At 37.9% G+C, this 71,414-nt stretch overlaps 6 protein-coding genes across 22 annotated transcripts in view; 2 read left to right on the top strand and 4 right to left on the bottom strand.

The window, feature by feature from the left end:
- Window positions 1–8,342, top strand: part of LOC116178998 (myeloid leukemia factor) — a 9,572-nt gene extending 1,230 nt beyond the window's left edge. For 2 of the 5 annotated variants that reach the window (XM_031498690.1, XM_031498689.1), the window contains exons 4-5: window positions 7,040–7,106; window positions 7,787–7,840. In XM_031498690.1, coding sequence (XP_031354550.1) covers window positions 7,040–7,058 — 19 coding nt within the window. In that variant the 3' untranslated portion in view covers window positions 7,059–7,106; window positions 7,787–7,840. Of the gene's footprint in view, window positions 1–7,039; window positions 7,107–7,786 lie in introns of all 5 variants that reach the window. The other 3 variants (XM_031498688.1, XM_031498691.1, XM_031498686.1) reach the window with 3 other exon arrangements.
- Window positions 8,343–12,996: 4,654 nt separating this feature from the next.
- On the bottom strand, window positions 12,997–41,769 carry LOC116178982 (kinesin-like protein unc-104). 12 transcript variants are annotated; one of them, XM_031498659.1, is made up of 26 exons: window positions 41,655–41,769; window positions 34,729–34,851; window positions 34,590–34,672; window positions 34,040–34,539; window positions 33,815–33,992; window positions 33,741–33,743; window positions 33,524–33,687; window positions 28,773–28,912; window positions 28,599–28,640; window positions 28,134–28,244; window positions 27,887–28,086; window positions 27,392–27,835; window positions 27,232–27,346; window positions 26,985–27,157; window positions 24,768–24,946; window positions 24,566–24,718; window positions 24,040–24,362; window positions 23,941–23,988; window positions 23,733–23,886; window positions 23,593–23,683; window positions 22,764–23,114; window positions 22,409–22,717; window positions 22,172–22,361; window positions 17,491–17,784; window positions 17,049–17,440; window positions 12,997–13,328 (listed from the first exon to the last, which is right to left on the bottom strand). In XM_031498659.1, exons 2-26 carry the CDS (start codon window positions 34,826–34,828, stop codon window positions 12,999–13,001), a joined length of 5,067 nt encoding a protein of 1,688 aa, XP_031354519.1. In that variant the 5' UTR covers window positions 34,829–34,851; window positions 41,655–41,769; the 3' UTR covers window positions 12,997–12,998. The 12 variants fall into 12 exon arrangements, with proteins under 12 accessions (XP_031354519.1, XP_031354517.1, XP_031354518.1 ...); XM_031498657.1 differs by having other exon boundaries at window positions 23,733–23,988; XM_031498658.1 differs by having other exon boundaries at window positions 22,181–22,361; window positions 23,733–23,988.
- Window positions 41,770–42,217: 448 nt separating this feature from the next.
- LOC116179000 lies at window positions 42,218–43,666 on the top strand. Its single transcript, XM_031498693.1, has 2 exons — window positions 42,218–42,490; window positions 42,541–43,666. The coding sequence occupies exons 1-2, from the start codon at window positions 42,254–42,256 to the stop codon at window positions 42,805–42,807; spliced, it is 504 nt and encodes a 167-aa protein (XP_031354553.1). The 5' UTR covers window positions 42,218–42,253; the 3' UTR covers window positions 42,808–43,666.
- Window positions 43,556–44,385, bottom strand: LOC116178999 (elongation factor 1-beta'-like). Its single transcript, XM_031498692.1, has 2 exons — window positions 44,221–44,385; window positions 43,556–44,166 (listed from the first exon to the last, which is right to left on the bottom strand). The coding sequence occupies exons 1-2, from the start codon at window positions 44,298–44,300 to the stop codon at window positions 43,590–43,592; spliced, it is 657 nt and encodes a 218-aa protein (XP_031354552.1). The 5' UTR covers window positions 44,301–44,385; the 3' UTR covers window positions 43,556–43,589.
- Window positions 44,386–45,486: 1,101 nt separating this feature from the next.
- Window positions 45,487–47,108, bottom strand: LOC116178996 (glyceraldehyde-3-phosphate dehydrogenase 1-like). Of its 2 annotated transcripts, none has more exons than XM_031498683.1 (3): window positions 46,963–47,108; window positions 46,281–46,717; window positions 45,487–46,233 (listed from the first exon to the last, which is right to left on the bottom strand). In XM_031498683.1, exons 2-3 carry the CDS (start codon window positions 46,704–46,706, stop codon window positions 45,658–45,660), a joined length of 1,002 nt encoding a protein of 333 aa, XP_031354543.1. In that variant the 5' UTR covers window positions 46,707–46,717; window positions 46,963–47,108; the 3' UTR covers window positions 45,487–45,657. The 2 variants fall into 2 exon arrangements, with proteins under 2 accessions (XP_031354543.1, XP_031354544.1); XM_031498684.1 differs by having other exon boundaries at window positions 46,967–47,101.
- A 3,387-nt stretch (window positions 47,109–50,495) lies between these two features.
- LOC116178984 (DNA-directed RNA polymerase I subunit RPA2) lies at window positions 50,496–66,202 on the bottom strand (the record flags this gene model as incomplete). The annotated part of the gene is given in 10 exon segments (XM_031498668.1): window positions 50,496–51,187; window positions 51,238–51,530; window positions 52,470–52,752; window positions 56,605–56,958; window positions 57,080–57,366; window positions 61,329–62,461; window positions 62,512–62,684; window positions 65,460–65,699; window positions 65,751–66,083; window positions 66,134–66,202. Coding segments are annotated over 10 exon segments (3,384 nt in total). The 3' UTR covers window positions 50,496–50,968.
- Window positions 66,203–71,414: the final 5,212 nt, after the last annotated feature.

Below are 71,414 nucleotides of genomic sequence, written 5' to 3'. Positions count from 1 at the left end.
TTGAAATATTTGTAACTGTAACGGTTTTTCAATGTCAATATTAAAATGTAATACTTTTTTCCTTTGTTTGTAGTAATTTTTTTTAAATCAGATTTTTTGATTTGATTTGCTTTTATTTTTTCTCATATCACATGTTTATACAATTTTATGCAGTGGAGAAGTCAGTTTATAATTCTATTTGAAGAAAACTTTAAATGAGTCGTCAGCTCTTAATAGTCCACAATTATGCAAACTCTGCACCATAGTAATAAGGGTGTGATAGAGTCTCCTAGACAAAAAACGATCGACTTTTATTGGTTTTCGTTTTACTTATGTGTTAAATGTACAGTCTTTGACAAAAGTAGTGATCGTCGATTAGGTAAATCTTGCACCATACGCAACCAACATTTCAATATATTGTGCAACTTGGAAATGCGAACCAAGAAATGAAGGTATCCCCTCTTTGAAGAAACGGACGGAGTCCGATGGATGTGATAGGCATGTTGGTTGCTTATGCTGCATAATTTAGTTATTAGGCGATCATTACTTTTGTCAATGACCGTACGTAGGCATGCGAATGGGTTAATAAAAGTGATGCTAATTCCATCAATAGGTACATCTTGGGACATTGCACATGTCCCGCATTTTTTGTTCATTCTTTAGAGCAGGTTGAATGCATTTCCGTCAGTTTTCGACACTGAACTTGATCATGATATCCAGTCCGAAGTTATGTATTATTTACTACCTAGTCCGCCCTCTCTGTGATATTACCACAAGTTTTAATGATAAAAAGAAAAGTTGATCAACTAGTTTTATGCCCCTCTTTCCCTGATCATCACTTGTGTATTCATTAAATTTAGAGAAGGGTGTGATACCTTACTTCGCAGGTAAGTTTAACTATAGATTTCGGTATACAGGGTCGCTATTAAAAATGGAACCAAAGCTCTAACGCTCAAACCGTTAGAACTTCTCAATTTGAAATTATTTCACATATTTGGATGTTAAAAAATGTTGTTTGACACATGATTCTTGAGTGGGACCGCCATCTTGATTTTTTTTAATAAGAACATAGGTCACGTGATACGTCATTAGAAAGCTTATTTTTTTCTTTTTCTTGTTACCTTACACATGTGTGCTGTTAAATTAGAAAATAACACGGAAAAATTTATTGCTCTTTAAATTTAGATGCCTTTAAATGAACAGAACGTCAAAAATTAACAAAAAAATAACAGCAGGTGTTCACTAAGTGTCAAAAACACAGTAGGTACATACGGTAGCCTACAGTCAGTAAATCTGTTCCAACATGTGTGAGAGAGAGCCAACAGCAGAATACAGCTCATGTGCACTGATTTGATTCTCTGCATTTCACTGGCGTGTGGCGTGTTATTTCCTTAGAACATAAAGGGGTTTACGATGTTGTAGTTCATACCAGGCGCATTTGCATTTATTACTGGTCTGGTGTATTAACAAATGTCTTTTAAAATTGAATTTGTACTTGGTGACAAAATCACACCGGTCACATTTTAAATTTTTGCCAGGGTCCATCCTGGGACAAATGTTAGATGTTAAAAAGCTGTTCTTTAAGACCGGATCTATTTTTGGTGACAAAAGCACATTGGGCACACTTTAAATCCTTGGTGATTTTCGAGGTGATTTTGGATGTTAATAAATGTGTTATGTATACAGGGTCATTCGTGACAAGCGTCAGTTAGAAAGAACCTCTGAAAATGAAACTAAACTGATACGTCCTTTAAGGGTTTTGGCACATGATGAATTGTACTAAAATATTTTCAAGATGGCGCCACTTCCGCAAATACCGGAAGTAGCCATCAACTTTGTTATTTTAACTCCCCCTATTTTCTCTACATTTTCGACTTCCACGTCGAATTTGGAGTACAACAATACAATGGCATAGTTCACCCTTTGCTCCAAAGGCTTTGTCGATACTCAAGTTTTTATGTCAAAAATTGAATTTGCAGGGGTAATTTTAAAAACTTATTATTCGAAAACGGTGAGAGATATTGCAAAACAGGTTTCACTGCTTTATTAAGGAAAGATTGAATTTTCTTATGGTATGCGTAACTGTCTAAAACGTGAGACTACACCACTTTTTCACAGCTCTCAACTTTTAAATTTTTAAATATCCATAACCCTATTTTTTCAAATGACACCCCCAATTTTTTCCTTCACTGTTGTTTTCCTTTTTCCTAGACCTTTAATTTGATACAAAATGTCAAAGGCTGCTTCAAACGGTTTCCGAGATATTCCGTGTTTTAATTACTTCTTGTAACAAATTGATAAAAAATTAAGTCTCTTTGAATATCATTTAAGCGATGCAGTTGGATTTGCAGCAAAGTAAGCCAGTACAGTTATATCTTGTTCTTCAGAGAGTCTACCACGGGCTTTCTTTTTTGTATTTTTATTTGAAACATACCATTATTCCTGCAATTTTTAGAATTCGAAAATGTAGAAAAAATATGGAGTCCCTATTTAAAATAACAAAGTTGATGGCTACTTCAGGTATTTCCGGAAGTGGCGCAATCTTGAAAATATTTTAGTTCAATTCATCATGTGCCAAAACCCTTAAAGGATTTATCAGTTTAGTTTCATTTTCAAAGGTTCTCTATTTCTTTCTAACTGACGCTCGTCAAGAATGACCCTGTATATGGTCTAAGTTGGAAATATTTGAATTGGGAAAGTATTCTAATTCACCGAAGTTGGAATAGGTAGGTACTTACTCAAACATTTTTCAGTCTATTGTGACATAAAATATAGAACCACATGGATTTAGAAACGAATCGTAACAATCTTACAGCATCAGGAAATGGATAGAAATCATAAAGTTTTTTCTATATTTTTCGATCTTGTTTGGACATATTACCCCGCACCAGGCGGTCGACAAGTAAAATAAGAAATCTTAAAATTATTTAGATATTTGGAAACAGATGTACACAGTCTTTTACCATCGCAGCAGCCCTTTTACTCGCTGTCTCCAGTATCCACCAACTCCATCACAAACCTACATATTTATAAACCAGTTGTGGTGACCTGGTGGATTGCTCGCAATCGCTATCTTCATAGATACCACTAACTACTAACAATAAATAAACAATGTTACTGCAGTAACACGTTAAGGCGGGCAACTACTGATTTCTTTTGGGATGTGCATCCGCACACGGTTTCTGATAATTTGCAAAATATCTCTTCATTAAATGATCGAATGGCACGAATACAAGCGTCTTGATCTCGACGTGTACAGTAAATAACGCCAACACGGCAAGTCTAAATAATATTGTGGGCTGCTGACTGGAATTTGACTTACTCAAAAACGAAAGATTAAGTGCGAGGTTAATGCATAACAGTTTTTATCCATCGCACAAATTCCAAAACTACGCATGCGCAATATTCCTTATTTGTTGAATAATTTAATCGAAACTTTTGGTTGTAGTTTGTAGTGTCTTCTAATAAAAGTAAACGAAATGGACGTTCCTATCGTCTCACTCGTCATAAGGCGCCTTGGCACCTGAGTCAGGACCTACTACAGTGTCACATTCTTTTGTTTTTTTTTGTTTAATCCTTCATTCCTTCCTTTTGAACGTTTATGTGTAAAGATTTCTTTAAATCTAGTAATCTGTGTAAATAGCAGAAGGAGTTTTTTGTACTCTTTATCTAAAAGTTGGTCCGATTCCTCCCGTATTTTCGATACCTCCATCTGTTATTAAGTAGATATTACATCATTTTATCACAACATTATAACCGTCAAAATCATATAAAATATAAACATACCTCAAATTTGTATTCACTGTTACAGAGATGTTAAGTCAAGTTTGAAAACGGAGACTAAAAATATACTTCTTTTCGTTTTTCTTCTCCAACTGGGCACGACAGATGAACTATACCGTAATTCAACGAAGCTAAATGCGTATTTATTATTGCTCTATATCTATAATTTTATTTTATATCATTGACTTTAGCACACTCTGTGTGTTAAGCTCAATGTCAACAAGTATTCACATTCACATATTACCGTTTGCTTTATACAATTGCCGGAAGAGGACGCCCAATGGCATAAGCTATAAATTAATAATCTACATAAGTTTTCTCATTGAAGAAAATTCATCTTTAAGAGTAATGTATATGGCTGATTTAAATTGGACATTTTCTTATGGAAACATCCTTTATTTTCAGAGATAGAAAAAAATACACGTAGGTGTCTGGAACTAAATTTTAAAAAATCTCTAGTGCAAATAGAATTCAGCTATCTAGCTGTAATCGTTTGGCCGCTAGGGAGCGTTTCTCGAATTTAGTCGATTTTTATTATAATGCCCCATTACTTTCTTATTATTAAAGATAATCGATTTTGGCAAAAATATTTTTTACAGCACTTTTGATGTAGAATCCATCGCCATACACAGTTTTTATACAGGACCTAAACTATATTTTTCACACGGGCCACCCTATACAGGGTGTTTTTTTGGGAGCTTTAGTTAAAAGTTTCTGGGAAAGTAAAATAGGTAGGTTTTTGAAAATTTGTACTTAGGAGTTACTCTGAAGGCCGAATCGATGTAAAATATTTTCAAAATGGCCGCACTTCCGGAAACACCGGAAGTAGATAGTAACTTCGTTATTTTAAATGGCAACCCCTATTTTTTATTGCATTTTTGGATTCTACGTGAAATTTCAGTTCTTTTGATACCCATATGTCGATATCTGCCATTTATGGTTTTTAAGTTATTTTGACTTTAAGAAAAAAAATGGCGGATGCAGATGGTACCTTGATAATTGATTACTTGAAAACGGTTGTAGTCATGGCAACCTATTTTTATCAGTGAATAGAGAATGAATAGGGCTTTCTTTTAGTGCACTTAAAACAAAGTTAAGTTGCATACAACCGCCCCTATGGAGATCCAAATTTAAGAAACTTCAAAGTCTATAAACTCCGTTTTTTTAAATGGAATGACCATGTTCTTAATATTGCATGAGATAGAGAATCGAAATTGGCATATTTTGACTATACATGTTCCTATAGCTATCTTTAACAGTTTCTGACTTATTCCCATTTTATTGAATTGACACTATTTTTTTCGGATTTTCTTTTTAGTAGTCGGCCATGATTCTATAACAATTGAATTTTAAACAAATCTAGTGACACTAATCCATCACCCACTGTTATAGGTTAACATAAGTTTTTCAAAAATCGAAAAATGACTCGCAGTGGTTTCACCTATTTTGGAATTTAATTGTTATTTATGGTGAAATGGGCAGAATCGCGGCGCGTGCTTTCCGTACATTCATTCAAAAACTGGAACGAAATTGTATGAATTTTGGAAATTTTGTACCCCTAATGCACTACAAACCGTTGAAGCACAAGTGATACAAAGCTCTACAAGAGAATATTTAAGAAAATGAATTGAATTGCAAATGCAAGATTAACATATTAAATTCAATGCAAAATATAAAAAACTTCGTTGAAACATTTTTGGTATGGAATTGTTGCTAGAACAGATATCACATTACCTCTCTTAATTTCCAGACTTGTTTAAGAAATTCAGTTGAACGACTCTGTTTAGATTTTTCAAAAATTTTCCGTCCTATATCCTTAATAAATGAGTTATTTATTAATGAATTATTTAGACTAGAACTAGAATCAATGGTATTAAAGAATCCATTCCTTGATTTGTTTAAAATTCGATTGTTATAAAATCATGGCCAACTACTAAAAAGAAAATGCGAAAAAAATGGCATCAATTCCGAGATCAATTCAATGGAATGGGAATAAATCAGAAACTGTTAAAGATAGCTATAGGAACATGTAATATCAAAATATGCCAATTTCGATTCTCTATCTCATGCAATATTAAGAACATGGTCATTCCATTTAAAAAAACTGAGTTTATAGACTTTGAAGTTTCTTAAATTTGGATCTCCATAGGTGCGGTTGTATGCAACTTAACTTTGTTTTAAGTGCACTAAAAGAAAGCCCTATTCATTCTCTATTCACTGATAAAAATAGGTTGCCATGACTACAACCGTTTTCAAGTAATCAATTATCAAGGTACCATCTGCATCCGCCATTTTTTTTTCTTAAAGTCAAAATAACTTAAAAACCATAAATGGCAGATATCGACATATGGGTATCAAAAGAACTGAAATTTCACATAGAATCGAAAAATGCAATAAAAAATAGGGGTTGCCATTTAAAATAACGAAGTTACTATCTACTTCCGGTGTTTCCGGAAGTGCGGCCATTTTGAAAATATTTTACATCGATTCGGCCTTCAGAGTAACTCCTAAGTACAAATTTTCAAAAACCTACCTATTTTACTTTCCCAGAAACTTTTAACTAAAGCTCCCAAAAAAACACCCTGTATATTTTGGAGTTTTTGAAAGCGCGTAAAATTTTCTAAATTTTGGTTTATCATTTGTTTATATTAAATATTATTTGCAAGAGTGCATTTTATACATTAAAATATTTTTATTGAAGACATCTAGGTTTCCTTGGCAAACAAAAGATGGCAGTATTGTTTAACATGTCAATTTTTTGGTTATCTATCAATTTGTATTAGTTCCAAATATTTTTAACTTCAAATAACACACAAAAAACAAAGAACGTGAACACTTAGTGAATGAAACAAATAAGTAATACAATATAATAATAAATAATACAGATAACCTTGAAATTGTCGTTTTAAACAATACTGCCATCTTTTCTTAGTCATGGAAACCTAGATGTCTGCATTAAAAATATTTGAATGTATAATATGCAATTTTGCAAATATGTTTCTAGCTTTATAATAAAAACGAATTCTGACATGGTTTCGGAGTTCCCCATGATAGACATCTTTATCTTGGACACAGTGTATAATGATCACTACATAAATTTCATCGATAGAGAAATATGCTTCTTTATGCAATAATAACAATGTCTTCGGTCTTCATTTATTTTAAAAACTAAATTGTATTCTGCAACTGCCTCGGTGAGAACTGCATAATTCATTAAACATTTCACAATCAAGCGCCAGCACATTCTAACAATTGAGAATTTTCATGTATATTACAGGTTTACACGAAAACATTAGAAAAATTTAAACATAAATCGTTGAAGCTCATTTATCAATGTAATAAGAGTAAGTACTCATTATTTTATTATGTTATATACTTCGCGGCTATGTATGTCCCGAGCAAATCTCCCCATGCGTCATGAAGTCTGATTAAGACAAGTCAACTTTAATTACTGCAAATATTACCAAGTATGTGTTTGGAATTTGCTCGAGTACCTACAGTATTAATTTGATGTTCCTAAGAGGGTCTGTGGAAAAGTACAGATTAATTAGAGGGTCTATATTTTGATTATGTACCACAATAGAAAAAAAGTGCGGGAAGTTGAAATAACAAATACAAAACATGACAAATGTTGGGCAGTGCGGTATGGTAATATTGACCAAACCCCCTCCATCATTGACTCAGAATGTAAATTAAAACTTAGTGAGCGCAAATTTTCTGACGTATATTCTTATCAATCAATTTTAGTTTTGGGCAGATTATCTTTCCTACAGAGCATCGAGTAAGAACTACAATCGGCAGTAATTCTTGCTCGTACAAGCCTTAGACTCCACCGCTTTCAGGTACATTAATAACAACTAAATATTAATTGTAATTGCACTATTCCTTTGCTCATTTGCAGCTTTCTTTCATTAACCGATGCACCCATTAATCCAAAATTGTTTGGAATAATCATGTGTGCTTTGTTGTCTTAATATTTACTTGTTGCACATTTACACGGAAGCTAAACAAGTTATTCTTGTAGTTCATACTCATCAGTTCGACATCCCTACAGCCCAACAGGACAAATGAAGAGACACAAAAATATAAAGACCGTTTCTGGCTCAACACCGCCAGACATGTAAATTTTTTGACGTTCAATCTCGATCGATCACGTCGAGCTTTTTAGTGGCAGGTATTTATTTATTTTTTTCTCCCTTTCATGTCTGTGGTCCCTTTGAGTTGGCTACAGGCTCTTTTCGTCAGCGGTGTCGTGTAATTTGTGTTTCTAATAGTACGATAATGTATTACTGTTTGAATAGTGGCGTGGAGAAGAAATGTATGTAAATACACATACTTACTCGTATTCCAACTTGAAAATTTGAATATATTCTAATGATAATTGTAGGTTATTTTGATGTTACTTTTAAGATGTAGGTTTAAGCAATGTATATTATTATCTTTTAGTGTAGAATATTCAATCTAATTAGTTAGTTTCTGTTTTGGTATCTTTCAATTGACTTTGTAAGTTAGAGTACGATATTAGCACAAGTATTTTTTTTAGTAATGATTTTTTGACATTTAAATAAAGCAATTGTAAACCAAAATTAAGATGTAACGTTATTTGATTATTATATTGACGTTCCCCTCCCCTCAAAAAATATGTGGTCAATATGTCTTCTCCTTTCCTTCTTCAACACACTGAAATAGCGTTTGACTATCATGAACTGTGCTCTGCATGCCATCGCTCCAGTATGAAGGTCTGTGCAGTGGGATAAATTTGGAAACTTACCCCCTCTAGACCGATGGTTCCCAACTGGTGGTTTGATCATCAGTATTATTATGAATTAAATTCCAAACAGTTTTCCTGCGATGAAGTTGCTGGGCAAATGGGGGAGGAAAACGTACACATTATATTACTAGCTAGGCCTGGATGTGAGTGAAAAGTGGTTTTACAGCTGCTGTTCAATAGTGTATAGCTAAATGTGTTACCCATTAAATGCGTAAGGTTAACACTTTGTTGTTTGTGTATATATAGTAGGTAATATTGTTAATTTTGAATATTTTCTTGTTTCTTTAAAGCGACATCTCTGTAATAGTGGCTATACTAAAATGATACTTTTTAGTTCCTATAATTGACACATCTCAAATGTTAATAATAATCCCATGTAATATAATTCGCTTCGATCTCGAAGAGTGGATTTTCTATCACCCTATCATTGTAAAGTTATTAAAATAAAGATTGACTTAGAGCAACTTATGAGGGAATGGAGAGACACTTAAGTGGAGTATGCAGGGAATTGAAGGAGAATTTAAAGAGGAATGGTGATTTTTAATGAAAGAAAGCTTTACAAGAATTTGAGAGGATCTTGGTCTTGATGACAAATTTGAGAATCCTACCTATTAGCTTCTCGAAAACGTGACTTCACTTAATTAAAATTTTACGACCTTGAGTATATCCGGACAGGACGGAAGAGTGGATGAAAATATGTGAAAAAGAAGAAAATCGATCGACTGATTTAAGACGTCGAGCACATTCAGCGGTAAGTCATCGGTAATATTATGCTCTTCACTATTACGGGATCCAATATTTTTTCGCAAAAAATTCATGAGAATATAGGATCGAGCGACGGGTTAAAAATTTTCGTCATGACTGCATAATCTGGTCAGTTAGCAATCCCGCAACGGCAAAAGATCACCAAGTGGAGTTGTCAACAGTCGGAAAGCTTAAGAATGGGAAATATACTGCTGTGGCCCCACGTTGGGCGCCAAATAATAATGCTGCGGCCCCACGTTGGGCGCCAAATAAATAAATCTATGCAATGGTATGCGTTCACTAGAGAATTCAACAGACGCTACTCAGCTAGCTCAAATTACACAATTTCTTTTTCCTTTTTAAACTTTTCACCGGCACAACTGGGTTCCGACACAACAATAAAATTCTAACATTGACTTAAAACTCTGATAAATTTGAAAGAGCCGATGGCCGCAATCAAATTTTCCGTAAATTCTAATGAAATCACTACTTAAGTTTTGGCTAAAATCGAAAATAATATTAAAATAAAAAGAAATTCAAAAATTCTGACAGAAAAATAAAACTACCTGCATTTTAAATTGACACAATGAAAAATTACACGAATGTATTCTAACACACATCAAAACTTCTTCACAATGTAAACTTGTTTTTGCATTAACTAATAACATCTGACTAGATAAAACTTTAAACTAAGGCAGTTTAGTTCTCTACAAATGATCTATATTTTTTCTGTTTGCGTCATATTTTGAAATAAATGCGGGCGAGCGGGATTTTGGTCAGAAAACTCCGTCCTACAAGTGTGATAGATTGAGTTGATTTCTTCCCGTCTCACTTACGTTCTTGGCCTCTCAAATAAAATTTCAAACGAACATTTTCCTGCAGTTGTGTGGTAACCTACCCCTACAGTTACGCAACACTTACATCTGAAATAAAATGAAGTAGTGCGCGTTGCTCCCCTTGGCTAATTGGTAAAAGTTTTTATTTTTGATTGTTATTTTGTCTCCTGTCCTTATGAAGCCCCTTACGAAAGTGGACGAAACTTTTCGTTCAACGTTAACACGGTCTTATTCGGGAAGTCGCTTGCATCTTAAAGGTGTGTTGACTCAGATGTTGTATAGCCTAAAGCATATTCTATGGCATGGAAAATGATGAACAAATGTAAATAAATGTCATTTTGGATCGCTTCGCGCTTGGAGAATCGCTTTACAGTTTTAAAATTTTTTCTCTTCATAGGAAACGTGGACGTGAGTAGGTCTGGCGATAGGCGCGGGCTCGACAGTGTTGCTAGTTTCGGCTAGTTGTAAGATTTGCATAAATATTTTGTGTAAAAGAAATAATTTAGATAAGCGACAAACTTAGAACTGATACGAGATAGGGGTTGTATTTTGTTGAATCGAATTAATGTTTTAAGGCCAGGAAAAAGTAAAAGAGAATGGAATTGGATCGACGTTCCTTTGTCAATATATTCAATCAATTCATTTCACATTGTTATTTATTTTTGTCTAGTCAAATAACAGCGTTGTAGTTTTGGTATTCAGATAAAATTATATAAAAGGTCAAACTTCCGCAAGGTAAGGAGTAGTGCAATTTAATTGCACAGCTAGCCGTGGGTAAAATTAATTGTATTAGGAACATTTGTACTAGTTATTTAATACGAGGAGTCTTCAACTATTGTAATGCAACTACCTGTTACACCAGCTGGGACATTTAGTGAATGATGCCAGTAATTTTAGGCTGGGGAGCTGGCAGAAGTGAGAAAAATAACGCTATTGTGATTATGCAGGGAATTTTTCTTAAATATACAGGGTGGGCCATTAGTGTGTGGGTGGAAGATTGTGGGATTATTAATGCGCATATTTAAAATTCATAGTGGGGGAACACTACAACCTAAACATATTTTTAAAACAAAATTGCAATTGTTATACAGGGTGATTTATATCAAAGTTACATTTTTTTAAATGGACATGCTCATATAACGATATGAGGTAAAAAATACTACCTACATTTCAAGCAATAAAAAAAATTTTGGAGTTCTATTTAAAATAATCAAGTTACCTTAGGTTGAAATTTTGAAAATTGACGGAGTGATTTCTTTTAATACAAAAGAAGTTTAACTTTAGCCGTTCAACGTAAGTTAGTACATTTCATGATTAGTGCCACTGCAAAGTCACGGCCTTCTAAGTTTTATGATAACGGCGATATTCAATTTTTACTGGACATATACTTTTTGAAAAAACGACGTATTGTGGCTAAACGACTCATTTTATATATCATGCGTAATACATAGTCATACTAAAATTGACTAAGGAATCGAAATATGTAATAATTTACAGAGGGTTCCATTTAAAAAAATGTAACTTCGATATAAATCACCCTGTATAACAATTGCAATTTCGTTGAAAATGTTTTTACATTGTAGTCTTAAGGGTCCTTCAACATTCCCCTCGACATTCCCGCACTATGAATTTTACATATGCGCGTTAAAAAACCCACAATCTTCCAGCCACACACCAATGGCCCATCCTGTATAGGTACATATACTTTTAAAAAAATTGACTGTCTTAGATCAATTGAAAAATGAATATTTCTCAAAGATTACAGCCTGGAGAAAAAGCAGAAGGGAGAAATTGCGCTATTAAAACTATATTTAGAAATATGGGCAAACTACCAGAAAATATATCAAATTCACACGCTACAGATCAATAAAGAGTGTAGAGATAACCATAATTGATGTTTTATACACTTTATTCAATATAATGCTTACACAATTTGTTTTAACATATATATAATAGTTTTGTTTGGAAATAACTGTGATTCATAATTTTATCGTACAGTTTTTCCCAAAAAAAATCAAAATACAAATAGGTACTTTACCTATAATAGATTTTATAACTACATATTAATTATTATTAGTACATAATACATATTTTTCTTTACATTCATAGCTATAGTTAAGCGTAGCGAAGGTGTCGAGAAGAATTAGGTAACTATAAAAATAAAACTATCAAAGTTAACAAGCGCATCTAATCAACTGCAACGAAGAAGTAATACTCGAAGAAAGAATTGCACGTAGGTCGTTAACAAAAAAATAAATAATCTGTACAAATCGCTTTAATATCAATTCCACATTTCCGCTAATGAAGTGTTGTGCGTCACGTAATCTACACACGATTAATCGTCGTTCCCGTAAATTTTCCTGTTTCGAAAACCCGCCTTTTCTCTAAAATCAAACTACAAGTGCTTTAAATACATTCTCTATGGCACACCTTGTGCATTTGAATTTAATCGTACCGAAATGAAGGTTTCAAGCGTTTTTAAAAATTAAAAGCACAAAACTCTAAGGCCTTATCGCTTGTAATGTGGAATTTACATCTACAGTTGGCGAATTTCGAGACCAAAGATGGAGAGGAAACCGGGGAAAATTTTTCTCATTTATTTAGGTATTTTAAAATGTGTTAAGCGTTCACGGAGGGGAGGGGACAGCTATCTTAAATTTGTAATTCAAAGTTACATTGAGATCGATTCAAACTTGTCAACCAAGCGTGTAATTTGAAACGAAACTGACTAGAATAAAAATTCCCTAATTATCTACATCATGCAATGGAGCCTGTCGGAATGCGTCAAGTGTCCAATTACAAAAGTACAAATTCAATTAACTTAAACGAGAAACGTAACCTGCAGAATTTTAGTAGACGAGGACAGACTCCATTGTGATTATATCTCATTTCGAATTAACCTCCTTCCCTTCGATGCTGTACTGACTAAGCTGATCGGATTTGTTGTTAGACGGATTTCGTCGTGCCGACTTGGATCGAATCTGTCCCGCTAGTAATGGGTTTATTGCGTACAGCCAGTCGTGAACCTCCCGTTCGTTGAGTGTCTGCAGTAGGTAACCTCTGTGCTTGCTGACGACGCTGAACGTGTTCGGCAGTCGCACCATGGCGGACTGGTCCTCTGAATATTCGACTTGAGCGGTTGCCAAATTGATTAGGGCGCGTTCCACTGGATCCTTATCGTCGCGAAAAATGAAAACGTAGGGCCGACGCACCGCCTAGAAGATGAGAGATTGGGAGTTACAAGCAATTCGTTCATTGTAGGTGACCGTAGTTTTTAAAATGTTAACAGTACTGCCACGCAATAGTTGCGTTAATTCTTTATGGGAGTCTGCCAATATGCAATTCAGTTGTGTAAGAGATAAAGCCGCAGCAGATTTCTACCCAATCTAAGAAATCACAATGACCTCCTGTTTTCCCACTACAAAAAATGTGAAGGTTTTTTTTAAATTCATAGTTCATAGTTAACGGCCATCAGACCAGTGTAGGCCATCGCCTACAAAATCAGAAGTGGGATATAATATATTTCAATGATAAACTTTAATGAAATTGATTACAACACTGAGCGTTACAAGTGATATAGTCCGTCCGTGATTACTATTTTGTTATACCCGGATTCATGTGCGTGAGCCGTCAGCGATTTTCGACAAAATGCGACATAACCCATCCAAACGAATGGTCACTCTGAGTTTACTCACCTGATGTCCTTCATAATGACTCAAACGCAATTAATGAACCAGATGATGGAACGCCTGTACTCGACGATGCAAATGATACCTCCAACCCCAATGACATCCAGCCGATGCCTGATCTAACGAAAGATGTGGCCACATATAACGAGATACCTTGTAGATTTGGTGAACAGGTTTCGTGATTGTTTTGCTAGTTCGATAAAAGAAATCTGGTGCACGTATTTCGACTGTACGTACATTTTTGTGCCCATTTTACGTACGTACGTCCATGGAACAAATACGTACGTCTGATGTACGTACATTTGTATATGATCACAAACTATAAAACTACGTACATAGTACGCCGGCAATTTCGGTCAACTGATAATTTTGCACGTGATCATGATATGCGCACGCCCTCTGATCTTTCAGATCCCAAGACCGGCTTTCCTTACTTTAGTTTTCTAATTTCTGTGGCTGGGACGGTACGCGTGACTCATTACTTATTGGCATAAAAAAGGTGATACAACGTTTTGTGACCTAGTCCAGGGGTCGGCATCCTGCGGCTCTTTTTATATAAAGGTACGGCTCTCCGCATTTATCTAAAAAACTTAAGGTCATCTTTTTAATTAATTTGTGACACTTGTACTTTCTGGCATTCTTTTGTTTTTTATTATCACAGCCTACTGCGGTGTATAAACCTATGTAATTCATTAATGGGTAGGTACTTTTGTGAAAAGTATTGAATTACCTATATAAAAACTGCCAGGTTTAATCACAGGACAATATAAAAATAGTAGTAGTTCCATTTGAAAAACAATAGTTTATGGCACTCCGAAGTTTGGAAATTTTACCATTTCCTTGTAAACGCCCTGTATCACTAAATCCGACTTTCTTATTATCAAAGTGTTGCCCTTTACTCTGATTAACATTTATTATTGATAAAATGTATTTCGTAACTTCAAAATCAAGGGGGCTATGATTCATGAGGCTTGCTTACGGGGAATTATTCGGAAAAAATTAATAAGATGACAACGTTAACAAGAAACCAAAAACTGAATCTAAAGGTTATGAAATGACATTGAAACAAGTGAAAATATACAGGGTGTTTTATTTTCAAAAAATGGGTTATTTATTGACACCATAAAAATAAAACGCCCTGTACATTCAAAAATAATTTCTGTAGATGCGCAACTATCTATAGTTGACATCTGCCCAAAAGATTTTTTAAATATTTGCACTGTTGCAGGACCCTGTATATAACCAAATACTAGATATAATATTGAATAGAAAATTTTTAGTGGCTCTTTAAAAACTGGTTAATGTTTTAAATTATAACATTTGGCTCTTCCGTTTCAATAGGTTGCCGACCTCTACCCTAATCCATTTATTGGGAAATAAAACATCAACTTGAAGGTAGATAGAACGAGTCAGTTTGCACTTTGTCGTTTATTTATGAATTTGATATTATTAATAATAATAAGCCTTTATTTGTCCGACAGATTAAATAATCCAAATATAGGAAGTTCATTATTTTGGGGATTCATTGTGGTCAGTGGCGGGCGGGTACATAAAAGTACGTACAGTGGCACCACGCTCAGAAAGTCCCTGACAGGGCGTGTCCGAGGGCGCTAGAAATTTAGACCGTACATTCTGATGCAAAATTTAAAAACGCTTTAAGGGAATTACATACCTTATCAGATCGTAGATCCAAGCAATATGCGTATTGAAAAAGACGGGTTTGTATAAAACTGGAGACTGAAAACGTAAAATAAAGCGAATACAAGAAGCAAAGTGTAAAATAAAATAACGTGAAGCGTCAACTGTCAAAGGGTATAATTAATACTTATGGCGCGGAATGTATCGCGTCATTTTGCAGACTTTCTATTGGCCAGCCTGAATTATTTCAAAATTAGTTCGCATATTTTCCGGGGCTTTTCTGAGCATGGTGGTGTACTATGTATGTACATAAAATATGTATAATGTACGTGAGCAAAAGTAAGTACATTATAGATACATAACAGTATGTCTAATGTACGTACGTACCTAGAATGTACAAAGTAGTGCAAAAATAATGTACCATGTATGTATGTGGAATGTCCTTACATAAACTGTAGATTTAATTTACGTCCGTAAATCCAGCGCTGTACGTACTATGTATTTGCAATGAAGGTACTTGTGTTGTTTGGGTAGTCGAAATGGACATCCACGACAATGGAGAACCAGTGCAAATTAAAATAACTGTTGATGCCCCAACCTTTGACTTTTAATAATGTCACAAGTTATAGTTATGTGTAAAAGTGTAGGTATGTACAGGGTGGCCAAATAAGAATGCGAGGTACTGTATCTGGGAACCTGTCCATTGTAGAGGCTTGCAGTAAAAAAGTTTTTACTAAAACGGCCACGAGAAAAACCTGGAAAATATTTTCAAGTTTCTGAAATGGCCGCTAGGGGGCGTAACTGCAATCTGGAATCTAAAGTCACTAAATATAGAAAGTACCGCAATCCATTGGGCTCGTGTGTTAGAGAGAGAACGCATGATTTTTGCCCAAAAATGGCGGAAGTTACCAGAATCTAGTAACTTTAATGTTAGGGATTGTTCCACCTGTTTGGAGATATCTGTATATATTTTTATAAAACATGACAGTACTATGAAGTTAGGTTATAAAAAATTACAGCTATTCAGATTTTATTTGTAAATTTTTTTAAGTTGGCAGCAAATTTGCCCAAAAATGGCGGATGATTGCGGTACTTTCTATATCTAGTGACTTTACTGGAATCTAAAAAAGTGATGTTTCTGTGAATTCCGCTATATTAACCTAACAAAAAAATGTCCGGTCTTTGAAGTCGACGATAATCTGAACCTTTTTTGTTTGACAATTTTTCCTGTATCTCTAGAAATGAAGTGGTGGGGGTGAATACCCAAAGGTTTCCGTAAAGAACAACCTGTACTTCGAAACGGCTGAGCCGATTTAAACAAACTCGGGTTAGTTCAAAAGAGCTAATCTTTAGCTACAAGTATTAAGTTTTGTTAGTTTCACATATCACCGCTTGAGGGCTTTTTTCGACATTCCGACAGAAATGGAATTTTCTCAAAAGAATTAAATGCGTTGGTTCGATTATTTTTTCATGAAAAAGTAGCTAAATGATGCCTAAACAAGTTCGCATCTCGATATCTACCATGCGAACAAGCGAAAATGATTACGCAGCATATTTTCCTATTCCGTGGCATTACCGTTACATTTTAAATACAATGACGTAACGTACCACCCAGCGTTTTTTCCAGCCGTGCGTTTTGTGTTCCAGTACGTTTAGGTACCCTTTTCTGGCGATTACTGGCGAAATTCTAATTTCTTCCATGTCTGGGACGTACAATACGAGTTCGGGATCTCTGGGACCCTGCGGCGAAACGGGGGCCGGTGGGAAGGGCGCACATTCACCCGGTAGCGCTGCCCGTTCAGGCGAGCAGAGTTCAATGGAGCTGCCGGAAACCATACTCGATATCATACTTGTACTCAAATCGGTAACCTCCTCGGAGGGACTGGTATAGTCGCTGTCCTTTGCACTACTTGAATCGCGACATTTGCCTTGAATTAGTTTCGCGCATTTATTCAAAAGATTTCTTTCCCGGTCCGTATATTCGCAGTTATCTATGTTCGCTAAAAAGTTGGAATGTAGATGTTATGTACAAAATCGACGTGCTACTTACAGGATACGTTAATATTACTATTCTTAGCTACCATATTGCAGACTTCCTTTTCGCTTTTTGTGTATTCGGGTTGGGTCTTTATCTGGTTACTGGTGCGATCTAGACCTAGACGTTCGCGTAAAAGCAAAGTGTGACGCACTCGCTCCACCTCCTCGAGACGCGTCAACTTCTCCAATTCCCATTGGTGATCGAAAATTAACGAATCGCCGCGCGGCCTCCAACCGTGCAAGTTTTCTTCACCGCGAACGTACGTCGAACTGGTATCCAAAACCCTTCGCTGACGGCGTTGCACACCTGCGGATTAAGGTCAGATACAGTTCACATCCTTGGGAAATGTGTAAATCATGCTAAGAAAGGCATTAGAGAGGTGGTGCAGTTATTTAGTGTCAATAAAAATATCTGGCATTTGACCACCTTGTATACCTATACAGGGTGTCCCTAAAAGGTCTGTACAACGCGCTACCAGGGATTCTTGGTATCAAAATAGGACGATTTAACCCAACTTACCTCTATCCAAAAGTGCTTCGGTAAGGCGCTATCTACCGCCAAAGATTAAAAAAAAAAATCGTTATCTTTATTTTATCGGAAAATGGTTTTGCCGATTAAAATGAAATTCGGGATGTGAATGTCTAATGTCAAAAAGGGTCTTTGTGATATCATCGTTTTGATTGTAGTTGCTATGTAGGTGGTAAAATACTGACCATCCACATCTGAAGAGGTCTAAAACTTTTTAACTACTATTTTGACGGTTCTGAATTTTTAGACACTGATAGACAGTTTACTTGCAAGCATTTTTTGTCTCTTGATGAATATCGCTATCTGTGATGGTTTACGAAAAAAAAAAATTTAGGCATGATGAATGGCATGCACCATACATGCGATTGTTCCTCAAAAACCATAAGTGCAAGCAAGAAGTAGGCTATGAAACCGTAGTGCATGTAACGTAGAATAAACGAACACAACAGAGTAAATCAATGTAATGTATTAATTTAAACTACTAAATAAATAAATAAAAAATAAAACTGATTTTTTGAGGAACAATCGCATGTATGGTGCATGCCATTCATTATGCCTAAATTTTTTTTTTTTCGTAAACCACAGATAGCGATATTCATCAAGAGACAAAAAATGCTTGCAAGTAAACTGTCTATCAGTGTCTAAAAATTCAGAACCGTCAAAATAGTAGTTAAAAAGTTTTAGACCTCTTCAGATGTGGATGGTCAGTATTTTACCACCTACATAGCAACTACAATCAAAACGATGATATCACAAAGACCCTTTTTACATTAGACATTCACATCCCGAATTTCATTTTAATCGGCAAAACCATTTTCCGATAAAATAAAGATAACGATTTTTTTTTTAAATCTTTGGCGGTAGATAGCGCCTTACCGAAGCACTTTTGGATAGAGGTAAGTTGGGTTAAATCGTCCTATTTTGATACCAAGAACCCCTGGTAGCGCGTTGTACAGACCTTTTAGGGACACCCTGTATATAGAAACAATCACTTCGACGTTACAGATATATATCTCCAAAATTTCGTAGGAGTCTTAATGGATTAGAATGTTACACCCAAAGATCATTGACGAATTCCCCTTACTTAGCCTAAGTGTTTGTATAGAAAGATAAGATTTTTCTGGACTATACAGGGTGTTACATGACCGCATGTAATAAAAATTGGGCGATAGAGTGGATCAAGACAAGCGCTTTTTCCAAATAAACCGAGGGTCCAACGTGTTTTGTTTGGGAGCTACCCCCAAAGAAGTGGTGAAATTTGGATTTCTTCTTTCATTTTTTTCTCAGCAACCATATGAGTTTCAAAGATGGGTCTTTGGATAGGTTTTCGGGTATGCCCTATCCGATGTTGAAAACAAAATTTTCAAAATTCCACCACGAAGGGGCGCACCCCTACTTGGAGGTGCGAAAAAAAATCTAATTTCGACGAAATTTGGTATTTGGGGGTTTTTGAACATGAAAATGACGAATCTGGAATTAGTTTTTGAAAATTCGAAAAAAAAAGTTCCACTGCAGTTCTTGGCCGGACAACGAAAATGGAGAGAATTCCACGAAATTTGTTGTGTACAGGGTGGCCAACTAAGAATGCGAGGTACTGTATCTGAGAAGTGAAAACCTATCCATCGAAGAGGCTTGCGGTAAAAAAAGTTATGCTAAAACGGCCACGAGAAAAACCTGGAAAATATTTTTAAGTTTCTGAAATGGCCGCTAGGGGGCGTGAATCTGGAATCTAAAAAAGTGATGTTTCTGTGAATTCCGCTATAGTAACCTAACAAAAAAAATACCCTGTCTTTGAAGTCAACGATAATCTGAACTTTTTTTGTTTGACAATATTATTGCTGTATCTCTAAAAATGAAGTGGAGGGGGGGGGGTATTCAAAGGTTTCCGTAAAGAACACCCTGTATCTTCGAAACGGCTGAGCCGATTTTAACAAACTCGGGTTAATTGAAAAAAGTTATTCTTCGGCTACAAATATTATATTTGAAGTTTTGTTAGTTTCACATATCGCCGCTTGAGGGCTTTTTTGGTCATTCCGACAGAAATGGTTAATTTTCTCAAAAAAATTAAATGCATTGGTTCGATTTTTTTTTCATGAAAAAGTAACTACCTAAATGATGCCTAAACAAGCTCGTGAAAACCGCATCTTGATATCTTGTTCCTAACCTAAAATTTAGACCAAAGAAAATTTTATAGGATCTGATATACAGGGTGGTGACTTGCGTAACGCGTCATAGGGATTTCAATGTAAAATTCATAACATGCCATTATTGGCTCCCCAAATTATTTTAGAGCAAACATGTATTGAGATTTTTTGTAGAAAAATGAATGTCACCATTAAGTGCAAGACAGTAACCAAGTCGATCATAAAATCCATTTCGAACTGCTGCTAATTGATAACTGGATATCTTTTTGTTTTAGAAAATTCCATGGCATCGCAGATTATTAAAAAAGATGCGAGTTTTATTTTTCCAATTTTCCTAACTAATACAGTTGATTGGCGTAAAAAATTGTTTCTACAAAAAACCTTAATACATTTTTGCTCTAAAATCATTTGGGGAGCCAATAATCGCATGTTATGAATTTTACATTGAAATCCGTATGATGCGTTACGCAAGTCACCACCCTGTATACCTACTCATTTGAAGATTGGACCTTCGGGTTACAGAGTGTCCCCCACCTACTAGTGAGTGATCTAATTTCGCATGTAGTTAATTGAAAAACGTCACAAATAGAAAAAAAATAACGATTTAATTCGATATTACGGAACTTGCAATAATGCTTATTGATTGTAATGGAACTCAACTTAAATAGCGTATTCCCACCACCCGTAGCCACGGAATTTTTAGAATCGAATTTGCAGACTTGCATACCGTGATCGACATATCGAATTTTTTGTGATCATTTAATCATAATATCGACTTAAATTCTTATTTGTTTGTTATTTGCGCCATTTTCAAAATTAGCTGAGCAAATTTTCCAAACCTTTCAAAATATATTTGGAAATTTTCTGAAGTTCTATGAATTTTATTTTTCTTAATTTTTTCCATTTTTATAACAGATAATAGATTTTCTTCGTACGCTCTATATTTCTATACTGACGGATCTATGATAACGGGAACCCAGCGTATAGAATGTAAATGTACACATAAGAACAGATCGTTACGCGAAATAGCAGTGCGACATCAACGAAAAAAAGTTTAAAAAAATCCTATCGGGCCCAATTCTGAATCTAAATCTCGGGACCCACAGAAAAAAAATTTCATCCAATCCCGTCCAGCCGTCTTCCCAGTATCTGAATTTTTTGAATTGTAAATTTACTGAATTCTTTTAATGTTTCCAAATGTTTAATTTCCTTTACTTTTTTTGTTTTTTTAATTTTTATTTTTATTATGAATTTACACCGATTTACACTAATCTTCGCATTTTTCAGAAAACCCGCGAGAAAACCATTAAGAATTTTTCGTTTTTTTTAAATTAATGTTTGTTTCATAGTCTTAATTTTCTGATTTTTTTATTTTTTTGTATTGGACTGAATGAATTATCAATTATCTTCTAAAATTACTTAGTTGTTTTGATTGCCGAGTACTTCCATTGACCGCTCCGCGTCCTTGACCAGGGGCAAAGCCGCATCTCTCTGGTGGCGCTCGAGATTCGTGCGTTTACTGTGCATGTACAAATAATACAAAAATGACCAGAATGAACCTTAAAATTTCCCATAAGACATAACATGAGATTTTGACCAAAAGTGACCCCGAACCTGTGCTGCTCCTCTACTCCCTAATCTGCTCGTTCAGTGTTTTTAAATTTGTCAAGTTTTACTGAATTCGTTATTTTATCATTTTTGTTTTCTAAATGTTATAATTTTTTAATCCTTAGAATATCTTTAGTTTCTTTAAGTTGGGATGATTCTTTGCGAATTTTTCGAGTTTTCTAAATTTCTAAATTTCAATGGATTTGAATTTCAAACTGCAGAGTTGAGATCCTGACTCAATAGTTATTCTACCCCGCCAATGAGCTTTCAGTTTTTTTGGGATTTGCGATTGTCCTTACATTAGCATGCACCACGTTTACTTACTATTACTACTGTAGCGAAGAATAGGTTCATGCATATTCAGGGGTGAAGAAGAGACAGGCGAAAGGAAGGATACTAATCTAGGGAACTACCTGGACTACCTGCTTCACTGGCGCGCCGCAGCAATAACTCGTAAATTCCGGTCAGTCGGTTCGCCTCCGCGTTTCGGTAGTTGCCCGAGAAGAGGTGCTTCAGAGATCGGGGACCGGTGCGCGCGTCGCGCCCGTATATCACCATGCTGAGATCCTTAGTGATGATCGTCGGTCGTCCGCAGTTCTCGAGCTGAAAAAGGCGTATAAAACCTGCGCGCGATCAGTACAATTGGCTACCTCTAAGTATGCGGAAATTGTCATAAATATTTGCTCTCCGGGGGACGTGACGCGATTGAGAAGTGGGGAGTTGTGTAGGGAACTGTCCCAGGCCGCCTCGAACATGAACATCGTGCGATCGTCGCCGGGTATTTCGAGATACTCGCCGGGGAAGAGGGCCAGAGATAGTACAGAATTGTCATTGTCCTCGTCTTCGTCCGATTCGGGGCTGTTTCGTATTCGTCCGACGACTAACTCGCGAACGTCTCGCCATCGCAGCTCGGCCGATTGGTCGTGCACAATCGTGATGCGAATGCGTCTTTGTATACCCTGGAAAGTGTCTTTGCGGTTACCGTACTTTTGTCAACGTTTTTACCTGGTGTAACAAAAATAATCCGCGACATGGTAGATCGTCACTGTGTTCGACAACCGCCGGTACGTATTCGCCATTAGGTGCCAACTCGCATATCTCGAACCAGACCAGGACGTCCACCTTTGCGTGGATGTGCGCAGTGCACGGGGAGGGTAAGGCGCCGAACTTACTAGACCGCACCGGTTGAGAAATCGGAATTGAGGGTGGAAGCATTCGGCGCGGTGGCTGTCGTACCGAGCCCTCCAATTTCGCGTCCTTATGCAATGGGTGTTGCTGATAGTGGCCGAACACTTCGAATACAATCGGGTGTGTTTTTATGTATTCAATAAAGGATTTGGTTGTTGACACCGTGATCTACGAAAGATACAAGTCAATTATATAATTTTTAGGTGCCCAATGCCCAAATGGGGTTTAGAATGCATGGAGGACAGAATCATTGACTTCAACGATCGATTTTATCAAGGGCAACTGAGATACCGCCCTTTGAAAAGCATAAAAGGAGCTTATTGTTTCACGCTGTTCAAGCGCCTTTTATAAATCGATCGAGATCTCGACAACGGAATATCGTAACTTTCGGTTTTTCGGCATTATATTCGTACTATCGTGTTATTCCTGCATTTCATAGTCTGACAGCTGAAAGCCATTGCTGAACTTGATAATTTATGAATTTCCTTTAATGTGTTAAAATAAGCATTTATGATGTCGTATTGGACCATCAGAAAATGAATCTGCAGTTGCATTGGGGACGTTTACATTTGAAAGAACTTAAACCGATATCAAGTCAACAATTCTACCCCAGCGACAGAGATTGTATACAACCAATAGTCCTTACATTTTGAACATGGTAGAAGCCTAAGGGAGTGCCTTTTCCCGTGTTTTTAACAGGTTCAGTTGAGAACGCCTCGTCATGTCGGTGCAAAAAGCTGAAAAACAGGGGTGTATCTACGTCACCCGCCGCGAAGCTATACATACTTAAACTGGCAGAAGATGTCTGCATATTCCGTCGACACACCGATCGCCTGCAAGACCGTAACGCGAAAAGTGAACTCTTTTCCAATGGTTAAGTGATCGGGCACGTCCTCATCTTTAAAATCGGACGAGACCGAACTGTCTCCTTTTCCAGAATCTGTATCACATTCAATTAGCTCATCGATTTTGATCGGGTCTATTATGTTGTGACCTTCTATGATGCGTTCCTCTAAATTATGCGAATTTCTATCCATAATCGCTGAAATGCGTCGAGTGAGAATATTGTAAGGCACGTGCGCGGTATAGCTACCTTTGGAAGATTCGAAGGCAATACGAGCGCTCTGTCTCACACCCACTTGGTCAGAATTGTCTTCGTCGATCACAGCCTGAACAGCGACTCGTAGATAGCCCCGCACGTCCCCCTTCTCGCTAACGATCGCGACTTTATGTACAAGCGTGACGGGATACAACAGATTACTGAGATAAACAAAACCCCTGCCGACCATTCGGAACCAGGGGAAACGATCGTAAAACGGATCCCCTCCGGTCAGCGACTCCACGTTGTAGTCGGGCGATGTCGGCGAAAGTTCGGCCTCGTTATGATACATTTCCCTCATCAGCTCCAATCTTTGCCTAAATTATTTAGTAGCATTACAAATGGCAACATTTAAAACTCAAAGAGGTTGGTGCCACCACAAAGTAATAAGCGGTATTCGACGATGTATAAAATCAAGTACCTACACAGTGCGAAACAAGAAGAAGCACGTAAAGAAACTGCGCGTGCTTACGAATCATGCGGGTGTATGGGGGGGATGGTGGCGAAATGTGGCACCAACCTCGATGGTAAAAGTGTCGTGAGTGAGAAGCGTGACGGCGCGGGTGGGCACTGCGTGAGGCAGCGCAGTAACGGAACTGCATCTTCCACGCTTAAAGGGCTGGGCGTGTCCACCTCTTCGTTGTATACCAACCGCATCAACTCCAACCGTTGACTGATTTGGAATTAAAAAAATATACTAAAATAAACAACACTCCACCTACCGCAGCTTATCCAAGCTCCAATAGTGAGTTGCGCCGTTCTTCGTGTCCTGAACCTCCACGGCCACTATCGTTCGCGCGATTGCGCAATCTTCGTCTTGATCGTAGTCGATTATTGGTCGCAAATCGGGAGGAAGCGGTGAGTATAAGGTGTCGGTTAACAGGGTAAATTGAAACTGTACCTGTAACAACCTCTGTTTAGTAGGTATACTTATATATTGTATATATTTCCAGCATTTTCACGTGCCTCGCATATGTTTAAGGGTTCGAATTGTTTGAACGAGGTACCAAGAAGTGCCAAGAACATGGTTGTTGTAAGTTTATTGAAATTTTTGAAATAATTGAATTAGTACAACACTAAATACGAAACCTTCTTAGATAAATACTATATGATCAATTATACTAACTTATTCTAGAAGAATAGCAGTTTTTTTAGCGTGGATGAATTTCGTGCGTCCGTCCGTCTGTATAGACACTTGGTCGTTGTAAAACGCTGAGTTTTTTGTACCTGCGCAGACGTATTTCCGCTTTATTGTTCGTTTTCAATATTTCAAACAAGTTTTAAGACGATAACATAACGAAAAATTAGATTGTGTATGTCCCACCGAAGCATTGACTGATAGGTGGTATGTAATTCACTGGGGGCGCGAGGTGAGGCGGCGCAGCCGCCGGAACCGAGCGTATGTACCAGCCAAGTAAACATTGACTGATAGGCGGTATGTAATTTATCGAGTGGACGAGGTGAGGCGGCGCAGCCGCTGAAACCGAGCGTATCTCCCTTTCAAGAACATATTTACTGATAGGCGGTATGTAGGTGCGCGGGTGTGGAGGTCCGCCGAAACCGATCGTATGACCCATCCAAGAAAACTTTGACTGACAGTCAGTATGTAATTCATCGGGTGCGCAGTACCAACTTCCTTACTTATGGAGGGATTTTAATAAAGTTTAAAAGCAAATGTAGCACCAGTTTCCAAATTTGGTTTTGTGCATGATGTGTAGTGCCAATTTTGTTAATTAAGGAAACAATTAAATTAAATTTCATACATATACACTTTAAATAAAAGCAAAACTAACACCAGGCTCAAAATTTGGTTTTGCACATGCTATAACTATACCCATGAACTCGTTTTCTATATTTGTTTTCACCTTCAATTATACCCTCGATTTCACCTTCAATTCTGCCATTTATTTCACCTTCAAATCTGTCCTCTATTTCACCTTCAATTCTGTTCTCAATTTCACTTTCAAATCTGCCCTTTATTTCACCTTCCATTCTGCGCTCTATTTCACTTTCAATTCTGCTCTCAATTTCACCTTCAAAGCTGTCCTGTATTTTCTCTAAAATCTAACCTCTATTTCACCTTCAAATATACCCTCTATTTCACCTTCAAATCTGCCCTATATTTCACTTTCAGTTCTGCTCTCAATTTCACCTTCAAATCTGTCCTGCATTTTCTCTAAAATCTGACCTCTATTTCACCTTCAAATCTGTCCTCTATTTCACTTTCAATTCTGCTCTCAATTTTACCTTCAAATCAGCCCTCTCTTTCACTTTCAAATCTGCCCTCTATTTCACCTTCAATTCTACTCTCAATTTCACCTTCAAATCTGTTCTGTATTTTCTCTCAAATCTGACCTCTATTTCACCTTCAAATCTGTTCTCAATTTCACCTCCAATTCTGTCCTCTATTTCACCTTCAAATCTGCCCTCTATTTCACCTTCCATTCTGCGCTCTATTTCACTTTCAATTCTGCTCTCAATTTCACCTTCAAATCTGTCCTGTATTTTCTTTCAAATCTGACCTCTATTTCACCTTCAAATGTACCTTATATTTCACCTTCAATTCTGCCATCTATTGCACCTTCAAGTTTGATCTTCAGCGAGATTGAGCACACATTACGATGGAGTAATGGCGTCGACCTTGAAGGCAGCGTACAGAACTCGTGTCGACGTTTGACCTTCAGCGGCATTAGTTCAGGAAACAATCCTACCGTTTAGTTGAGACAAGAACCACGATGACCTTCAGTGACATTGAGTTTAGACAACAACCACGATGACTTTCGGTGAGTTTAGAAAACAACCACGCTTAGACTTGGCACTCTTAACCTAGCCACATCTAAGGTTCATAAGGAATAATTGCACTTTTAGAAAGAGATAACGTGCAGACGGACGGACGGACAGCGTATACAAACAGAATCGGATTCGGGACAATAACTCACCTTCTTCTTCAGCTCTACCGATATCGCGTTCGCTTCCTTGAGGAATATAGCGTTACCCCACAGATCGTCTCGCAGCGACGTGAACTGGTGATGCTTCCATTTTCGCCAGGCCATCGCAGCCAGCTCGTACTCGCGTTCGGCCCAGTTGCATTCTGCGTCAAATAGAGGGTTCACTGAAAAAGTGCTCGCGTAAAAATTAAACTCGTGCACGTACACGCCCTCGAAATTATACAACAACAAAAATTACCGAAAATATCGTCCTCGTTATTGAAATCTTCGGGTGTATACGAACTGTACATCGACATCGTCATACTCTGCTCTTCGACTTGCTTTTGCAAGGCATCGATACGTGCCTCGTAGCTCTAAACCAACGGCGTTAATTTAGCAATTACCAGAGTCCCTCTCACCTTTCTCTGCTCTTCGAAGAGCTGATCCGCGGTCTCCTTTTCCTTGCGAAAGTCTTCCTCCATCTTTAACAGACGCTTCTCCATCTCCGCCTTCAGGTCGATACCTTGCTTCTCCAGCAGTTCGATCTGGGCGAAGTTCCAATCGACGTTATTCTCGTTCTCGGTCGCCGAACTGTTCTTCTCCTTGCGTTCTCTGGCAGCGTCCGGCTGGGTGAATCGGAAGACGTGATTTTTGCCCAATATCACTCTGGAGCCCGTTTTCAAGACGACCGGTTCCAAAATCTCTCTGCCGTTCACGTACGTGGTGGCGCCCGAGCACGGAACGAGAGTGATTTGTCCTTCTCTGTTCTCGAATATGCAGTGCTCCGGTTTTATGTGTGATCCGAACAGTTGTACGTCTTGCGGCAAGTTCGCTTCGGACGAACCCACCCGAGTAATACCGTCCTGCGCAATAGTACAGTTAGTTAGGTACCGAACCAAGAATTATGGCCATACCTTAATATAGTATATAAGACATTCAGACATTGAAGGATCCTCATTTAAGTTCACTAAATGAGGGGTTTTCTTTGGAGAAAACACGCCGACTGTATCGCCGTCCTCTTTAACGGCAACACCCATCTCGGCAAATACAGCCTCGCGTTGTACGCGAATGGCCTCCGTTCGCTTCAATTTCTCCTCCCACGTCTCGTTCAGCTCTGCAAATTACGCACAATTACGACGCACACATTTCCACCCCACCAACCTGCTATCAGCTTTTCGCTGGCTTGAAGTTGATCGACGGCCTCTTCGGCCAACGACGTGGAGACGGTGCGGATCCTCTCACTATCCTTATTATTTCGGCTAATTTCCGTTCCTAAATTGTAAACGACATCAGGCGCAATTCTCCAAATCGCAATTGAAAGCTAAGCTACTAACAAGACAACTCCAAGAGATACCAAGAGATGATGTAAGCACGCATAAGCAGTTACTCGATCTTAATCAATGTAGTAGAAGCTGTTCAGCGCGCCGTCGATGACCCGCGTAACAAAAAAAGTAAAACAAAGTGATGCGTAACCCGCATCCAACTTATACAGTCTCTAAAACGACACAAATCTGCAGACGACAGCCCATATAATGTGAATACAAAAAGCTTGTGACACGATTCTAAAGTAACTGAGATATGGTCGACATTCAAAGTGCCTTAAGCCATTAGTAAGCAAATACTTACTAGGAACCTCTCGTTTCTCATAAATTACTTTACCATCAGGACCTATGCGGCATTACAAGTAGATAATAAAGTATGAGTCAGCCGTTTTTTTACTGTCTTAATTGGGCCTGTCTTTTAATTTAGTAAGTTCCCTCCTTTTTTTAGCCAATTCATGGGGGACTTCCACAAACTTACCTTCGTGAACTTCGATTCCCTCGGCCTTGAGCAACTCTCGCAGTTTCTGAATCTCCTCCTTGAGTTCTCTAATAAGTTTCGCGTTCGCATCCTCGTTGATGACGGCCTTGCATACGATCTGTTTCGCACGGTCGGCGTATCTAAAACGCGAGTATGCGTTAAAGCATGACAAATCAGTATGAAACGGAATCGCAATCAGCTCTGGCAGGAGGACTGTAAATACGTAAGAAGTAATTTTTATATAAGTTCTTGGGTTTCTTTTCCTCCAAGTTTTCTGGACCCTATGATCACATACGAAGGAGGTGCAAAGAAAGACTGAGGCCAGGCGTTCAGAGGGCAGGAAACATCAAAAAGACTCAAAAGGAGCAAGACTTGAAGGAACCCAAAATAAACGTGGAAGTTATACGGTAGGCGCGTTTGAGACGCGAAGTGGACCTCAGGATACCTGCAGAACAGATGAGGAAGACGTTAAGGAGGCGTGAAAAGTTGAAACAAGCATCAAGAACACTCGAAGGCTCGGAAAAGGCGTAAAAGACGCGTCAAGAAGATTCAAAAAATTGGCGAACAAAGCTCAAAATGTGAAAAAGAATTGAAGAAGACATGCGATGAACGCTAAAAAGAGACATGAGGAAGGTTCGAAGGAGACTTAGCGTGTAAGCGTAAAAAAGGTATGATACAGATGTGGCGAACACTTGAAGCTTGAAGTAGGCGACAAAAGGGCACGAAGGAGAGATCGAGAATGCTCGCAGCATCCGTGAAAAATGTTAAGAGGAAAACGAGGCGATTAAAATTAAGGAGGTGTCGTGAAAGCTTTGAAACGACTCGCAAAAAGAATGAAAAGGGCACGACGGAAGCCTGAAGAAAACGCGAAGGAGACCTAAAGAATGTTCAAAGAAGAAGTGAGGAGTGGCGTGAAGAGGGCCCGAAGAGGTTCGAAGAAGGTTATAGAAGGCTCGAAGAAGGTATCAACGGTATGCAGAAGGCTCGGAGGAAGACTTGAAGAAAGCGTGAGGAATGTATGTATGTGACATGACGGAGGTGCGTCGTGCGTATGAGGAGTATGAAGGGAGTTTACAGAAGAGAAAGTGTGAAAACATCATCAAGGAAGCCTGAAAAGACGTAAACCAGTGTTACGAGGACGTAAAGGATATGGAATAGGTTTGAATCTCGAAGCAAGCGAGAGAACACTAGCTGGTGTATCGAACGAAGCCTGAACAAGGTTACCAGAAGGCCAGGACGCAGACGTATATGGGACGTGAAAAAGCGTGGAGAAAGTGTGAGAAAATTTTAAAGTTCGTAGGAGAGCCGTCAAAAATCTAAAAACATCAGGCGTCAAAAGGCTCGCAGAAGGCGTCAAAGGAGGATGAAGGAAGGAGGAAACGTGACGCCGTGAAGGCTGAAGAGTATTTGAGACCGCTCAAACAGAATATCTAAAAGACGCGAGAGGAGCGTGAAAATGGAGCGAAGAAGACTAAAAAAGGGCGACAAGACGGTTAGTAGGAACCGTCGAAATGGGTGCCAAAAACTCCCGAAGAAGGCTCAAAGCAGACGTAAAGAAGACTTGAAGGAGACGTTAGAACGGTATATAAGAATCGCGAAGCAAGTGTCTATGAGACGTAAAGGAGACCTGAAGAAGATGTAGAGGAAACGTGAAAAAAATGTAAGGAGAGGCGGAGAAGGGTTCGACGAAAGCGCTCAAACGAGGCGCGCAGAATGCTACAAGGAGATTCGAACGAAGGTTCGAAAAAGAGGTGAAGAAGAGTCGGAGGAAGGGTCGAATATGCTCGAAAGAGTCGCCGAGAAATCTCGAACCGAGCGTCGACTGGACTCGAAAAAGCACCGTGGAGATTCGAAACGGACCTCAAGGATAATCGAAAGAGGCGTTGATATGGCCCAAGTAGGCCTAAAGAAGGTGCGAATAAGATGCGAAGAAAAGATTTGAAGCTCGAAGGAGAGGTTTTCGACCTCTAAAAAGATTCGTGAAGCAGGAATTACGAAAGCGAGAAAGGGGCGCCGAGAGAGATCGAGGTAGGAGCCAAGAAGGTTCGAAATAGGCGCGAGGAAGGCTCGTAGGTGGCGTCTAGGGGCTTAAAGAAGTTTCAAAGTAGACATAAAAACCTGAAGGAGGCACGAGAGAAGTAGAAGCGTTCGTTGAAAAAGCTCAAAGGGTCGAAGAAGGCACCGATGATCTTCGAAACATACGTCGGTAAGGATCTAAGAAGACCTAGAGTAGGGGTAAAATGAGCGCGAAGCTGGAAAAACTAAAAAGGGACATGAAGTAGATTCGAAGGAGACGCAAAAAGGCGTGGAAAATAATCATCAAGCACGTGTCTATGGGACGTCTCAAGAGAGATCTGAAAAAGTCGTAAAGAAAACGTGACGGAAGTGAGAAAGAAAACGTGACGGAAGTGAGATGTAAACACGGCGTGAAGGAGATGAGGTGCAGAAGGTGAGAGGGAGCCTAAGTAGACACTTGAAATGGGCGTGGCGAAGAGGAGGCGTTAAGAAGACTCAAAGTGTATACGTATATGAGACATAAACGAGATGTAAGGAGGACGTGAAAGATGAGAGACGGAGAACGGTGCGTCGAAAACGCTCAAGGAGTTGCCGAGAGATGTCCAATGAAAAGTCGAGAAGACACACCACAAACAAGAGGCGTCGAAAGGGCTCCAATAGGCGTAAATAAGGCACGAAATGAGTGCGAACGTAGTTTGAAGAAGGCCGTACAGACTCGCATATGAAACATATGGTCAACTTTGCGTATTTTTATAAAATGTGTTTACTGTTTACGGTACGGTCGGGACTATATATGAGCGTTATCGGATGTAATTTAATTAAACCACATGTTCTGGTGCTGATAACATGAAACGCAGGTAGTTAACGATGTGCGCATTATTTTTGGCGTAAGTGCGGACGCATTCCCTTGCGACCAGCGTATCTAGTCTAATTGTAATTGACACATTTTGGGTAAATACCGGAAGTGGTGTTTCCTTAAATACGCGAAACAAGGTCAAATTGGGTTGCTAGTTCGCGACGGTGAAAAGAGCGTGTAAATTTGTTACACGCTAAGTTACGGCCATGTGACTTTTAATTCGAGATTCTTTTTCATTTTATTTACCAAGCTAGTTCGAGTTATTAAGTCCAGTCAAGACAAAGTGAAGTTTCCTCAAGCTGCCAGAGTGTTTTTGCGTTTTTAATAAGTGCGCTTGAATATCGCAAATCATTGACGACCAGATTATTTGGATTGTTTAAAAGAGAAACAAAAACTAAGTCATTTTTAAGATTTTTTTAATATAATTATCGAACGTCTGCGTGCAGGGCAATTTGCTTCGCACACCCCGTATGTGAAAATTTTTAAATATTTTATGTGCAAATTGGGTGGGTTATTTACGATTAAGCACAAAGTTGGTGTGCTTTATTTGAATTTGTATTTCTGTGTTTGTTTTTCTTAGAACTTCTTTTAAAATTTTATAATTTTAGAATTTATTCAATTGAGATAAGGTGCTAGAAGTAATACATCTGGTCAAGTTTGGGTACTTTATAAAACATTATTTATTCGTTTGTGATAAGGAGGTAAAAGTTCATTAATTTCAAGGAAATAACGGAGATGCAGATGCTACGAAGAAATGCGAGACTTGGAGAAGTGGAGACGTTTGGCGCGTTCCGTCGTTGATTGGCGATTGATTTGAAAATTCTGGAGAAAGGCGTTTAATTTGATGGTGGAAGTGGTGCTTCCTTAAATACGAAGTACGACGAGTAAATTCTGCTGCTGCTGATTTCGCGACGGTTAAAAGCCATGCATCTAAATATAGTCGATCCGTTATTACTATTCCGATATGTAATTAACCCCACTAAATGCAGAGTTAACTTTTTTTTACCTCACGTCGTCGATTAAACATAAACAAACTGCATCGCGTTATTGTTGACGTGCAGAATAAGAATGAACAAAATACGGTACCGCAACGGTTAAGCGATTCTAGGTCGTATCGCCTACGGCAAAGAATATTAATTAAGGTGAATTTCGCTTGCATCCAGCTTTGCAGTAATGTTGTTTACGCCTACCTGATGCAATTAAACTGCAGTTCAAAAAATTTTATCGAATCGGATGAATTTGTATCGGGCTCAGGTATTAAGCATCCGATTCGATAAAATTTTTAGAACTGCAGTTTAATTGCATCAGGTAGGCCGTAGGCGTAAACAACATTACTGTAAACAAAGCTGGATGCTAGCGAAATTCACCTTAATTGACATTCTTTGACGTAGGCGATACGACCTAGAATCGCTTAACCGTTGCGGTACCGTATTTTGTTCATTCTTATTCCGCACGTCAACAATAACGCGATACATTTTCTTTAATAGAATCGTTTATGTTTAATCTTGTTCATCAAGCCAGTTTTGTTTGTTAACGATTCAGTGTTATCAAGAACAACTGAAGTTTCCCGCGAGACTGTCAGCGTTTGTGTGTGGTATATCGCAAACCTTGCACGATCAGATTCTTTATATATGTCGACCACCGGCGTGCGGGGTAATATATCCAAACAAGCTATTATGTCTTTCAGGGATTTTGTTCTAAGTGTTTCACATAGTTTTCATGTAAGATTTTTCATTGTAAATTAAAATCGAGTCTTTACAACTATTTCTGGGCTTGTGATACAATACAGGTTGTTGACAAACCCTTATAGTGTGATGGAGTCTTCTTACGTATTTACCGTACTTCTACCGATTGATTTTTTTCGCATGGCTTTACCTACCTTAGCGTCGAAAGCGTCTCGTCGTAGTTGATATCTGCGGGCGAAATCGCGGCGATCATTGCCGTTTTACTATTACCGCCAAGATTCTCGCGCAGCAGCCACGTAAGAACCGAGTCTCTGTACGGAATAAAGTCGGCCTTCTTCGATTTCTTGCTCTTCATTACCTTCACGAGACCGATTGCAATTGAACAAGAATTAATGCCCTCGTCATACTTACCGACTGCAAATTTCGGGAAAGCGGTAAAGAGTTCGCTTTTAGAAATGATTCGACAGAATTCAGATATACGTTACCATTTCCGCCAGAGCCGATATTACTTTTCCCAGAGTCGTAAGACTCTTGTTTATGTTGGCGCCCTCTTTTAGTCGCGTTCCTTTGGCGCCGGTCGAATCCGCTCGTTCGGATCCGGCAAGATCAACTAGAGATATTTTGGAAACCTTTTCCGTCGATAGATCTGTGGTGGCGTCGTATCTGGAATGTGGGTAACTTAGGCGGCGACTTGTAGGAGAGTTACCTACCTTTGTTGAGTGAAGAAGATCGTAAAAACTGCGTGCGAACGCGAACTCGTCTCGTTCATATTGGTAGCGGCTACGGTCCTAGCCTTGTTCCCTTCGTCGATCAAATTGTGTATATCCTGATAACTAGTGACAGCCAGTTTGCTTAAATCTTCAACGTACGGCCCTAACAGCGGATGCTCACGCACCCTCAAGTTGCCCTTATTTTTCGGATTTAACAAATCGCGCACTCTCTCGCAATAAATTTCCATGTAACTAACCTCAACGGAATACTTAATTTCTTCGTCGCTATCGCGTATTTTATAAAATAAATCTTTGCAAATTTGAGGAATGATTCCCTCCTGACCTTCCTCCTGCCTTCCCATCATGGTGTACGATTTACCCGCCCCGGTTTGCCCGTAGGCGAATATGCACACGTTGTAACCGTCGAAGGCGTGCTGCAGCATCTCTTCTCCGATATCTCTGTACACCACAAGTTGGGATGAAAATTCGGGATCATATTCCTGTAGAACGGTAACGATGAGAGGAAGAGAGTGGACAATTTTATACTTACGTTATGCGACCAATAGGAGTAGTCGAAATTAAAACTTTTTTGAGCATCTTTTGTACCGGGTGGAGCTTTCGGGTTTGCTATTGCTGTTGATTAAATAACGGTGTGACAAAAAAGTTAAGTATTAAATGGTAAAACTTACTTGTTGTATTTCCTCCCATGTCGATGATACATTTGCATTCGCGCGATACCTCGCGGTTATTAAACGGCCGAACTCGAACGGCTACTTTCACCGACGACATTTTGTATTCGTTATTTTTTTATTCTGGAACAAAGTAAATTATTAGATGTATTAGAACCAAATTTAAGACCGCCGTGATAACATTAAGAACTCCTGCGTTTACACGCAATTCCAACGTTCCCATATCGTTGAACAACAAGTATAAATTGTGCACAACTCATGCAGATAAAGCGCATTTTTTTAACCGAAACAGTTTTTGTTTTGACATCACCAATGGATATATTTTCTTGCAGACCTCTCAATCGTCCTTTGCGAGTACTCTCTTCCGCCAATCCGTTCTTGAGGTATAAGGGAATATACCCGATCACGATAAGGTCGAGGAGGAGCGCTATGGTTGGTAGAAATTAATTCCTTGCGTTAAGACCTTTCATTAGAGTACCATGAAGGATAAAACTAGTTCCACTCCCCCCCTCCTCCTCCGCCCCGTACTTTGATAGGATAGAAAGAAGGGCAGTTCGTAGAAAACGGTTCCTTTCGTTGAGACCTTTCATTAGAATACCATGAAGGATAGAACATATGTTTACCCCCCCCCCCCTTTTTTTATACGCAAAATCTGAGATTAATTGGTTGTCGTATGTAAAAGTTATGCACGTTTTACTTTCAAAAACAGCATCTCAGGAAATAATTCGTGGGGGGGTCCCCCTTTTAGACAGCGAAATTTGATGGCCGTCTGACACACCTTCAAGGTATAAGCTATCTACTGTAAACAATTCCAGGACTCTAGGACCATTCCCCTAGAAGTAGTTCGCAGCGGCAGAAGTGGGTCCGGACGGACGGACAAAACGCAAACAATTGCACATTTTTTTAATTGTTAAAAAATGCGCTAGAAATCCCTTTCGTTTCGACCGATCAGGTGTAGGTATTCGTACGTACATTTCTTCCGCCACTTTGTTCCAATACGATGGAATTGGCTGAATCTAATTTTTTTTAATAGAACACCCTGTATAGGTTTAATTTAAAAAAATTAGCATATTAAATTCTCTCTTTACCACTAAAGCAATTCAGAGTCAAAACTTGAAAATATTCGCTCGTTTAAGAGATGCGGGGGAAAATTTAAAAAATTGCCAATTCCAGAATGACTCTATTTTATTAGTTAACAGAGACACAGAAGAATGTTTCTTTATTATTATTTCAATCAATAATCTTCCGTTTTGAAAATAATTTGCATTCCGCTTCGTCGTTATAGGTTTCTTGTTATAATAGTTCTTTGTTTTTGCCGTTAGAGGCCGTTAGTGTTAAAATTTCTTTTATCTTCATTCATTCTCTTGTTGCTAAAGTTCACGCTTTGTCCGTTTCTGCACTTAAAGCTACCCCTTCTACATTTCATTTGCCTACGAGTTGTATTTTTTCCCCGCTGTGAAATTTCTGGTTTCGCATTTCATGCAAATCGAGATGCAAATAATGTTTTCCTTTTATAGACCATTACTTTTACTGACTTTTGTCATACCGTAAGAGATATATTGTTTTTTGCTTACGCAATATTTGATGTGCCGCGCTATTCACTACCCCTTTTATCCGTTTGTTTGTGTTACATTTGTTACTTACAGATTAGGCAGAACGCGCCCTTCTGAATTCAACGACTCCTTGATATAGTTTGATTACATACTGGGTTTCAATAAGTAGGTACAATCGAATTGTAATTATTACATTTGCTTGATATTCATTTAACGATTATAGATCCGCTATTTTCTGCGGAAAACTGTTGTGACATTAATATTTTCTCTGTCTACGTGTTGATCCCCTTTTAATAAAAATTGATTTAAATTTAACTGTTGACATTGGATATCTGTACACGGTGTCTATTTTTCGAGTGCCACTATGGGGATCTCGCTTATCTTAAGAGATAGACATTTGGTTAAATGAGGGCAAAGTTGCGAATTTTCGTGTTGAATAATAATCTGAAAAGAAATTTAAAATATCTTCAATAGTTTTGAAAATATCACAAAAAAAAAGAAAATTTCTGATTTTCGTTTTTGATTTTTTCATAGTAAACTAATCGTTCTAGATTATTTAGACACTTTTTAATGGAGATTTCAAATATGGCATCCCGTTTTCAATAACTTTTAAGATGACGGAGAAACACGTGGCAACTTTAATTTTTCTTATGGGCGCCGTTTCGGATTTTGACATTTTGAGATTACGTCTTTTTTCTCTTTACGACAATATATCACACATGGTGGTTCAGTAACACATTTTTCCTAAAATTACAATTTTAATTTTCTGCGAAGAGTGCTTTAGAAAAACAAAACGTTCTTTTGTTGTGAACAAAAGGTTGACTTATTTCAAGTAGTCTAATTTACGTTTGTGCTAGTTTTATTGCTAAAATATTATTTATTCTTATGCATTTTGTTCTAATTTGAATTATAATTTTCTTGCAAAACGAAGGTTCAATTCTGTTCATATGAAAATCGAATTTTCTCAACACATCTAGTTCCCTGATGCCAATGCTGCAACCGGACATATGCATCAAACTGTCACAATAAAAGAACGTTTTGTTTTCCAAAGCACTCTTCCCGAAAAATTAAAAAGTGTCTGAATAATGTTTTTTTGCGATATTTTCAAAACTACTAAAGATATTTTTAATTTCTTTTCAGATTATTATTCAGCACGAAAATTCGCAACTTTTCCCCCATTTAACCAACTCTCTATCTCTTCAGGTAAGCGAGATCCCCATAGTGGCACTCGAAAAATGGACACCGTGTATATGTATAACAGTGTCCTATTTGCAATATTTTTGGGATCATTCATTAAATCACCCTCGATTGTGACGTCAATTATTGTTTATGTTCTATCCCTTCAAGTATTTTATTTAAATTGAGCACCCTGTATACTTCAATTTTAAAAACATAGAATTTTAAATTCTCTTTTTAACAATATAAGTAAGCTAAAGCAATTCATAATCAAAATTTAAAAATGTTCTCTCACTTATGAGATACCGGGGAACTGTTAAAAAAGTCAATTCTAGAATGACCCTATTTTATTAGTTAAAAGAAACGCAGAAAAATGTTTCTCGAACATGAATATTTCAATAATCTTCCGTTTTCCAAATAATATTTTTTTTAAACAGAACATCTTTAATTTAAAGGATAGCCTATTAAATTCTCTTTTGAATGCTAAAGAAATTCAATAGTCATTCAAAAAAATTCAAGAAAAATTTTATTTTTTGAATCACTTGAATCTTTTTTGAATTCATCTCCGGTGTGGCAAATGTTTGAAAGGAGAATGCTCTGTTAAAAAAAAACTTTTTCCCTGACCCAGTATACTTATTTTGAAAACTGCAGATTAATTCAACAAACGTTATAAAGAAACTTTTGTAATAAACCCCCCTATAGAACTAGCATTTCTCTTTTCAACACACTAGAGATAATATTCAAACGAGATTAGTGATTTAAAAAAATTAGAAAAAACATTTAAAAAATTTAAAATTTAATAAAAGGTCAAATAATTTAAAAAAATTTCAAAATTTAACATCTTCCCGTAGACCTAGAGGGATAAATCTACGGGCGGCGTTCTCTAGCTATGCCGAGCTCGCTTTCGACTTGCTCGAGATTGTAAATTTAAAAAAATACTCTAACCCTTCAAATAGCCTAAAATCCAACATTGTTTTGTGTCACACTCCGTTTAAAATCCTTAAACAATTTTGGCTGAATTTACACAGGGAAAAAATTACATTCCTCAATGTCCACACAAAAAAATTACACAATTTCATTTATTTTTTTATTTTTCAAACAAGTTAAAATAAATGAGCGAATCCTTAGGAAGTCTCCCTTAGTAATTAGTTGATAAAATATAAATTTGCAACACCTTTAATGTAATAGGTTACAATAAAATAGTTGCCTTCATTTATACAGCAATACTATAGTCGATATCCCCTTCTCGTTCAATTTCCAAATTGAACCAACTGTTGAAAAGAAAAATCCGAGGGAAAATCGATACGAATTCCTAGGCCTCGCATGATGAATTAACACCTTTGATTGGCAGTTCAAGTTTACGGTTACTCAAATAATTAGGTAAACCGATGGCAAAAGAATTGGCCACGACTAGCCAACGAAAGCGCGTCTTCCAGTGGAACAGCCATCGAGGTTCGACAAAGCTAATATAATTGGGCGGTATGTATGAAAAAGCCAATAAATAAAAAATACAATCTAAAAATGAAATCAGAGTATAAGCTTTGTGGATCCTCAAGCATTGGCGAGTATAATACTCTTGTCTTAGTAAAGAACTATACATACACATACCTATGATTTTTAATAGCATACAACAATAAAGCACAACGATATGGCCACTCGAATACTTGTTGGGTACACATTAATAAATGGGTTTCGGATTGTGATATAGGTAAAAGAAAGATAGGTAATTATACTATATTCATTTTAAGAAAGTTTTTGTCCTTCACTGTGATTGGTTAAAATACGAGTCAGTATTACGCTGAAAAATGAAACGATTGACGAATTTTGTTTCGTTAGTAGTTTCGATTGCCAACTAAACTGTCGAACTTTCATTAGCTATCAATTTCAAAGATCCACGCGTGAAATCGTTTGATTTATATTTATCTTTTTCAAATTTTGTGCCGTTATATATTTTTCCTGTAACAATAATAAAACTATTCAAAAATATACATTAGTAAACACATCAACCGTGTTTCCAAAGACGGCCAACAAAATATGAGATTCGCTACCTAGTGGTAGTAGTCATCATTTGTTCGCTATCATTACATCATTAAGAAATAGCCAATAGAAACTAAGGTATGGTTTCGTTGGTTAGCGACGCACAATAAACCTTAGTTTCTATTGGCTATTTCTTAATGATCTAATGACAGTGTAGTTAATTATTGTGAACTCACCATAAATCACTCATTTTTACTATTGGACTTGATTGAAGATTGAAAAATATAACACTATCGTAAAAGCAATATCAGATTCCAATTCTTTGCGATTCAAGAAAGGTAGTCTAGTAAGGTCTTGTCCATTTTTACTTTTGTAAAAAAATAGTTAAGTGCTCAAATTTAGCACCTTTGCCTCAGTGTAACCAACATCGTATCTCTATCCATTAATTAATATGCATTTGAGTGTGCTTGTGTAAGGACTTTAGCTATTAGTATTACAGTTCGAGTTGAGTAAAAAATTGAATATGCAAAATCCTCAGTCTGTAACTACCTCAATTTAGTGGCACCCAAACTATACATCCATCTACTCCTCTCAAAACGACCGAATCAGGTGTAAACTCAAAATTGAAAGAAGGCTCTTCGTTAATTTTGTGCGTGAGTTTATTTCCACTAAATACAGAAATAGATATCGATTCTTGATTTCGATAAGCCGTCCAGCAATTTACATTCAATGTTATTAAATTACGTATACAGCATCCAGGCGACGTTCGTTAATAATTCGCTCTAAAAAAAGGGGAGACGTAGGCGTCCTCAGCTCTTGATGTTACATAATTGCTTCGCCAACACTTGTTACTCAATCGACGAAATCAATTTATTTTCATCCCACGGACCTTTTTTCAGGGCTTCCGTTTCAGGCCATTTTGAAATTGTGAAATCATCGAGCTGGTTTTTCCAGCAGGAGTTTCGGGAAAAGGGGACGTGTCTTTTATAAAATTTATTGCGCGTTTCTTGAGCAGGTGTGTAAATATTTTAGACATCTCTGAGGAGATGAAAAAGAATTTTTCCGGATGTTTAATTTTTGAAACCCATTACGTCAAGTGATTCCGAGAGAGGTGGTGCGGCGCGATTTTTGCCTTGTCAGTAAGTCCCAAATGTATTGTCTACAGCACCTGGTGCACACAACACCTGCTCGAGTTCTTATAATACCTCGGGTTTACTTTATTGATCGAAACGTCGCGTAATAAAATATGCCGTAAAAATTAATCAGCTTGTCCCACAAGTTCAGTCGTTAAGATTCTAGGTTTCCACGGCCTTATTTAACAACCCCCGCATGCACAAATAGAAACTGGGAAAAATTAGAAAAGGCTCTTACCTTTAACAAAAAGCTGGGTGTTGACTGTTCTGCAATGGTCGGATACGCGTCGTAGATAACGCCGTTACAAAGAAACTAAAAATTAAAACGACCCGAACTGAAGTGAGTACCTACGGTACATCGCGACATTGTTAATATCAAAAACACCCAACTACGTTCATTTTCTCTATGACGTCCCAAAATGGTTTTTCCTACTGCGGCGCGCATGCGCCTTTGTTCACGTGACACGAAATCAATATGTTAGTTCACCAATGTCTTATTAGTGTTCAAAAGAAAGGATCAATATGTTTAGAAAACTATACATATACGCCTACACGGAAACTGGATTTAGTTAGAAAATATAGATATTAATCATTTACGATTTTAGTTCTTATGCAAATGTACGGTGTAAACCCCCAACGCGCCGCCTATGGTTAACGATTTTTTAAATATAAATTAAAGATGAAATAAAAGCGTAAATGAAGGCATTTCAGTTCTATGGGTTCTTGTCTTATAGGGGATTAACTTCTTCCAATGGCCAATCCCTCTGTGTTTAAAATTGCACCCTCTAATTTGTGAATGAGTCATAGGCGCCAACCTGATTAGAGAGGAGACATGATCGATGTGCATGACCTACCCTTAACAGCTCCGGCCTCCGGACCGTGTTCGCATATTTCGAATTGCGATGCAACCCCAATTTTAATAGTAATCTTGTACGTTAATTATTCTAGTAAATTAAAGGGGGATAAAATGTACTACAATAAAAGGGGAAAAATTAGTTCAAATGTCTACAAGCTAAAAAAAATATCTGCAAAACAGGACCAACGCCAACGCTACTATTTCATATACAATCAAATCGTGAACGCTTACCTTTATTATTATTTGGAAATTCTGTTGCCATTTGTGTTGTTTGAGGAAAACATAACGTTTGACAATGACAGTTAAGTAGTCCAAATATATCGATCGCCGAACACTAGCGCGTAAGTCTAAACGTGACTCCCTGTCAAGGCGCATGCGTGATTTTTTTAAAAAGTTGGCTCTTTTTTCAAAATGAACTGTCATAATATTGTTTTATTTTTCATTTGTCTATTTCTTTTATATGCCAATTATACAGGATGTTACATGACCGCATGTAAAAATAATTGGGAGATAGAGGGGGATCAAGACAAGCCCTTTATCCATATAAACCGAGGTTCCAACGTGTTTCCTTTGGGAGCTACCCTCAAAGAATTGAATTTCTTCTTTAATTTTTTTCTCAGCATTTCAGCAACCATAAGAGTTACAAAGATGGGTGGCACGTCTTTGAATGGGTTTCCCTACTTGGGGGTGCGACAAAAAAATCTGATTTCGCCGAAATTTGGTATCGGAGGTTTTTGAACATTGAGAGTCACGTTTAGACTTAGGTGAATGTCAGATGATAACAGGCGCGCGCGCTGTTGTATACATAACCTCCGCAATAATTTTGAATAATGGACAAGCAACCAAAGAAGTTGACGAAAAAGCCCGCGGAGACCATTAAATTAAAATGTGCCATCAGTAACGACGCTGCCCCGGAAATCGAAAACCCGAAAGTGTGCTTCGACGAACCGGAACTGAACACAGCCTTAAAATTCGTGAGGGAAATGGAATCGGTCGAAAACATCAGACCCAAACATCTCAAAAGTTCCACCGATCTCAAAATAGCAAAGAACCTGTTGGACGAACGGGTAACGATCACAGTAGGCTCAAAGTTGTATGCCTAACTGTAAGTTTTCAGGCGACGAAACAACTGAACCACCCGCACCATCAGAAGCTGTACAAGAATTTAATGCCACTGTGCACTAAGCGACAACCGCAAGTTTTACCTCAGATTTCGCGCGATTATCAGGTGATTAAAGATCAGGAGCCAGTCTTGAGCGATTTTTATACTCCTAAAGTCTTACCGGAGTACAGTTTCCGGGTTCCATCACAAACTGCACCCAGGAATCTTTACAGACAGTTTGATGGTTTCAAATTATACAGGACTATGAGAAATTGGAATTAATTACTTTTGTCTTTTGGAATTGACACAATACAGTGTAGTCTAGGGAGTCAAAATGTCTCGGAGGGGACCTGGAATGAGATATACTTACTTGGCAAAATTTTGTTTTTATTGTTACTTCATTTGTGTAGGTACTGCCACATTAATAATAAATTACTTACTGACATAGGTACTGGTCAGTTTGGTCCCCTTTGATCTTTTTCTGGTCCCAATTGTCAAGTGGATTATTTTCAGATATAATCTCCTATCAGGTCCCTGCACCGTGGCCTATTGCACCTTCAAGTTAGTCTCACACCCTTAGTATGTCAACATCTTTGAAGGAATCTAAAATCCTTCGGGGAGCAGCTACTTTTAGCATTCCCGGGTGCATCTTTATTCTGCCAAGGAACCTGCACCTTCCCCTGTTATATGCCCCACAGTCTATGCAGAGGAGAGAACCCTTGCAAAATGCATTACTTCGAGGCCCATATTGTAGAGGTGGCGTTCTGAACAGTATTCTTCATGCCATTCTTTCAGAATAGCTTTATTTGTTACCATTACATGTGCAATTCGACGTACAGTTTGAGGTCCTATTTCAACCAGGGACCCTTAGTACGGCAGTAGAGAGCCTAGGGTCCAAACCTTCAATTAACCGACCCCTAATCATATGTCTTCCTAAATAGGAAAGAACAGTGTAGCATACTGCACAACCCTGATTAGGGGACTTCCCAATGATAAGCAAATATCTAGCGACATTCAACATAAAATAAAAAAAATTTGAAAAAATCTTTAATGTGACAAAGCTTTTAAATCTTATTGAACGCAGCAATATCGACAGATTGAACGAAATCCTCAAATTTCTCAATTTCTTCCACCATTAAATCAACGGAGACCTTGTCGTCCTCAACAACGCTCATTATTTGCAACTTGTGGATACCATAACCGACCGGCACCAACTTAGAAGCACCCCAAACCAAACCGTCCATTTCGATAGTGCGGACACGTTTCTCCATCTCTTTCATGTCCGTCTCGTCGTCCCAAGGTTTGACATCAAGAACTATACTAGACTTGGCTATGAGTGCAGGTTTCTTCGATTTCTTATCGGCGTAAGCCTTCAGACGTTCCTCGCGTATCTTTTCCGCCTCTGCATCGTTCTCGTCGTCGGATGCAAATAGATCGACATCATCGTCATCCTCTGCCTTGCCGGGGGCGGTGGTGGGTGCCGCCGTCTTCATGGGGCAAGCGCCGCCGGGGAAGCTGGTTCGTTCAGCAGGCGCGAACGAGTTGATGTGGTTGTACCATCTTAGAGCGTGGCTGTATTTTGCGTTGGGCGCTTTTCCGAGGGATTGAAATGTCTGAATGTCCGCTTGAGTAGGTTGATATCTGCAAAAATCGTGTGTGCCTACCCTTTCGTAATTAAAGTTGCATTTATTTTACCCGCTAATGTAGCTGTGATCCTTTAAGAAATCGTCGAGGGCGGCCACTCCTTTATCAGATTTTAAGTCTCCGAATGCCATTTTCGTGATTTTTATTAATTATTTGGTACACAACCTCGGAAAGACGGCAATGCTTACGAAACTTAGCGGAAAAAGAATTTTAAGGTTAGGTTATGTCATTTGCACCAATTGTTTCCGTTTTAATTTTATATACAGTATGTGTCAAAGCTTGGCGTCACCATTTTTTCTCAGTATTTTTGAAACGCTGATAGCATTGATAGGCTATATTCTGTAAACGATTATGAACGTTGTAGTGTACATAAGCGCCAAGTTCGATGCTAATTTAGACCGTACACTACACTATTCCATGGCATCGCAGATTATTGAAAAAGATGGGGGTTTTATTTTCCCAATTTTCCGTCTTTATATGAAAAAAATTGAATACTAATACGGTTGATTAGCGTAAAAAAATTTTTTTTACAAAAAACTAATACATTTTTGCTCTAACATAATTTGGGGAGCCATGATGCGTTATACGCAAGTCACCACCCTGTATAGTAGCCAGTAACAACAAATCAAAAATTAACGCTTGTGCATGCTGTTCTGCGGCCGCCATCTTGAAATATGGTGGGCCCATTTTCATTTTCTTGACGTTTGAGCATATTGTTATCGATAACTGTTAGAGTTATGAGAAATGAAAAGATGTATTTTGTTATGTTCTGTAATTTTTGTTATTTTATATTTCTATCGGTAAGTGAAATATGGTGAAAAAAAGTGAAAATCCATTTTCCAAGATGGCGGCCATAGTGCTGATTTTGGATATGTTGTTGATAATGGGCACTATTAGTACAACACATATGTAAAGTATCCCATTTTAGGGAATTATTTCTCTTAATAACTTCCACTAATACCAAATAAAGCTGGTTACGGTTATGCCATCATTGAGAAGGTACTCATTTCGATCATTCTAACACCTTTGTTCACTTTTGGGACATTTTGTTTCAATTTTGCATTACGCATCCGTAAAGCAAAATAAGAAATCGGATTTTTTTTCGACAAAACGTTTTAATTTTGGTAGTTTACGCATAAAAGATTATCAAAAACTGTTTTTTTAATATCAGTTTTTGACATCGTAACAATTGTCAAAAAAAGCTTGTGAAGCCAGCTTTTTGGCTTGAGCTAGGAAGCTGCTCTATCATTAATTTGGCACCTGGTTTTAAAAATGGCAGACTTCGATTAAGCGTTTCAAGTATCAAAAAACAAATGACTTTTTTCAACGTTTATTTCATGGAACAAATGAATTATAAAATAATAATACATTAACGTTCGTTAATCAAACATTGAGTTACTTTAAATAGTGTATTCAGGCAGTAGGGCCTAACAAAATCACAAACACCTAACCGCTAAAGCTTTAGTTGTAACGCCGTGCTGTAAACATTTAAGCATCTTTAGTTTGAATGTACTTAATTAAGTCGACAACCCTGTTGGAGTAGCCGCATTCGTTATCGTACCAGGAGATGAGCTTGACAAAGTTTGGTGTCAATTGGATACCGGCCGATGCGTCGAAGATTGAGGAGTGTACGTCCCCAATGAAGTCGGAGGAGACAACTTCTTCATCGGTGTATCCTAAGATACCCTTCAAAGGTCCTTGGGAAGCGGCCTTGACCTTTGCCTTGATTTCATCGTAAGTTGCCGCCTTGCCTAGACGAACGGTCAAGTCGACGACCGAAACGTTGGGAACTGGCACACGGAAAGCCATACCGGTCAGCTTTCCGTTGAGGGCTGGAATAACTTTTCCTACTGCCTTGGCAGCACCGGTCGACGCGGGGATGATGTTTTGGCCGGCACCACGTCCGTCGCGCCATAATTTTCCTGAGGGTCCGTCGACGGTCTTCTGTGTGGCTGTAACTGCATGTACTGTGGTCATTAAACCTTCCACGATTTCGAAGTTATCGTGGATGACTTTAGCGAGTGGGGCCAAACAGTTGGTGGTGCAGGAAGCATTTGAGATGACCTAAGAGAAAACCGTGAGTGCGTAAACTTCGCACATGTCGATATTACCTTGTAGCTGGGATCGTAAGCGTCAAGGTTGACACCGACGACGAACATAGGTGCATCAGCAGAGGGGGCGGAGATAATGACTTTCTTTGCACCACCTTCCAAGTGGGCAGATGCCTTCTCGATGGTTGTGAAAACACCGGTGGACTCTACAACGTACTCTGCTCCGGCTTTACCCCATGGAATGGTTTTTGGATCGCGTTCTTGGAAAACGGCAATCTTCTGTCCGTTAACTACCAGACATCCTTCTGCGGCATGTACGTCACCCTTGTAACGTCCGTGAGTCGAATCGTATTTGAAGAGGTAGACCATGTAGTCGAGCCCGATGAAGGGATCGTTGACGGCGACCACCTGGGCGCCCTTCTCGACGGCGGCGCGAAGGACAAGACGGCCGATACGTCCGAATCCGTTTATTCCAATCTTCGACATGCTGATACAATCTATGATGAAGTAATGCCATTATCACTTGGAACTTGTCACAAGGTCAATAAGGTCAAAATTATCAGATACAATTTGATCATAATGTTCCTGGCAATTACAAATAAAAGGCGAGATTAATTGCGAAAAGATCGCCGGTTTAATGAAGCGTGGATAATTACGATAATTAAATGAGCTAGGCTTAAGGCTATTCTAATTGCTAAGGTCAATCGCTTTTGAACAAAGTCGATCGTAGATCGGAACTTACCTACTTTTTTTAATGGAAGAAAAAACGAAGACGACCAACAGGAGCGGCTGCCACGATTGAAGTGTCCTTTGAAGGGCAAATTATTCTTGGAATCGATCGATCACATGGACCTCTTCAGAGTAGCGGAACGGCGCAGGCGCGGTTATGTATTTTTAAATTAAATTGTGACGGGAGGCAACTAATTATACACATATGTACCACGGGAGGTCTATCGCTGCACTTCTACCGTAACATTTTCGGATACCGCCGACGTTATTATAGGAATTTATAAACAACATTCAAAATTTATTTTGGGCAGTCGTGGCTGAATGAGGCAAGCTAGGCTGAGCCTCACCTCGAAAGTTCCAGCTTTTTAAACCACAACAGCAGGATTGTGTTGTACGAAAGCGTAGAACGGACAAGGTAGTTCAAATTATGTAATCCCGAGATATAAGTCGGGATTATACTTAATCTCGAGAAATAAGTCGGGATTATTATAAGTCGGGATTTTTAGTTCGAATTTGAAACGCTTCAGTCTAAATACGTCACAAACCTACAACCAATCACGTAGAAGTGAGCCAGCAACCTTGTATAGGGTGCGGCAGGGAAACTTGCTGATCTGAATGTGGCGCCAATGTGGTCAGAAAAGGATAGGGAGAGCCCCATTCGAAAGAGGGCGCCCTGAATTTTTGTGACAGCTTAAGTCAGTTGTCATCATGCGTTGGACAAAGGTGGAGCGTGCGTTCGCCATCGAGGCCTACTTCTCCAACGGCCTTTCGGTGATCGCCACCCAACGTGCCTTCCGAACTCAAATTAATATTCATCCCGCGGGTCCCCTTCCTGGCCGGCAATCAATCGTTTCGTGGGTGCGTGCATTCAGGCAAAGTGGCAGTGTGGTAAAAAAAAAGGGCCTGGAGGTCGACGGACTGCCAGAACCCCAGAAAATGTTGAGATTTTTTCTATGGGGATATCTCAAATCCATTGTTTACAATGACAAACCACGAACCCTGCAACACCTGAAGGACAACATTCGCCAAACCATCGCCAATATTCCCGTCGATATGCTCGAAAGAGTGGAGCGAAACTTCCATACGTGGGTCGATCAGTGTATCGCTAATGAGGGCCGCCATTTGCTGATGTCATTTTTAAAACGAATTAAAAGAAAAATTCAGGATTTGTACAATACGTTAAAAAAGAATTAAATCAATATGTGAAATACTTTTTCTTTTATTGACCTTTCAAATCAGCAAGTTTCCCTGCCGCACCCTGTACGAGAGTGACGTTTTAAGAGGCATGTTTAACTGCATCTAACGCGAAAGTAAACGACAAGTGCCTGTGACAGGTGACGCAAGTTACAAATGACATTCTCCTATAGTATTGCCAATTCTTTATGTCATCCGAATGGTTCTAGGAGCTGACTGGTCGGGCTTATTATGTCACAGAGCCCGCCACAATCATATCGTTTTGAATAAACCCTTAAAACCGCACATGTTCATAATTTTTTTGCTAATCAATCTCTATTTTTAAATAAAGTTTTACTGTCCAAAAAAATGTTTTATGGTTTCAGCTCGGCTTATTAAATTAGAACTACGGAATTCAACTATACTGTAAACCCCCATTGCCGAAAATGTATTTTGCCATGTTATTTCCCAATGTCCCGCCCGCCGTTAACTTGCCACACTGTATGTTTACGTCACAGTGGTGTAGCGGATAGGTTCAATCCGGTTTTTGAAGATCCGGGTAAAATATGCGGCATAAACGTCGAAACTTCAAATCAACTCTGTAGTTCAGTCCCCCTTTGTCCCAGCCTTGAAAAACACTTCCCTGAACAGACGGCGGATTGCGCCGTGAATACGGTCAGCGGATCGTTTCGCTTTATTTCCCATTTCTACTAGGTAAATCACTTTATTTTGGTAATATATACAGTCTGTTTCAAATTAAGTCGGCATTATTGCTTTGTTAATAGAAAGTTAGAAAGACGGTTAAATTACCGAAATTGTGTATTTATTTCTAATGAATCTAAATATGTAAAAAAACAACATCCCATTTTTTAAGATAATTACAAAAATGTGACTTTTTATATGGAACATCCTGTATATTACTACATTATATTAAAATCTCTACAAATACTTGAAATATGCAAAATTTTTCAATTATTTTCATTTTAATCTAGTCATCCATGAAAATGATAAAAATACATAATAGTGTTAAAAACAATAACTGGAAATAGGGTTTAATAGTAGAGTAGGTTAACGAAACAAGAATGACAGGCGAAAATTAATAATATAAAAATCACTTAAACGTTCCAATACATACCATACCTATACTAAAGAATGTGTTCAAAAACGTTTCCGTATTCTTCAGTACATTTTTGAGAATTTGAGGCCTTCCCCACCATTACAGGGCCAATTGAATACATTATTTTTTTAATCTACAGTCTTGTTATATTGACGTTTATGAAGTCAACTTTATCATTTTTGTGGATAACTAGATCGAAATGAGAATAATTGAAAAATTTGAAGTATTTTACCTATGGTGTATTAAGAACTTAGTATACAGAGTGTTCCATATTAAAAAATCACATTTTTATTATTACCTGAAACATGCGATGTTGTTTTGTTTTATAATTACAGATTTGAATTCAGCTGAAAAAAAAACACAATGTTTGTAATGTAAGCGTCATTCTAACTCTACAATTAATAATGTTAATAATAATTCTCTGAATAGGATGGTGAGTGCCCAAATCATAGTACTCGATACGTGAGCAAGGACACCATCCTTTCAAATTTAAGCGAACGACAGGATAAACAACTGCTATATGAACACCAAGATTGTTCTTTAAACAAAATTCATCACTCACATATTGTGTATTTTTAAAAATAGACGAGTGGCAAATATCCAAATCGGTCAAAGGAAATTATTTCATCTTCAAGGCCTCCCTGATACAGGTTAATTTCAAGCCAAAGAGGCACTAACACAATTCCCTTAGCTTTATTGGCTTTAATTTTCTTTAAGATCTTTGGTATCAGAGGAAAAGAGTCTAGAATTGTAAATTAGAGCATCTCCTTCACTTGCCTCAAGATCTCTAAATCATACTACCGTGTAAAAGGCAAACAAATTGAGGCCTGTGAGAAATTCCATCAAAAGCGGATGTGAAAAGTTCCCATTCAGTTTCTGTTGATAGGCTTACTAGGCGGTTCACAATCTGCATCTATTCTCACAAGACTTTACATAGGACGCAAAAATAAAAATATTTCTGCTCTGGCACCATTGCCAAATCTCCTTAAATTGAGTTATGGAAAATGAAGACAGCTGGCATAACTATTTATTAAATAAATTTCCTGCGACTCTTAATCAATTAAATGACAAGAGAAGAGGTAGGCATCTTTTAGATCTCAAATAACAAAAAAAGTTTACTAGTAATAGCCCTAGTAGTTTTGACATCATACAATTTAAAATGATTGATTATAAGCATCAAATTCAAACCAATCTTTTAAATTAAGAATAAGAATCACATGAGAACCATTAAAAGGTGTCAAAAGTGTATACATGAAAAAATAAAATGGCAAGTTCCGGGAACTTGGAATTTGATTTTCCTTCATTATTGGTAAGTTCATACGTTAATTATCCTATCTTCTTGGATATAGTGAATGGGTCAAGAATTTTGGTGCTAATTTTGCCGCGTAGTTTTTAGTTGCGTCCGATATGGTGTATGGCCTTATCGCCTATTTCACAATAACCATGCCGACGCCTATAAGTTCTTTCATTTTTAGCACGCGAGACGTTCTACAATTTTGTTATTATAATTTGTCGAAAGGAAGCGACTCGTTTTTCTATGGAGAAGGGTAAATTAGCCAAATCCAGATCGGGTTCATCTCCTGTAATTCGATATTCTTTTTCGAAATTTACATAATAAGGAGAGTAACCCTATTATCTCATGACGTGCAGTTCGCACTGACTAATTTAATTAAATTATGTAACATTACAATTAATTAATTTTTTCTTGTAATTACTCTTCACAAGCTCGTTACGTTTGTGTACAGTGGATTTTAATGTTTATATTAACGCTAGCTAACTGTGTAACAAAGTATTTGAAAATATAAGGAATTTGTATTTCGGTAATGCTTTCACCATGTCCGCACAGTCTACACATTTCTTTCGTTTCAGACATATTCGGTTTGTCTGCCACCTGTGTAACCATATGCATTGGCCCCAATAACGTCCCACATGACGTACAAATCAGCGCCTGCGTAACACAATCCTCAAAAATTGCCAATGTGCCTATTTTAAGCTTACCGTAGTTCTGTCAGAGCAATGCAATAACCTGTCCTGCAGTAAGAACGACGTACCGTGGCTAATTAAAGAATCGCGCTCCATTTCACCAAATCGTACTCCACCTCCGCGTTTACGACCTCCAACAGGCTGCCTAGTTAGAATATCGGTAGCTCCAGTCGAACGGACCTGCCATTTATCGGATACCATATGTCGCAAACGTTGGTAATGAACAATACCAAAAAATATTTGAACCGTCATTTCTCGTCCATCAATTCCAGAGTACATGGTTTCCGTACCAAAGTAATTATACCCACCTGTGCGCCAAATTTAAGTAAAACGCTAACGGCGATGCCACACACAGCCGCTCATGTCGCCTCCACCTATGTTTTCAATCACGCATATGACACACAGCACATGAAACGCCGCTTTTTTTTTACCACCAGGCGTGCATGTACACCCGGTACACCCAATAAAAGTGTTCCTCGGCCATATCTCGGGAACCGTTCGTCGTATGACTTACAGGTAAAAAAAATTATTGGGTAAATCGGTTATAATCTCATTTTCCCAATATTTGAAGTTAGGAATGAAATTTTGAAAAACGGTTTTCACTGGCCTCTTTGGATGTTATTTGGCTACTTTTTCTTTATTCCATTTGGTTTTTTTGATTTTTTTTAGGATTTTGGGTCATAGTGTCAAAACTAGCCCCCCGTCGGAGAAGGATTCAATTAAATTAACTATATTTTGGTTGATTCTCATTGCCCAAGGAATGCTCTTTTCGACCATACCAAAGTTAAAGAAGGTTATTGCAAAAACAATTGAACGCCCCACACCATCTTTGTTTTTGAAATAGTTGAGTTTTTGTTTTTACGAAAATTTTAGATAAAGTGGTTCTCTTTAAAAATGTAAAAAAAAAATTTTTATTTTATTTTATTTTTTTTCCTTCGAGGCGTCGACATCTTGGTCATTGGCCTTTTTATTTCTTATACCGCCATGGCCAATTAAGCGAAATTTAAAGAAAATGCAATTTTAAAATTCAAGATGGTAGTTACGCCCTCTGGTGGTCATTTTTAGAACTTGAAAATATTTTCCAGCGATTCTTCATGACCGATTTACCCAATAATTTTTTTTACCCCTAAGTCATATGACGAACGGTTCTCGAGATATGGCCGAGGAACAGTCTTATTGGGCCACCCGGCATATGTGAAGACGTCGTCGTTGTGCGTAGCATCGCCCTAACTATCAGAATACGTTACCAGCTTCGAGTAGCCGACCAAAATAATCGATGGCGGTGTTGTCCTCATCAAATTTAAAGGGAGAGGCGTCGTGCACCAAGCCATGCAGCGCGGCCGATTTACCCGCCATAAGCTCGATCATCATAGCAATCGTCATGCGAGATGGAAATCCGTGGGGATTAAAGACGATGTCGGGCACTAAACCTGTCTCCGTAAATGGTAAATCCTCATAGGGCCACTTTTGTGAACAGATTCCCTTTTGGCCCGCACGACTAGCGAATTTATCGCCCACCGTCGGGTTACGCTAAAAAATGAATTAGACAGGGAAAGTCATCTACTGCAGATTATAGTCCACCAACAACATTTTTTAGCTAAAGTGCACATTCGATATGGGTTAGTTTTGAGAGCTTTTTTGCATTCGATTCTGTATTTTGTGAATGTTGCCAAATATCAAAGACTTTTCGGATCAGAAAGTTGGGGAATATGAAACAAACTATTTCACTTCTAGATTTCCAGGTTTTTTTATTTTGTATTATATTGTTTATAGGTCCTCTTGTGCAGCAATTTGAGAAAAACTTCTTTAATTTGTGTTACATTTGAAAACATTACTATCCAAAGCTTTCTCTCATGCCTTCTAAAGAGGGTCAAAAGCTCACGCACATGTTGCTCGTGCCAATCGAGACATTTTGCTGTTTTTTAGACGAAATCTACGTAGGTACAACGAAAGATTTTTGCTCAACTTACTTAACCAAAAAGACGGGGACAGCAAAAGCATAAAATTAAATTACGAGTGACCGCACACTAAGTGCAGAGAGCAGTCCAGCACTGGAATCTCAAAATTCGTTACAATGACGGTTAAATGATAAAAAATGTGCCCATGCTAGTCCAAAATTAAATCTTGCTGTATTTTTTCACAGATGTCGTACGCCACTGATTTCTCCGTGATACTGCAAAGAAATTTGTAAATTCTACATCTTCCACAATAATTAAATTTTTGGTATATAGCGCACTCTCGCGTGAATTTCGTCCGTGCGTCTGATGGTTTGAGATCTCAACACTCGAACCCCGTATTACGAAAAAAAGTTTAACTTATTATAGAAGTGAATCTAGTAGACATACTATGATATCGCTCTGCGCAAGTGTAGAACTAATTCCCTTATTTATAGGGCAATTTTTATAACATTTAAATATTATGTGCTTCTGACAAACGCAATTCATCACATGCCCGTCAAAACAAATGGAAATTATAGAGCACACACCTGTCGGTAGGGTACATCAGAAAACTACGCTTTAGCCAATCGATGGTGCAACGACTATTACTTATTTTGTACCTTTGTGAGTACCCTCTTCCGACAATGCGTTCTTGAGGTATATAAGCGAATATACCCGATCACGATAACAGGTCGAGGAGGAGGGGTTTGGTTGGTAGAAATTAATTCCTTTCGGTGAGACCTTTCATTATAGTACGAAGTACAGTAGAGTATGAAGGATAAAACTAGTTCCACTTCCCCCCTCCTCCTCCACCCCGTTTGATAAGAGGACAGAAAGAAGGACAGTAGTAGGTAGAAAACGGTTCCTTTCGTTGAGACCTTTAATTAGAATACAATGAGATAAAATTAATTTTAGACAGCGAAATTTGATGGCCGTCTGGCGCACCTTCAAGGTATAGGCTACCTACTGCAAAAAATTCCAAGACTCTAGGACCATTCCCCTAGAAGTACTTCGAAACGGCAGAAGTAGATCCGGGCGGACGGACAAAACGCAACCAAGAGCACATTTTTTTTAATTCTTAAAAACGCGCTAAAAAATACTCTTCCAAATTAAAGGAATATTAGAAGTTGCAGAGTTAAGAAATGAAAAGATTAGTGAGGACAATTCATCCTACTTAACTCAAAATTTGTGTGTTCAAGTGTTCTTTTAAAATTAACTGTCACTATCCTTGAAAAAGGATTTCTTATTTTATTTGTCGACCGCTTGCGTGCGGGGTATATGTTCAAACAAGCTTTGTATTTCTTTCTTTCAGGGATTTTGATTTAATTTCTTTTCATTGTGTTTCGTAATAAATATTTATCATTGTCAATCAATTAATTGTGTGTTTATTCAAATCCACTGTGCGACCCGGATAGAATTTTCATGTCAGTTTTTTTTCATTCGTGTCGAATATTTGTTTCAGGTGCTAATCAATAGCTGTTTAATAAAGGAAGTTGATCAAGGCCACGGAGTCTCTCAAATTGAGAAAATTTAAATCAATATTGGAATTTCTCCTATAGCAGATGCCAAATGTGTACGAGGAGGGATTGTAAAATTGTAAGTTTCAGTTTTGATTTATTTTGAGCTAGCTGGACAGGTGTGCTGTGGGTGGTGTAGTTGACCGAACGTCATTGCACACCACAATATATTAGTAAATATCAAAGTGGGGACGCGTTTGCGTAGAAACGGAAACTTATTCGACACTGTGTTGAAACCTATTCAATAAAAAAAAACACCGCAATAACCTCTACACTGTTCCAGTGATCTGAAACCCACAGACAAACGGAATTCAATTAGCATATTATTAGATAATCCCTGTGCTTTATTTACAGAAATCCTGAAATTAATGAACTCATAGTTACAAAACGCAATTTATTTTATGAAACTGCTCTATTTGTGCATATAGTCTCGTATATCAAATTTTCTCCAAATGCGCATAAGTATTAAAAAAAAAATTGGAAGTGTGAGCCTACTTCTGGTATAACCACAAGGGATAAACCACTAAAGACTGTCTTTCATCTTACCATTAAATTTATCTGGCAGTTCATTTCCATAGATTTTCGCTTCTGAAGAGGTTTGTTTCTATGAAACAAAACTGATTCTATTAAACACACTAGTCCCTGTTAAATTGACTGGGTCAGATTACAATTAGTACCTGGTACAGGGTAGGCAGATTTTTTTATATTTTGAAAGAAATATGCCAAAAAAGACACTTGTACAGGGTGGCCAAATAAGAATGCGAGGTAATGTATCTGGGAACCTGTCCATCGGCCACGAGAAAAACCTGGAAAATATTTTTAAGTTTCTGCAATGGCCGCTAGGGGGCGTAACTGCAATCTGGAATCTAAAAAAGTGATTTTTCTGTGAATTCCGCTATATTCACCTAACAAAAAATGTCCGGTCTTTGAAGTTGACGATAATCTGAATCTTTTTTCTTTGACAATTTTTCCTGTATCTCTAAAAATGAAGTGGTGGGGGGTATTCAAAGGTTTCCGCAAAGAACACCCTCTATCTTCGAAACGGCTGAGCCGATTTAAACTCGAGTTAATTGAAAAGAGTTATTATTCGGCTACATATATTATAATTATTTGAAGTTTTGTTAGTTGCGTTGGTTTGATTTTTTTTCATGAAAAAGCAGCTATATGATTCCTAAACAAGCTCCCGAAAACCGCATAGCGGTTATTTCAGAAAAATATTTACCAGGTTTTGCTTGTCGCCGTTTTAGTAATAAATTTTTTACGGCAAGCCTCTACGATGGATAGCTTCTCAGATACAGTACCTCGCATTCTTCGTTGGCCACCCTGTACATTGCTGCGATCGGACACACCCACTAACTAAACTATATCCTTTCGGATGAACAGTAATATGCACAAGTTAATATAAATAATACATTTAGCGGAGTAATACAACGCAATTAATAGGAATGATATATTCATAAGCGAGTTGTAGTGGCGCGGTGCATTAAGGCGAGTAACTACTGATTTTCATTGGGGATGTGATTCATGTGCTCGCATCTGCGCACGGTTTCTCATCATGTAGGTCTCACCAAGCGAGCAACTTGGCACTGTCACCATTTTTGTTACAGTGTCAATATAAGGCAATAGCGATTTTTCTTGCATAAGAATGTGTTGAATTAGGCGGAACTATAGCCCTACACATTCGGAGATCTGATATTGTTGAACCTCACCCTTATTTCCGCGCTTTATTTTAAGAAGTCCTCTTAACATTAGTGCACATGTTATTAAAAGTGCATAATTTCGACCAAAAAAGTATTCTTTCGGGGAAATTTCCTCCATCAAAGATTAAAAAATGAAAACGCAAAAAGACTCGCAAAACATTATTGTTACATGTGTACCATTTTCAGCAAAAAAATTTGTTATAGGCTTTCATATTTCCGCAAAATTACCGTTATTCGGAACGTAATGAGCACCGCCGGTTTCGCACGGGCGACAAAGCTCGAGCACTTTCTCACGCTGCTGACGTAATAAGTTTCCTTCTCCTTAAAACGTTTCACAATGTATTTAGATTCGTCCACGCTGTAGTAGCAGTATAGCGGATCTCCCGCCGAAACCGGCTTACCGATGTGAGGAAATCCGTCCGGTTCTAAAGCTTCGGCCAGGTCGGGCGCCGAGGGGTCTCGACAGAAGTACGAATTTTGATCGTCCAACTCGATAAATTCCGATTTATAAACAGAACCGTGGCAAAATCCACGTTCGTATGAGGATTTGTTAATAATCATCGCGTCCTCCATGTCGTAACCCTACAATTAAATAGTACACTTTGTTCAATATAAACGTTGACGATTTTAAAACACAAGAAAGAAAGAATAGCTAGAATTTATATTGAACAAACTGTAGGTATGTTTCTAGAATGGTTGTTACCGTATAACTGACAACTGCAACGATGGCATTTGTTCCCATAGGAAATTCGTCAAGTCCCACTTTATCATAGTGGACCGGACGAAATAGAGGGGATCCTGGAGTTTGTATGCGATACAGTTTTGAACTGCCTTGAGATGCCCAATTGAGACAAGGTGTGCCCATCGTCTGCTTCCCCATCTGGCATTGGTACATATTGCGTGGTGATTGATTACAGTCTGGCATCGGAATTAGAAGCGCCAAATTTGACAGGAATGAATTTTTATCGACCTCCATATGAGTGGTTACTCCTAAAATTGAAATTAGTTCAAGTGTATTGTGCCCAATGTAAGGATGCCCGACGTGAGGATAACAAAAATAGTACAATAGCGGCTACGTGTCATGATTCATGAGTATAAAACACTAAACTTGGTTAAAAACAATTAGATATGGGGCACAGAATTTTCAGGTTCAAAACCTCAAGCACCAAATGCCACAGCTCGCTAACACTTATTTCACATTTGTATCAACAGCATAGCAGTAAGTGGCAAATTTGTATTTGTACCGCATTATACGGAAAGTGAACTAAAGTCAGTCTAGCGATAAATAAGAACGTGTTGGAAAAAGCGTGCGCTGTTGCCACGATGGTTTTGGTCCTTTTTTGGGTCGATTCCGTTTTGAGGCAGCCTTAATGCTGGAATGCTGGCTTACTATTGGTTGAGGGCGTTGCGTTATCGAGAAGATTACCGCTTAACAAGAACGTTTTTCTGCCGACGATTTTGTTGATCGGCGAATTTTAATCACGCGATTGTAATGGAATTCTCAGCATAATCGTTTGACAAAACTGGTACTCGAGTCCATAGGTTGTAGGGCTATCCTTCTGTGATCTTTTGAACGTTCACAAATTCAGTACCATTATCAGTGAACGCAAAAAACTTGTCCTTCAATTGTGACTTTTTTTTTAAATGAAAACTGAACAATACTTCGTGAACTCGTCCTTGAAAACCACAAAGAAGCGACTTCCTTTTGGGGATTTTTCTGGCATAGGCCCACACACATCAGCGTTGATCTTATCACCCGGGCTAGTTATGATCTCCTTGAACAGCCTACTTGATCGTTTGGCTTGAGCAAACACAACCTTGTCCTTGATAATATAGCACTTCTCACTATTCAGAACCGAATAGCACCCTTTATCCAGAGCAGAAGTTATCGAGTTTAGCAACCGAATCCGCAGGTTCATTTACTCTAGTTCAAAAGTCATAAACTGAATGCAGCCATTTACATTCAACTGAATTGCAACTTGGCATTTCCAATTAACCCAATCAGAATGCTCCTCCTTATTTATTTATCTATGAACATAACAGATTGCCCCAATAACAATGTTCATGTATTAATTTAAAAAAAACTATTTGAAATTATAAGAAAAATAAAAAAAAAGGTTAAGAGTATTAAAATAAAAAAAGACAGGAAAACAAAAGAAAAAATACTGTGAAAATTTTCTCGCGAAACGACAATAGTAACTAAGTTCTCCTACTCCTACTACTATACGACACAATTCCGTTACACAAGTTCCAACAAAAATAAATTCGCGCAATACTGGGCCCATAACCTGATGAGCTCTTTGGTTAAATAAATAAAGAAGTCTTGAACGAATTGAATGGTAAAACAGTTGTAATTAATGACTAAAATAAATGTAATTTAACAAGGCAATATGACATTTATCAATATCTGTTATTTATTTGAAATCATTTCCATTAACACAATGCTACTACTCGGTATTGTTTATTTGAGTAGGTTTCTATCACTTAAAAATAAACGGGGTTGCTACGAATTAGGCTAACTTCCTTTTTAACATAAAATTAAGCTTGCACGTAACTCACACTTTGGCACCAATCGGATTTCAAACACCTCTTCTTAACGATGAGACTGAAAAATAGATGCAACGCTCTTGTTTAGATAATTTTTTACTCAAAATAAAACTGATCAAACTTTGCCCAACTAGATAAACTTTCACAGACGAACCATGCCCGGTGGCTCTTGCATGAGATAGAGAATCGAAATTGGCATATTTTGATATTACATGTTCCTATAGCTATCTTTAACAGTTTCTAATTTATTCCCATTTCATTGAATTGATCTCGGAATTTTTTTCGCATTTTCTTTTTAGTAGTTGGCCATGATTTTAGAACAATCGAATTTTCAACAAATCAAGGGTTGGATTCTTTAATATCATTGATTCTAATCTAAATAATTGATTAATAAATAAGTCATTTATTAAGAATATAGGACTGAACATTTTTGAAAAATCTAGACAGTCGTTCAACTGAATTTCTTAAACAACGTATAAGTTTGGAAATTAAGAGAGGTAATGCGATATCTGTTCTAGCAACAATTCCATACCAAAAATGTTTCAACGAAGTTTTTTTATTTTGCATTGAATTTATTTTGTTAATCTTGCATTTGCAATTCAATTCATTTTCTTAAGTATTCTCTTGTAGAGCTTTGTATCACTTGTGCTTCAACGGTTTGTAGTGCATTAGGGGGTACAACATTTCCAAAATTCATACAATTTCGTTCCAGTGTTTGAATGAATGCAAGGCAAGCACGTGCCGCGATTCTGTCCATTTCACCATAAATAACATTTAAATTCCAAAATAGGTGAAACCACTGCGAGTCATTTTTCGATTTTTGAAAAACTTATTTTAACCTATAACAGTAGGTGACGAATTAGTGTCACTAGATTTGTTTAAAATTCGATTATTATAAAATCATGGCCGACTACTAAAAAGAAAATCTGAAAAAATAGTGTCAATTCAATAAAATCGGAATAAGTCAGAAACTGTTAAAGATAGTTATAGGAACATGTATTGTCAAAATATGCCCACTTCGATTCTTTATCTCATGCAATAGTAAGAAAATGGTCATTCCATTAAAAAAAAACTGAGTTCTAGTCTTTGAAGTTTCATAAATTTGGATCTCCATAAGGGCGGTCGTACGCAACTTAACTTTTTTTTAAGTGCACTAAAAGAAAGCTCTATTCCTTCTCTATGCACTGACAAAAATAGGTTGCCATGACTACAACCGTTTTCAAGTAATCAATTATCAAGGTACCATCTGCATCCGCCATTTCTTTTCTTAAAGTCAAAATAACTTAAAGACCATAAATGGCAGGTATCGACATATGGGTATCAAGAACTGAAATTTAACGTAGAATCCAAAAATCTAATAAAAAATAGTAGTTGCTATTTAAAATAACCAAGTTACTATCTACTTCCGGTGTTTCCGGAAGTGCGGCCATTTTAAAAATATTTTACATCGATTCGGCCTTTACTTTCCCAGAAACGTTTAACTAAAGCTCCCAAAAAAACACCCTGTAGATTTATGTGTATTGTTTTTCCCTATGTCTACTTTTAAATGACAAAAATCACTCTTCTGAAGGGCGCCTAAGTGTATGCAACCTAAATACCTTTTTAAAACCAATAAAGATCTGGCGGTCATATTAATTAATTTGAATATTGTTGTTTTGGCTTCCGTATTTTTATTTTCGTCCGTGTGCGATGTATTCAACTGACGAAAAAATTGATATTGTCAATTGGTATAGTACTGGTAACAGTTTAAGAAGCGTAGCCAGGTGTTTATTCGATTTTAAGAGTTGTATTGGCGCCATTCAGAAGAGAATTTGATTTTTAAAAGTGGACATAGGGAAAAACAATACACATAAACCTATATGTCTACTTGTTAATAAATATCACTGTATGTATAAATTTGCCCCCTAGAGCTCCGTTTTGTGCAATAGTTTTTTGGAGAAAAGAATCTGATCATCTTCCCCACAACATTATCAAATCCTTGAGAGCACAACGTTTTATGGGGAACAGCGTAGCACTGGGGGGGTCTGGAGGGATCTATTATGATGGGAATTATCAAGTCTTCCTTTGCTAGGAAGTTTGTGGTTTTTTTTGAAACGATCATTGAATCTACCTTTTGATTGGGGGAGGGGAGGATAATTTCCTACTAAAAGAAAGACGCTTACTAAAGGCAAGAATAGATTGGCAGACTCGACAGTGATATCAGACAGCAACTTACGTGCATACATTAACCTGCATGTCTGTAACTGACTTGTAAGTAGATTGCACAATTGATTTTTCATGCCGGTAGAATGTAGGGGGAAGCACTGCGCATGCGTTGCGAGTGAAACTGCACACAAAAAATTAGATCTTACCCAAATATCCCCACAATGGGCATCCTTACATTGACCACCAAATAATACCAATACCTTTATACATTTCTTTAGGAGTTACACAGACATTGAGATAAACTTGCTCGAACGTTCCTATAAATTCAATTTCCTTAAAGACCAAATTATAAACGGGCCTCATCATGCGTGCCGGCCCACTGAATAGGAATAATCCCGGATACTGGCCGGGTGTATCTTTCATTGGCACCAATACAATCTCTAACGTGTTGGGAACCTCCTCCCCTTTAATTTTCAGACATCTGAGCTTGGTCACCAATTTATCCGCAATGCTACGATGTACGTATCCGATCACTCGTCCGTCCAATTGGGTAACGTAACATTCTTTAATGCACAGCCCGGCGTGGCTGCCTTTGAAGGGTACCATGCCTAATTCTGTTAAGGTTGCAGGTATTGTGGCGACAATCTCCTCATCCGGGTTAGTTGTCACAATACAATTCATAGTAAGGTGGTTGAGCAAGCCGCAAGGTGCACCGTCAGGTGTATGCACAGGACAAATGAAACCCCACGCGTCCGGCAATAACTGACGCGCTTCCGTCGTGCGCATCTCTTGAAAGAAGGCACCCCTGTGTACGGCACGAAAATGCGACATGTAACGCATCCGATTGATGTTTTCTGCAATAATCGCCAATCCCGAGTCCTGCATTAGCCCCAAACCGGATGGGCTGTTGATGTTACCAGTCGCTAAGAATTTTTGCATAACAGTCTCAACGCCACCCGTATATTTCAAGGCTCGTGCCATATCCTTTTCTCCGCAAGCAAATCCTGCACCGCTTTTCGCATTTTTCAATATACTCGCACGCAGGTAAATCAGCCACATTTGCAATCTCTCCTTTAAAACCTGCAGGTACAAATGACCTCCGAGAAGTAGCTCTTGCATCATAACCGCATCAGCTCCTTCAGTTTTGCAATTATCCTGAGCGTAGACGAACAGTTTTTGTATCATAAACACGAGCAAGTTGAATTTATCTTCGGGACTATTCAAATGGATCAGCACACAACTCTTTAAAACGTAATCAGTAATTTCGACATCCGTAAACCATTCGGCACATTCCGTAAATTTGACACGAAACATTTTGCCTAGGTAGCCCTTGCAATCCGCGTGCGAATGTAAACCTTCCGCATGTAAATTTCTCATCATATTCTGAATACAACTAATAAACAAAGTGCGCCAAAATTAAATCGCAATCAACCTATTACTTACTCGCTGTAGTAAGAATCGTCTTCGAACCCCTCCGTTAGTCTCTTATAAATGTATTGGTCAGTATAGTCGCACGTCGCCTTCAATATCATCATAACCGGAACGTAATATACCAATTTTAAGTGGGCGAACATAAACTTAACTGTCCCATCGGTAACAAAGTGTAAAGTGTTGGGCTGCAAAGGGCAACTTTTTAATGTCCACTAGTTAGCCTACCTCCGCACCACCACTTCCTATTTTTTTCATTTGTTACTAGGCCAAGAATAAAAATAAATAGGGAAATAATGAATGTGCAATATACTTATGACCAACCACTGTTAGGTGGTCATTTATAGTGATGAACGTTACTACAAGGTTACTGACCACATTGTCCATTCAGGCTAGTTGTTCACCTCAAAGGATGTTGCATAGCATTGGCACATTTTCGTGTTGTTGTATTAATGAATCAGCATAATCGCGTTTAAATACATTTCTACCACGAAAACGTTGTGGTCAAAAGTACAGAACGTTGTGCATCTCTCTAGGTTATACGGGATGATAATAAGATTCTGGATTAAACGTCAGCCGGTAAAAAGTTTAAAGATGATTAATTAGGGCTTTTGCTGGCTGTAAAAATCCTAAGTATACAAGGGGAAAATTGACATTTATATAATTGGTGAATTATTGGAGCGAGTAAACTAAATTTCAACTACTAAATGTAAAAACCTTTCCAAATTCACTTTTACTTTTAACGAGTAGTCATCCAATCCATCCAATTAGCTGAGTTGTTGCTACCTTTCAAAATGAGAAAGTCAACTGTAATTTGGAGTTCCGACTCATCGATAAATGTGTTATTTGAAATGTTTGCATTGTATAAAAACAGGAGTCGATCGTTTTGGATATTTTGGATAGCCATTTATGCTCAAAGTCCTTCTAAAATGGTATATAGCGTCTTGGAAAGAACCTTTATGTTGCAAAACAAAAGCTGTACCTAGACACGCCACTTCCATAGATACAAAAAAGTACTGGACTTTAAACGGGGACAGAACCACCCCAATGTTGCCCTGATTGTCGAAAAGCAACACGGTTTGAAGGAGCTAGAGGGAACCTAAAACTCAAACTCAGTCATACTAAAATACTAAAACTAATAATAAAGTTGAAATTTAATTAAATACGTTAATTACAAAAACAATTCAATTTCAATTCAATTCCGGGTTGGCCTCTTTTAATCACATAAGAATAGCTCTAGGGACTTCATCGATTACATGGGAAAAAGGACATTGAAAACCTTCCAGGATATGTAGTCACTTAGTTTTCTCTTTTCTTTTCCAATTTTACATTATAATAGTTCTCAACCGGTATGACAACATCAGAAAATTGTATATCCCTCGGGAATTTCATTTCCCTCATAATCATAATTTTACATCGATATTTAAAATGTTGTACCACAATCTTTCACGGAAATGAATATGTGTATTACTGCTGTTATGTAACGGGACTGACATTCACACTAAGGCCTCACACAGTACAAAGCGAGGTACGAAGAATACATGCTTTCTTTCGGTTAGGCGACATTTTCGAACAGAAGGATTAGGTCTGAGAAAACCCATTCAAGAAACTTACTTACTTCTACAGCTCAGGGGAAATATTCTCATTTACCCTCTACATGCAGTACATTAGTTTTAAATAAAATGAATACCCCAAAAAAAATTCGTTAAGGCGCTTGTGAGCAAGAGGTGAAGGGTGCATTTTCAAATTTTTTTTTTTTCGATTTTAATAGCCCTTATGGACATGTCATGCCCTAAGGAGAAAACAAACATGAAATAATTTTTAACTCTATTTTTAATTTCTGATCAAATGACACCAATACCAAATCTGTAAGTGGTGTAGTTTTGTGACTCATACAGACAGACAGACATCATAAGCAAAAATGTGCACTTTTTATTTTTTGAAAGTGAAAGTGCACTAATGATCTCAGAATAGGTAAATCTTGCAGCATAAGCAATGAACAATTTTGTGTATCTCACCAAATACAATGGATATTGAGATTGACCCTCTTATCTCGAACGCACTGTATATATAGATATTGGTAAGTGGCATTCTTTACTATCCCAACAAGGACAGTAGCTTATTAATACTCATGTTGCATATACTGCACATTAATTACTCTCCCAGGGCCCTTTTTAATGGAGGGGGGGGGGCATATTCTTAGCCCAACCCAAATAATAGTACATTATATATCAAGGTAGAGAAGTCCACTATTATTGCCTGAGCACCAAGATTACATCTCGAGGCGCTTGCGCCGAGGGGTGTAAGGTGCGAAGGCAATAATAGACTTCTCTACCGTGGTATATATACTATTTTTTCACTACTAGCACTTGAAATCCTCTAAATTAACATATTATATTGATAAGAAAGTGAACGGTTGGACAGAATTGTTTGTTTCTTAATTTAACATGTCAATCAAGTACGTAGAACTACAAGTCAAACAGGCCGTATTTTGTTCTGTCATTGAGATTTTTCAAAGAGTAATTTCGTTCGAATTTTTTCAAAATGTAATAATTTTAGGTATGTAATTTCTCTGGAAATGGCGGATGGTGGCAATTATTCGTTTTAGAGAACTTGTCTAAACGTTCATTGAGCGAAATTTCGGCTTGTGTTTTCTAAAAGTGATAGCGTGACAGTTCTCATTATTGACTACTAGTTAATAATAAAAAATTATTAACCACTTTGAACAAATGCCGAGAAAGCCTACTTTACAAGTGGAAAAAAGGTTAATAATCATGTCATCAGACGCTAGTAGTGAAAAAAAGCAATTTTTGTGAAAAACAACTGAAGCACTAAACTTTTGTTATTGGCACCTCGTACCTGTCATGCTCAGTTAGCAACCAAAAGGTCACAAAACAAAATCGGAAGATGTACATAACTTTTAACATGCCTCATAACCCCCCCCCCCCCCGCGCCACACTTACCACGCAAGTTTGACTGTCATTCACGCAACGGATTTGTATGCCAACATCCGAAAAAAGATCGCCCCTTCCTTTCCAACCACCTCGTTTAATCGCGATAGGATAATTACGCCTCGTCATAAGCAGCATGCGGATTAATTTCTCGTGCCCTCTGATGATGAAGTAACCGCCCCATTCCTGTTCGTGCTCTTTGTGCGTCACCAACTGTTTGGGCGTCATCTCATTCAAGTTACATCGATTCGACTGTCGTAAAGAATCGGGTTCAGAAGTGGATACTCTTCAGATTGTACTAACCTTAATCATAATCGGTATGTTACCAAAGTCTTGATCTATGTAACTACGTGGCCCGTTATTAATCGACCAACTGACTTTACCGTTCAACTTCCCACAGTAAGTAGCGTTACGTTGTCTACATTCTGTCGGAAAAATCTGCTGAGTTCTCACGCCAACAACTCCCAAAGGCACTGCGGGGTAGTTTAGGGATACATCCTCAATCCGTAGGGAAAGTCTTTCCCCGGACGGTAGAGTGAATTCGACAGGGTGTAGACTGGAAACTGCATCGTTCAAACCCTTATTTACCATATAATTAAAGCTGGAAACGTGGGGTGCCCCCAGTTGTTGCAGAATCTACGGTAATAACAATTTCATAACCTCAATCTAACACATGTTAATCTTACAAAGCTCTGCTCCTTTGCGGGTACGCTATACTTGAAATCCGTGAGGTTTTTTAATGATGGCGCGTCCATGTTATATCACATTCAATAATAATTAAGCGTTTATTTCTAATTTTTGTGGTTAACTACAGAGATCCATTTTAAAATTTGATGGCGGGTGGCCAGTGGCGCCACGGTGGCGCCCCTGTGGACTATATTAGTTCGATATATACAGAGTGGAGGCTAATGTTTGCTTTCGAATTTGACCTCTGCAAAATCTCGCAAGCACGCTCTTACAAAATTTTGGGCAACTTGTCTAACACACTAAGAAGACGTCTTCAAAATACGTAAAAACGGGCATTCAATACAAATCCATGGCGTTACACAGCGGGCAATTCCAAAGATCGGATGTGATCTAGATAAATTGGATTGGCGCAACGTGCGCAATATGCTCTAGGTGGTATTCCAGGGCTCCGGGGTTGAAATATTGGTCTGTTACTTTAACCCTAGAGGTAGAGGTACCGCCGCAACCGATTCGTAAGATGGTAGATGTTTTTTCTTCAAGAATACAAGATGCAAAGTACCGCCATCAAGTTCGTGTTATAGAACAAGAGTTGTCTGGGACTGTGTCTTCGATACAATCGTCGCTCGTGTTGCGAGATGCAACAGTTTTAAAAGGAGGGAGTAGTGTAGCAAACGTTCCAGAAATCTCGATAGACATCAAGGCGCCATGAAAGATTAGTCTTCGGCGATAAAGAAGGAAAGCGGATGTGACGTAATCTTTCCCGGAAATATGACGTGCTTTGTTCTAGATCATTCGAGCAGACTCGCGAACTCTCGGGTTTATTATATAAACAAATCGTATTGCGTTTCAGGGCAGTTCCAACTTCGACGCGCTTGTGTTACGTTATAAATTGTAAGTGATACATAAGAATTACTGTTATAAATTAATCCATTTTCAGACGGTTATAAATTTATTGTTAATTAGTTGTAATAAATAAAACCACGTAGTTAAATTTACATTACATTATTTATTCAAGTTAACGTTAACAGTAATTGTACAGTTTTTTTGTGAGGGCTCGGTGTTGCCGTTCATGTTCGGTTTTCCATTATAATTGTACTTGTTGGTAATCTGGATGTGACCTCTTAAGGAGCAGAAATAGCTATTACAATTGTTTCGGATGTCTTGGACTTTATTTACAATATCTAATTGGTTGGAATCGGAGTCTTCCACACATCTGTTGAAGTACGATCATAATAGTTATTTATATAACAAGAGCGCGAAGTTCAATTTCGCGCATTGAGACTGAAGGTATTTTGACGAGGCGAAGCCGAGTTAAAATATCAGTCAAATGCGCGAAATAACTTCGCGCTAGCGTTATATACAATATTTTTTCTACAACTGAACCAATTGTTAATTAAATTGCTGTTTAAGTTCAACTTTGTCCCGTGCGCGAAATACTTTTTTTCACTGTTGACGATTTCGCGCACGTTGTCAAGAGCAACCTTACTTATTAATTAACCGATTAAAAATCTAGTACTTCGCGTTTCGAAATCCGTCAGAAAATGACAGTTTTTTTTGACAGTTGTAGAAAAAATATTTTTTCTACAACTGTCAAAAAAACCTGTCATTTTCTGACGGATTTCGAAACGCGAAGTACTAGATTTTTAAACGGTTAATTAATAAGTAAGGTTGCTATTGACAACGTGCGCGAAATCGTCAACAGTGAAAAAAAGTATTTCGCGCACGTGGCAAAGTTGAACTTAAACAGCAAATTTAATTAACAATCGGTTCAGTTGTAGAAAAAATATTGTATATAACTCTAGCGCGAAGTTATTTCGCGCATTTGACTGATATTTTGACTCGGCTTCGCCTCGTCTAAATACCTTCAGTCTCAATGCGCGAAATTGAACTTCGCGCTCTTGTTATATAAATAACTATTATAAATTATAAAGTGTGTAGATGTTAAAAAAATATATGATGAATATTGAATGACATTTATGAACTTCTTTATTTTTCTATTATTTTGAAGCTCAAGACGTTTTATTAATGTTCTAACATTAATCTTTCAACAGATTATGAGACTTACGCGTTAGTGTTTCAAAAATTAAATCCGGAAAAGTGTTACATAGAATCACGTGTGTGTTACTGTAACTGGATTAAAGACGTCGTGCAGGTACATTTTTTCGATCGGTAGTTAGCAGAGTTTACGTATCCAGACATCAAGGAGGAGTGTAGCTGTCTCATCACATTTAGAAGGAGTAATAATGACGATGAACAATTACAATGATGGTCTTGATCGAGGACTCAAACTCACAGACGACAACTATTTCGCATGGCATATTAAGGCCAGGGCGATCATGGAGCAGCGAGAATGCTGGGATGCAGTTGATCCTGGTTTTGGCGGTGAAGATTTGATAGAAGGCTTCAACGCAGGGGAGAAGAAGAAGAACTCCAGAGCGTTGTCACTTATTTTACTTTCGGTAAGTGATAAATATATTGACTATATAGGAGGACATAAAACGGCAGAAAAAGCGTGGACAACCCTGTCTAGTTTACACCAAGATTTTAGTGTGATGCATCAACTTGAATTTCTGGAAGATTTAACTACCATAAAGAAAAGAGATACTTCAATGACCGAGTACATTTCAAAAATTCTTGATCTCAACCGAAAAATATTACGTTGCGGTATAACTTTTGATGAACATGCTCTCTCATTGTTTATTCTGAGGGGTCTTCCAAGGGACAAATATGAAATCTTCATTAGAACACTGGAACATCAAGAAAGTTTAAGTCGTGATGACATCATAAGTAAATTGTTGGTGGAAGAGAAACGTCAAATCAGATTAGACGGACTGTCGACAAAAACAGACGAAGTCAAAGCTATGAAAGCAGTGCAGAACTCAAAAGCAAACCAAAGTATGAAATCGAAAAACTATGGAAACAATACTCACCGAGCTAAAGGAGAAAATAGAAATGATAATCGAGTCTATCATGGAAACAGTACTCAACGAGTTAAAGGAGAAAGTAGAAATGAAGATAGAGTCTACAAGTGCTACACCTGTGGAAATTTAGGACACAAATCTTGTGACTGTCTAGAGTTGAAGGAGTTCTTGAGACAACAACGACACAAGAAGGAAGGTATGGCAAGTAGTGCTATAAGTGAAATTGTCGATTCAGTCCACAAAGCCAAAGCGTATTGTTCAGTAGGAGTTAAAGGCAATATGAAGCGGAAATGTTGGTATTTAGACTCTTGTTCATCAGATCACATGACACCATTGAAAGAAGAATTTGTCGAACTGGATGAAGATTACTGTGGCATCATCAAGATGGGAAATGGGGATGAAGCTCAGATAGAAGGCAAAGGCATCGTCATGATTCGTACACCTGAAGAAGACGGAGGATTCAGGATCACGTTGTCTGAGACACTTTTCGTTCCAGATCTTGAATGTGCTTTGATGTCTGTTTCAAGGTTGACAGATAAAGGTTTGGACGTCATGTTCACTGGTGAAAGAGGAGTAGTTTTGGATAATGATGAGCTGATCTTTAGAGTAAAGAAGGTTCGGGTATACGTTGTAAATACTGCGGATATAAGAAATAAAAATTTTAACATTGAACAGAAGAATGGATTAGCATGTAGAGCAGTCAACAACATGCAGCTATGGCATCGAAGATTTGGACATGTGAATAAAAGGGATTTGTTGAGAATTCCTTTTCTCAAAAATTTAAAAGAAGAACCAAATAAAGATGATGAGAAATGTGAAGTTTGCATTCAAGGAAAATTCAGTCGCCTAATAGGTAAAATTTCACCACCATCTATATTGGCGGATCATTATTTATTATGACTCTTATTGACGATTACTCTCATTATATCGTTGCCAAATGTTTGAAGACGAAGGATGAGGCGTTTCTTGAATTTGTTAGATTTCATTAGGAAGCGGAAAATCAACAGAAAAAGTTACTGACCATGCAAAGTGACAATGGTGGCGAGTACATATCAAATGTTTCCGAGAAGTACTTGCATGAAAATGCGGAATAAAAGATAGGAGAAGTGCACCAGGTTGTCCGCAGCAAAATGGTCTGGCAGAACGGCAGAACCGCGCGTTCTGGTAGAAATGGCAAGATGCATATGATGTTAGAATCCGGTGTACTCATGAATTTTTGGGCAGAAGCAATTATGACATCAGTTTTTATCAGAAATCGGTGCCCCTCATCTGCAATTGACCTTACGAAATCTGGCACAGTAAGAAATTAAAGTTAGATACAGCAAATTTAATTAAGATTTTTGGTTGCCAAGCATGGGCAAAGAAATCTAAATCAACGAAATTTGAATCAAAAGCTGAAACATGTGTGCTTATTGGATTCGGCGAAAATACGAAGGACGGTTATCGATTATGGAGTTTGAAGCGAAGAAAGGTAATCATCAGGAGAGATGTAATTTTTCAGGAAGAGATTTTTCCATTTAAACAACCTGTATTGAAAGTACCAAGTGAATGTCGAAACCAAACTCAGACATTTAAGATTAACAATTTTGACTGCAATTTCCTAAGCGAGTTAAACAAAAACGAAGGATTGTTTTCTGAAATCTCTACAGATAAAAATTATTCTATTGAAATTGTACCCGAAGGAGAGATGGTTGCTCAAAATCAAGACGTGTTAGATGGAGAGCTGGAAATTCAAAATCAAAAAGCTGTAATAGCAGAAATGATTCATAACCAAGGAGAAGAGCAAACTGAAATCGATAATACTGACGATAAGGACCTGTACAATTAAGAAAATCTAGTAGAGCACCAGTAACAAGAAAATGATGTAAATTGCCATGTTGTATGTTTGCTCTACGATTATGAAGAGAAGATTCCGTCCAGTTATGAGGAAGCTGTGAATGGCTCAAACGCACTTGCATGGGAGGATGCCATTATAATAACGAATTTCGGAATTTAAATTTGCAAGAAACCTGGAAAATTATAAAACGACAACCAGGTGCAAGGGTAATAGCCTGCAAGTGGGTGTTCACAATCAAAAACGGAGATGGAAACATTAAGTAAGTATAAAGCCCGACTTGTTGCACAAGGTTTTCGTCAAACTCACGGAGTAAACTATTTCGAAACTATGAGTCCTGTAGTGGAGCAGAAATCAATCAGACTTCTGACGTATCTAGCTGTACATCATGGATGGAGGTTGGATCATGTAGATATGTAGTCGGAGCGTACCTCAATAGCAGTTTGGATGAGGAAGTATTGATGGAAGTACCTGATGGATTAGAACTCGATAAAGGTACATTCGTTTGTAAACTTAAAAAAAGTC

The sequence above is a fragment of the Photinus pyralis genome, unplaced genomic scaffold, assembly GCF_008802855.1.
Source record: "Photinus pyralis isolate 1611_PpyrPB1 unplaced genomic scaffold, Ppyr1.3 Ppyr1.4_LG8, whole genome shotgun sequence".
NCBI lineage: Eukaryota > Metazoa > Arthropoda > Insecta > Coleoptera > Lampyridae > Photinus > Photinus pyralis.
Note: the sequence above shows the minus strand (reverse complement) of the source record. Positions and strands in the feature narration are given on the sequence as shown.

Bases quoted from the DNA above. Each gene is read 5' to 3' on its own strand.
- LOC116178982 (XM_031498653.1), bottom strand. From the start codon at position 34,828: ATGTCGTCGGTGAAAGTAGCCGTTCGAGTTCGGCCGTTTAATAACCGC. The intron at 28,641-28,772 runs GTAAGTTTGTGG...AATGCCGCATAG, and splicing joins GGGAATCGAAGTTCACGAAG to GTCCTGATGGTAAAGTAATT. The intron at 27,158-27,231 runs GTAATTTTTGTT...GCACTTTTTCAG, and splicing joins TAACGAGGACGATATTTTCG to TGAACCCTCTATTTGACGCA.
- LOC116179000 (XM_031498693.1), top strand. From the start codon at position 42,254: ATGGACAAGCAACCAAAGAAGTTGACGAAAAAGCCCGCGGAGACCATT. The intron at 42,491-42,540 runs GTAACGATCACA...GTAAGTTTTCAG, and splicing joins AGAACCTGTTGGACGAACGG to GCGACGAAACAACTGAACCA.
- LOC116178999 (XM_031498692.1), bottom strand. From the start codon at position 44,300: ATGGCATTCGGAGACTTAAAATCTGATAAAGGAGTGGCCGCCCTCGAC. The intron at 44,167-44,220 runs GTAAAATAAATG...CGATTTTTGCAG, and splicing joins GATCACAGCTACATTAGCGG to ATATCAACCTACTCAAGCGG.
- LOC116178996 (XM_031498683.1), bottom strand. From the start codon at position 46,706: ATGTCGAAGATTGGAATAAACGGATTCGGACGTATCGGCCGTCTTGTC. The intron at 46,234-46,280 runs GTAATATCGACA...GTTTTCTCTTAG, and splicing joins CTTACGATCCCAGCTACAAG to GTCATCTCAAATGCTTCCTG.